This window comes from Anomaloglossus baeobatrachus, chromosome 3 (assembly GCF_048569485.1).
Source record: "Anomaloglossus baeobatrachus isolate aAnoBae1 chromosome 3, aAnoBae1.hap1, whole genome shotgun sequence".
Taxonomy (NCBI): domain Eukaryota; kingdom Metazoa; phylum Chordata; class Amphibia; order Anura; family Aromobatidae; genus Anomaloglossus; species Anomaloglossus baeobatrachus.
This window is the reverse complement of record NC_134355.1, coordinates 268,356,348-268,428,436: the sequence shown is the minus strand read 5'-3', so window position 1 is coordinate 268,428,436 and position 72,089 is coordinate 268,356,348. Positions and strand designations below refer to the sequence as shown.

The 72,089-nt window shown below is 43.4% G+C and overlaps 1 protein-coding gene across 1 annotated transcript; it reads left to right on the top strand.

Moving 5' to 3' along the window:
- The first annotated feature begins 48,024 nt into the window (after positions 1–48,024).
- On the top strand, positions 48,025–65,411 carry SMIM28 (small integral membrane protein 28). The gene is made up of 2 exons (XM_075339831.1): positions 48,025–48,480; positions 59,523–65,411. The coding sequence occupies exons 1-2, from the start codon at positions 48,370–48,372 to the stop codon at positions 59,910–59,912; spliced, it is 501 nt and encodes a 166-aa protein (XP_075195946.1). The 5' UTR covers positions 48,025–48,369; the 3' UTR covers positions 59,913–65,411.
- Positions 65,412–72,089: the final 6,678 nt, after the last annotated feature.

The window sequence follows — 72,089 nt, the reverse complement described above, 5'->3', positions numbered from 1 at the left end:
TGAAAAATTCAAAGGGGCCAAATTCTTTCGCAAGGCACTGTACATATAGATATATATATTATTATTTATTATTATTATTTATTTATAGAGCACCATTGATTCCATAGTGCTGTACATGAGAAGGGGGTTACATACAGAATACATAAACAAGTTTCAATAATATATACAGTACAGTACAGATTATAGAAATATTATTTAAAATTTCTCTCTTGTTCATTCACTCTGCATTTTATGAATTAATATGAATTATAACACTTCTACGGTAGTTTTAAAGAAATTCTCACTTTACACCATTGTTTCCACACTTGCCTCAGACTTTTGTTACGTACGGTACAGTTAGTATGTGCATATACATTATGTATATATATATAGTATATATACTGTGTATATATATATATATATATATATATATATACTGTGTGTATGTATATATAAATATATATATATATATATATATATATACTGTGTGTATGTATATATAAATATAAATATATATAAATATATATGTGTGTGTGTATATATATATATATAACAGACCAAAAGTTTGGACACACCTTCTCATTCATTTCATGACTCTGAAAATTGTAGATTCACAATGAAGGCATTAAAACTATGAATTAACACATGTGGAATGAAATACTTAACAAAAAAGTGTGAAACAACTGAAAATATGTCTTAAATTCTAGGTTCTTCCAAGTAACCACCTTTTGCTTTGATTACTGCTTTGCACACTCTTGGCATTCTCTTGATGAGCTTCAAGAGGTAGTCACCGGAAATGGTTTTCACTTCACAGGTGTGGCCTGTCAGGTTTAATAAGTGGGATTTCGTGCCTTATAAATGGGGTTGGGACCATCTGTTGTGTTGTGCAGAAGTAAGTAAAGAAAAACGAGTGGCCATCATTACTTTAAGAAATGAAGGTGAGTCAATCAGAAAAATTGGGAAAACTTTGTAAGTGTCCCCAAGTGCAGTGGCAAAAACCATCAAATGTTACAAAGAAACTGGCTCACATGAGGACTGCCCCAGGAAAGGAAGACCAAGAGTCACCTCTGCTGCGGAGGATAAGTTTATCCGAGTCACCAGCTTCAGAAATCGCAGGGTAACAGCAGCTCAGATTAGTGACCAGGTCAATGCCACACAGAGTTCTAGCAGCAGACATATCTCTAGAACAACTGTTAAGAGGAGACTTTGTGCAGCAGGCCTTCATGGTAAAATAGCTGCTAGGAAACCACTGCTAAGGACAGGCAACAAGCAGAAGAAATGTTGGACTAAAGAACACAAGGAATGGACATTATACTAGTGGAAATCTGTGCTTTGGTCTGATGAGTCCAAATTTGAGATCTTTGGATCCAACCACCGTGTCTTTGTGCGACGCAGAAAAGGTGAACAAATGAACTCTACATGCCTGGTTCCCACCGTGAAGCATGGAGGAGGAGGTGTGATGGTGTGGGGGTGCTTTGCTGGTGACATTGTTAGGGATTTATTCAAAATTGAAGGCATACTGAACCAGCATGGCTACCACAGCATCTTGCAGCGGCATGCTATTACATCCGGTTTGTGTTAAGTTGGACCATCATTTATTTTTCAACAGGACAATGACCCCAAACACCTCCAGGCTGTGTAAGGGCTATTTGACTAAGAAGGAGAGTGATGTGGTGCTACGCCAGATGACCTGGCCTCCACAGACACCAGACCTGAACCCAATCGAGATGGTTTGGGGTGAGCTGTACCGCAGAGTGAAGGCAAAAGGGCCAACAAGTGCTAAGTATCTCTGGGAACTCCTTCAAGACTGTTGGAAGACCATTTCCGGTGACTACCTCTTGAAGCTCATCAAGAGAATGCCAAGAGTATGCAAAGCAGTAATCAAAGCAAAAGGTGACTACTTTGAAGAACCTAGAATATAAGACATATTTTAGTTAGTATTTCAGAGTCATGAAAATAAAGAAAACTGTTTGAATGAGGTTTTGTCCAAACTTTTGGTCTGTACTGTCTGTCTGTCTTGCTTCAAAATGAAGTCATTACAGTGACAACCGTCACCACACCGTGCGCGCTAAAGAGCCTGCGACCAACGGCTCAGCTAACTGAACAGCCTGAACTACGGGCAGACAGGACGACGCCTAACACTTTTCCCCCACCCACACAGAGCCCCGACTCTCCGGTGGGTGCTGCACCCCCGGGAGCCCACATCGGCAACCCAGCCAACACATACCCACTGCTCACCTCCGCCCCCCGCACACATTATCCCACTCGTCTCCACCCCCCGCACTCTGCCCTCCGCATGTATACACTGAACACACACACAGGAATAGTCACCTGTCCCCATCCATGCAGTCCCCAGCACTGATGTCCTCAGCGCCATGGCCCCGCTCGCCTCCACCCCCACCCCCACACTCCGCCCCCCGCACACATTACCCCGCGGGATGGGGGCACATGTCAGGATGGTGGCTGCACCACGATGGGGGCACATACCAGCAGTGGGCCACATCACAGCATTAGCATATTTTTACTTAACTTTACACTGTTCATAGCCTTCTTTCATTACAAGCCATGGACATCATTAAACATTAGACTCATCTATTAAAACTGTTCCTTCTGTTGTTTGTCATTTTAAAACCAATAAACAATTATAAGAATACTAAATTAAACCTAACTCATCCAGTCCATTCATTACCTTATTATTGAATCTGCTAAGCTACATACACATTCTAGACTACCCGATATCTTAGAATCGCGTCACCTTCTAGTATATAAATATTTACATAATGTATATACACATACTAACTATACCGTACGTAACAAAAGTCTGAGGCAAGTGTGGAAACAATGGTGGAAAGTGAGAATTTTTTCAAAACTACCGTAGAAGTGTTATATAATTCATATTAAATCATAAAATGCAGAGTGAATGAACAAGAGAGAAATTTTAAATAATATTTCTTGTGATCACCTTTTGTCTACATTTCAAGGGGGAGGAGAAAGAACTGCTTGACATGGGAAGCACACCTAGTCAATATTAAATAGAAGGGATTTTATTGAATCACACACAAAAATTTAAAAACATTTAAAAGATACATATAACCCACACCTGGGTATCTCCATAAGCTGAAGTTATTTGTGTGAAAGTATGTCTAACAATACATCACAATTATAATACAGTATAATTCAGGTTATAACAACACTAGTATGGCAAATAGAAAGAGCAGGTTCACCATAGCAACCAATATATCAGGTTAACATATACATTTCCTCAGGTGGAGGGTCAGACTATATATTGTTCCACTATAGGGGTACCCTGATACACAACCCTGGTAAATATGTTGCAAAAGGGGATGAGCCAAGCTCAATAACACATCAGATGGTATAAATCATGGTATGCCCATACTAAGCATTGTGCATGAGGTTAAATCCACTAAGGATCCCAATATATACCCCATCATATAAGCATTTCAATTGAAAGGGGCAAAGAGTTCCAGTGAGGGACCAGATGGTAAACGCCTAATACAAGTGGTTACAAACCGATGGTGGACCCAGCCAGAAATGAAAACCTCATTGCATGGAGACCCCAGGGATACGCCCCACGCGTATCGCCGCTAGGCTTCCTCAGGGACAGACAATTGTTATTGAGCTTGGCTCATCCCCTTTTGCAACATATTTACCAGGGTTGTGTATCAGGGTACCCCTATAGTGGAACAATATATAGTCGGACCCTCCACCTGAGGAAATGTATATGTTAACCTGATATATTGGTTGCTATGGTGAACCTGCTCTTTCTATTTGCCATACTAGTGTTGTTATAACCTGAATTATACTGTATTATAATTGTGATGTATTGTTAGACATACTTTCACACAAATAACTTCAGCTTATGGAGATACCCAGGTGTGGGTTATATGTATCTTTTAAATGTTTTTAAATTTTTGTGTGTGATTCAATAAAATCCCTTCTATTTAATATTGACTAGGTGTGCTTCCCATGTCAAGCAGTTCTTTCTCCTCCCCCTTGAATTATAACTTAACTGCTTGTGGCAGCACCCTGTTATTTGATTATTGTCAACAGTGCTGTGCACCTTTCCTAAATACACCTTTTGTCTACAAACAGCATCAAAATGTTGATTCTTCTAGGTATGCTTACACAGAGTTTTTGAAGGAATCCGTGAGGGAGGCTGTTCCGAACATCTTGGATAACTAACCAAAGATCTTTTGTAGAAGTAAGCGTTCGAACATCCTTATGTCTCTCCACGTAATTCCACACAAAATAAATTATGTTGACATCAGCTGTTGGTCTCTGATTAGCCTGCGGCTTCCATTGGAATAGTCATGCAGAAAGCTTGACTCTGTGCACCACCATCAAAATATTTGTGGGGCCCCGAGGCTCGGTGTCGGTGCAGCGGTGCATTACCTTCAGGGACTCCACGCGGCTGGATCTTGTCACAGGTAGGAAATCTTCTATTTTGATTGTCGTGACGCCACTCTCAGAATTGCGGTCAGTGGAGACCGCCACTGCAGGTTAGGGGTGCCTGGGGCTGATGGTAGGTGCAGTCAGTTGTAATAGCCTCCTGAGAGTGAGGCATGCCCCAGGGTCCCGTGTAGGTGTGTGGAACTACAAGTCGCAGAATGACTCACACGCACAAGCAGGATGTCTTTCAGGGATTTTACTCACTGTTGGTGGCAGGGTGAGTAACCCGGGCGTAGCTGGGATGAACCAGGCTGGAACCAGGTGTCCTTCAGGCTGACTTATGAGGGTGGCTACCAACTCGCCTTCCTTAGCCCGTTGTGTTTTGGGGTAACCCCTGCTTGAAGCCCTGCTGGGGTCGCCCAGGGAAGTTGCTGGTGCCTCTCTCCCCTTCTTTTTGGCCCGTTTGCTTGTAGCCTGGACCAGATCACTCCGGCTGCTTGCCTCCTGTGAGCTATGGGCCCTAACTTTGGCTACGTGGCTGCGGACTCTGTGGTGTTGTCTTGGGGGTGTAAAGTGCCCCCTCATGCAGGTTTGGCAAAGGAAAGGTGAATCTATCCCTGCACTGGGACCTGCTACCCGTTTGGGCCTGGTATCTCCCTGACAGTCTCCTTACTTTCCACTCCGTTGCTCTCTCTTTAGCTGTGTGTGGATTTCGGGCAGCACTCCCAGGTGACCGTTCTCCCCCGTCGGTAGTCACTGCGCGTACGTTGTCAGAATTGTGTAGAGCTACAGGGTCTGCTTCTGCCCTCCCTGAACTTCACCACTCAACTGTCCTCGGCTCACTCTTCCCTCCTCTCCTGTTCTTGCCTACGTCACCTAGCAACCAGGCTCTCTACCACACCCCTCGAGTGGAGATGGAGGCTTCGCCCCCTCCTGGGATCCCCAGGGGTCCTCTCAAAGGTAAATGTGTGAGACCTGATCACTATGCGCCTGTGTAGTCACACCTCGGTCAGCCTTCTGGATTACCTGTTTTGTACTGTCCCCAGCATGGGTGCAGTACTCAGTGGTGCCTGACCAGGTCAGGGGCGCCACATTCCCCCTTAGTTATCACCAGCACGTCCTCGGGCTGCAAGACAACATTTTAAAATGCGTAAAACAGTAAAACATGGTAAAACGTTTTAAAACCATCAGGTACCATACATCACCACCCTCCACCCACAAGTCCGTTAACCCACCCTAAACCCTCTCAGGCGGCAGGTCACCGGTTTCTTTTGGTAACCAGGTCTGGGCCATCAGCCTCCCCAGACCTTTCTTCCCATCTGCCTCTCCCGTTGGCCGCGCCTTCAGCCACTTCTGGCAGGATGTAGAGGCGGCTTTCATGGTCTGGTGGTTTCAGGGTATACCTGGCCTGGTGGAGCCGCGCCTTCAGCCACTTCTGGCAGGATGTAGAGGCGGCCTCCACAGTTGGTGCTGACCAGGTACCCTCTTTGTGGTGGAGAGCCAGGCCCCATAAACAGGCGTGCTCCCTGGTAGTGGTTGTACCTCTGGGGTAACTATAAACACTGCGAGAGTTTGTGGCTATAGCCAGTTCATAGCCTTAAGGTTCATTGGTTAAAGTGTAACAGGGTTTCTCACATAAGTTCATGTGGACACATGCTTGAACTTGTAAACGTTGCAAAATTGTACTTTAACTTGCTGTACTTCTTACTTTACTTTACATGGACTTTGCTCCTTCTTCCTCCTCACCAGGGCTTGGGCCTGTAGGGCTGTGGCACCTGTCGTCATCATCTGTAGTGGTTTCATCAATGAGTTCTTTGTATTTTCTTTCCTCTTCTTCTGTGTCTGTTTCTTTTTCTCTTTCTTTATCTTGTAGTGTTGAGACAGCAGGTTTACTGTAAGGATTTCTGGGGCATGGTGTAACATCTAGTGCGTACCATCCGCGTTCTCCTTGGTGCTTTGTAAATTCTACTGAGTCTTCTATCTGTAGGTTTCTTCCTGGATGCCCTCTGGGTAAATGTGCTCTAACATCCCTTCTGTTCACAAATATGCCCTCTTTTACACCAGGTGCTACTATAAAGCCATATCCAGACCTTAGATTGAAGTCTTCTACAACTCCTCGACAAAGTGGGCCTCTGACCTGTGATTTGGCTCTTCTCAAGGACCGCTTTTCCTCTAAGTCTCTGGCCGTGACCTCGTCCTTCTTCTCGGGAGACTGCTGTGCAGGTGGATCCCTTATCCTGCTGCGGCGCCGTGTCCTGCGGGCTGGGTCCTGCCTGGCTGCCACCTCACCACTTGCAGGCTCCCAGGTGAGGTATCTGGACAAATCTTCCTCAGCGGAGGATGTTGGGCTCTCTTCATCCCAGCAGGAGTACGGCAGCATCTCTGGCTCTTGGACTGGTGCTGCATCCACTTGCCGATGGCTCTGGGGTCAGCTTCTCAGCTTCCTGGCCTCCCCTCCCCCTTAGTTCTTCTGGGCACTCCTCTTGTGGCAGCGCTAGGGATGGAGTTTCATCAGCAGGCCAGGGCGGGGGACCCTTTGGCATGAATGTTGCAGGAGTCTTCCGGTGAGTATGCGGAGGGAGCAGATACCGGTCCACCATCTCCTTTGGGAAGTGAGCCTCTAGATCAGCCTTCAGCTTCCAGTATTCGGGGTCCTCCCCCAGCAGGGACTTCCTAGCAGGGACTTCCTTGGACTGGGGAGCGGTGTCTGCTCTGGCCTTGCGGGCCGGGGTAAATACTTGTACAGTCTTGTCTTGGCGGGCCGAGCCTGGCGTGGCAGCGGCCTGGTCTTGGCGGGCCGAGCCTGGCGTGGCAGCGGCCTGGTCTTGGTGGGCCGAGCAGGGCATCGCTGCGGCGGCCTGGATTGGCGTCGCAGCTGCGATGGGATCTGTGCGGGCCGGGCTGGGCGCTTCTGCGGCCTGGATTGGCGTCGCAGCTGCGATGGGATCTGTGCGGGCCGGGCTGGGCGCTTCTGCGGCCTGGATTGGCGTCGCAGCTGCAGCCGGTCCTTGGCGGGCCGCACCTGACGTGGCTGCGGCCTGGTTCAGCACCTCACTTGCGGTGCGGACGAGCGTCGCTGCTGCGGTGGGGTCTTGGCGGGCCGGGCCTAGCATGGCGGCGGCCTGGGTCAGCGTCACACCTGGCGTGGCTGCGGCCTGATTCAGCGTCGCCGCGCCGGGCATCTCTCCAGGGACCGCGGGCATGGCAGCAAGGGTCGGGGCACTCGCGCTGACAGGGGCAACACAGGACTCACCCATCGGTAACATCATCGGGGTCTGAGTCGTCGCCGCTCGGTCTGGCACTCGTCGTGCGGTTCCCCTCTTGTAGGCCTGAACCGCCGCAGCCATCTCCTGCAGCTCCGCACGTCCCTCTCGGATCTGCTGCACGATCCTCGCTTCCAGTCGGTTACTGAACTGGGCAAGCTCCCAGGACCACCAGGCAGCGGAACCCGGCTCTGGGCTCCTATCTTCAGACGCCATCTTCACCACGTCGTCGCCGCTCTGCAGATCTTTTCTCAGCAGCAGACCTCCGACTCTTCCTTGCAGTCTCAGTGCCAGTTCCTTCACTGCCTTGAACTCTTCTCCCAACAGCAGGCTTATCAGTTTCTGCTCTGCCTTTTCCAGCAGCAGGCTTCTGGCTCCCTTTCTGTCCCGACGTCTCTGAACGCCTCCGCTCTCATCACTTGCGAAGCCAGGACTCTTCAGGGGATCTCTGGGTAGCCACACCTCTTCGTGGGCGGTAACTTCTCCCAGCGCGGGCTGCTGTTGTTTTTCAGCGCGCTTTTCATGGTGGCAATATGGCGGCGCTTCCAATTTTCCAAGCGGACCGCCCAGGCACATGGTCACCTGTCTGAACAGGTCTAGTCCTTATCCTGTTCGTGACGCCAGATGTGTGGGGCCCCGAGGCTCGGTGTCGGTGCAGCGGTGCATTACCTTCAGGGACTCCACGCGGCTGGATCTTGTCACAGGTAGGAAATCTTCTATTTTGATTGTCGTGACGCCACTCTCAGAATTGCGGTCAGTGGAGACCGCCACTGCAGGTTAGGGGTGCCTGGGGCTGATGGTAGGTGCAGTCAGTTGTAATAGCCTCCTGAGAGTGAGGCATGCCCCAGGGTCCCGTGTAGGTGTGTGGAACTACAAGTCGCAGAATGACTCACACGCACAAGCAGGATGTCTTTCAGGGATTTTACTCACTGTTGGTGGCAGGGTGAGTAACCCGGGCGTAGCTGGGATGAACCAGGCTGGAACCAGGTGTCCTTCAGGCTGACTTATGAGGGTGGCTACCAACTCGCCTTCCTTAGCCCGTTGTGTTTTGGGGTAACCCCTGCTTGAAGCCCTGCTGGGGTCGCCCAGGGAAGTTGCTGGTGCCTCTCTCCCCTTCTTTTTGGCCCGTTTGCTTGTAGCCTGGACCAGATCACTCCGGCTGCTTGCCTCCTGTGAGCTATGGGCCCTAACTTTGGCTACGTGGCTGCGGACTCTGTGGTGTTGTCTTGGGGGTGTAAAGTGCCCCCTCATGCAGGTTTGGCAAAGGAAAGGTGAATCTATCCCTGCACTGGGACCTGCTACCCGTTTGGGCCTGGTATCTCCCTGACAGTCTCCTTACTTTCCACTCCGTTGCTCTCTCTTTAGCTGTGTGTGGATTTCGGGCAGCACTCCCAGGTGACCGTTCTCCCCCGTCGGTAGTCACTGCGCGTACGTTGTCAGAATTGTGTAGAGCTACAGGGTCTGCTTCTGCCCTCCCTGAACTTCACCACTCAACTGTCCTCGGCTCACTCTTCCCTCCTCTCCTGTTCTTGCCTACGTCACCTAGCAACCAGGCTCTCTACCACACCCCTCGAGTGGAGATGGAGGCTTCGCCCCCTCCTGGGATCCCCAGGGGTCCTCTCAAAGGTAAATGTGTGAGACCTGATCACTATGCGCCTGTGTAGTCACACCTCGGTCAGCCTTCTGGATTACCTGTTTTGTACTGTCCCCAGCATGGGTGCAGTACTCAGTGGTGCCTGACCAGGTCAGGGGCGCCACATATTCATCTGAAATAAAGCACTGACAGTGCCTGCCCCCTGCAGCAGGTGCGATCATTATAGGGTGTACGTGCCCCGCAAGAAGTAGGGAAGAGGACACAGGGGGGAACAGAGGATAAGTTAGAAGAATCTTTTTTGTTGTTGTGTGTGCGTATGTATGTGAAGAATGGCACAATAGGGAGCATTACTACAGGATGGGACATTGCTACAAGAAGGGGACCAACATGAACACAATAGTAAAAGGGGACAATGATGGTCACATTACTACAGGATGAGCACATTACTACAGGATGAGGACAAGGATTGGTACCTTACTACAGGATGGGGACAATGATTGGCACATTACTACAGGATAGGGATAAGGATGGGCACATTACTACAAGATGGGGACTTTACTACAGGATGGGGGCTAGGACGGGCATATTAGTAAAAGAGGACAATCTTGGTCACATTACTACAAGATGGGCACAAGGATGCAGCACATTACTACAGGTTGGGGACAAGGATGGGCACATTACTGCAGGATGATGACAAGGATGGGCACATTAGTAAAAGGGGACAACGATGGTCACATTACTACAGGATGGGCACAAGGATGGGGCACATTACTACAGTATGAGGACAAGGATGGATACATTACTACAGGATGGGCATATTACTACAGGATGGGGACAAGGATAAGCACATTACTATAGGATAGGGACAAGTATGGTCACATTACTACAGAATGGGGGCAAAGATGGGAATATTACTACAGGGTGGGGACTAGGATGGGCACATTACTACAGAATGGGGATCAGTAGGAGTCACATTACTACAGGATGGGGACAAGGATGGGGCACATTACTATCATTTGGGGACAAGGATGGGCACATTACTACAGGACAGGGCACATTACTACAGGATGGGGACAAGGATGGGAACATTACTACAGAATGGGGACAAAGATGCGCACATTACTACAAGGGGACAAGAAAGGGCACATTACTACAGGATGGGGAAAACAATGGGCACATTACTACAAGATGAGGGCAAGGATGGGGTTCATTACTACAAGGGGACAAGGATTGGAAGATTACTTCAGGATGGAACCTAGGATGTGGACAAGAATGGGGCACATTACTACAAGGGAACAAGGATGGTGGCATTACTATAGGATGGGGACCAGGATGGTGTTCATTACTACAAGAAGGGGAACAGGATGGGCACATTACTAAAAGATAAGGACCAGGATGGCAACGTTACTACAAGATGTTGGCCAAAATTACTATATGTTGTTAATTCTAAAACTATATTACTAACAAAAAGGGGATAAAGTGTAAAAAAAAAAAAAATCTAAATAAAGCATGAATTTTTTACCATTAAAAATGTTTTTTTATATACTGTATATTTAAACCAAAAAGTGCATGTATGTTATAATAAACAGGCAAAAAAATGTTCAAAAAACAGTGATCGAAAGGTGTATAGAAAAAAAATATGGTACTAATAAAAATGTCACTTTGTCCTGTAAAGAATGTGGCCAAAAAATTATTTTTTTTCTATATGCAGCCCATATATCCAGCTGAATTTGAAACCCCTGGCCTAGTAGAATTGATGCTTTGTTGTCATTTTAAAGGCTAAATGTGGTCACATGAAATATTTAGATTTATCTTTTAATATCTAACTTTGCATTTTGTTACAAGTTGCAAGTTGTACTATTAATACTTTTTTTAAAGCATTCTCACTTTGCAGCAATTTTTTCACACCTGCCTAAAACTTTTGCACAGTACTGTGCATCTATATAGTTTTCTCTTACATGATCTGAACTAATATCTAGCATTATATGGCCACTGTAGAATGGAAATATTAGCCTTGGAGATTTTTATTTAATATATAAAAAACATTTTTGCTGCACAGTGAACAGTGCGCAGTGGATTTAGTAAAAGTGTTTAGTAAAAGCGTTGTCATCAGCTGACATGGGACTATAATTAGGGTGCGCCTCTGTGGAAGTAAATACGGATGTAGCTATAACCCTGTAGCCTTGCCTTTGCCTGGCTCGAATAGCAGTTGTGTTCTGTTACAGAATATGATGTGGATTCCTCCAGAAAGTGATTTCTGCTATATACAGAATAAGTAAAGCAGATAGTCCACAACATTTCTCAGTAAATAGCATAGATATTGTATACAGTGAATATTCATAGTATTGTATTAAGTACGAGCTTTACTTACATTCCAGGTCACATCAGTTTTTCAGTTATTTCTGGGCAGCTGTGCTCTGAAATCAACTCAAGGGAATAGAAACTATTAAAGTGCTCAACTTAGCGTGACAAAGGCATACAACACATTGAAAAGTCCCAGAGATTATATCCTATACAGCAGCTACAGAGATTATTGTGTGCTTTAGTGACCAGTGTGAGAGTGAGTGACTAGCTTGTCCAAGGAAAGTGGAAAATATTACTACAACATACTGTATCTGCCGCTGTTCTTAGGTTCTAATATGTTGTAATATTTCACGCTTTACCTTTAACTTGTCACTAAAGTGCACAATAATCACAGAAATAAGGCTTCATTCTTTGTATATACAGTGCCTTGCAAAAGTATTCACTCCTTCCTACACACCCACCTTGGTATTTTTTTGTGTTTTTCTACCTCACAACCTGGAATTTCATATATTTTTTGAGGGTTTGCATCAGTTCATGTAAAGAACATGCCTACAAGTGTGAACATTTTGGTTTCATTTTTTTATTGTGAAGCAAATAACAAACAGAACAAAATAACTGGAAACTTCAGCGTGCATAACTATTCACCCCCCCTAAAGTCAGTACTTTGTAGAGCCTTCTTTTGCAGCAATTCCAGCTATAAGTTGCTTTGGATAAGTCTCTATGAGCTTTCCACATCTTGCCACTGGGATTTTTGACCATTCCTCAAGGCAAAGCTGCTCCAGCTCCTTCAAGTTAGACCCGCAACACACATCCGTGTAATTTGTACGTGTGCGGTACGTATTTGCAGGTACCGGAGACACGTACACACGGAGACACATGTTATTCAATGGAAGATGGCACACGTACGTAAAATCACACGGAACGTGTGTCCGTGTCGTAAGTACGTGTGTGCGTTTTTCAACACGGACGACATGTCCATTTTTGGCCGACAACACACAGGCACGGACCCGCTTTAGACTATGGGTCTGTGCCTGCACGGACCGCACACGGAGTATGTCCGTGTTCAGCACGTATCGTCCGTGTCCGTATTTCATCACAAAATTTGAAACACTTGTTACCAATCTATCAGGTCAATTGATGGTCATTAATTCTGGCGCCAAACATACATTTGCTGTCTTATTTGCACGCCAGACAGCAGCTGGGCACCTGTCCTCTCACTGCAGGGGAACTTTTAGCACAGAGAACAACACAGGTACTGAGCATGGCGCCCAGAATCGATACTGAGAGGCTGATTTGAGAAGTGGAGAGGCATCCTGAGCTGTGGGACACACGTGTTGATGGCTACCATGACAGGTTGATGGTGGAACGAGAATGGATGTCTGTGGCAGAGATAGTCTACCCTAGAAATGGATGGTCTCAATGTACCCCTGGAAGGAAAAATAGATATGGTGAGTATAGATATTTGCATTGCTTCTGTCTTTACCTACATGTGCACATTCTGTAGGCAGAGTATAAACATATTTGTATAGTTTGTTTTGCATGTATTAATGGGCCTGACTCATTTTGAGATACACTGGAGACTCACAAAGAGGAGTGTATTTATTTGGCCTTTTGAAGTATTCATTGCAGTTTTCTAGTAATGTCAGCATGTGTATATGTGGCCTGCAAAGCATTTTATGCATGTACAAAAGGCATTTCAGGGTGGGGAAGCCACTATTAAACATGTTTGGGGTTTTTTTTGGTTACCATTGCTGTGCATTTTCTATTGCAAATGTGCTGTGACTTGTCTATATTTTTGGATTTGTATTTCTATGTTTGGTTTATTACGCAAGTTCCTTGGTGTCACCATGTCTGGAATGGTAACAGTAATGTGTAGTGTGTAATGGTAAATATATGTGGAACATATGGCACTTCATGGGTTTGTAGATTTTTTTTTTCATAGCTTTCTGTAGGTTTATTTTTTTATTAACAATTATAAGGAGATGAATGATTAATAAGTGGTTGAAGATGTTTACTGCTGAACTTGTTTTCTTTCTCATGCTTATTGTGTTATTATGTCACTATATGAGTGTTATGGGTTGTTGTTTTCATACACATGGACGTGTGTTCCTATTTCATACATTTGATGCAATCCAAGACTAATGTCTAATTTTTTAACATCTACAATTGTTTGAATTAGTGACCTTATTTTACATTTTGTAATGTTTTTTAACAGTGGATCTTGTCAAACGGCGATGGCGCTCAGCCCGTGACCAGTTCCGCAGAGAGTATAACCCTGTGGCCACCACAGCTGCCGCTGCAAAGAAAAAAAATATGTCCATTATGAAAAACTGAGCTTCCTCATGCTCATTATGGAAGTACCAAAGGAAGTTTCAAGCATTACATCACATGGTGGTTTAATTTAAAATGCACACAGTATTTTTTTTTTCTTTTTTCATCAAAGTACAGAGGATAACCTGGAAGATAGTGAGGAAGCCCAGTCAGCAGTATTAACAGCGACCTCTGCTTCTGAGATGGAGTCTACCTCATATCAACCTTCACCAATCCCCAACACCAGCCAGCCAGACGCAGAAGAAATGTCCTCTGATTTGGGTTTGGGAACAAGTCAATCCACTAATGTAATTCCAGGCCAGTCTACAGGGTAACAAAGTGGTCCTTCACCAGTTATTGCAGAGAGTAGTCCACAGCAACATGCAGGCACACAGCCAAGAATATCAACTAATACCATGCGCACAGTAGCCCAATCTATCCGTGGTCGCCGACAGAGGCGTTATGAAGATTTACGTTCCCTGCCAGATATCATTGATACCAGAATTATACACATGATGAATTCACTGATACCAGAGAGTGATGGAGAGAGATTTTGCCACTCCCTTTCTCCCTCTCTTGCATTGGTTGCACCTGATAGGCAGGACAGATTGAGGGCGTCCTTAATAACACTAATATCTGCTACCCAACGTGAGCCAGAACCCATATATTGTTTTGAAGTGATAGAACAATGGAGAGCTAATCCACGTGGTCCACACACAAACACAACCCAACAAACTGTGGAAACCCAAACTGATGAACATTTCTCTGATTTTCAACTAAATCCTGTAGTGCAACAAACACATATACAGTGTCCATCTTCTTCTATGGGAACTGATGTACAAATTAGGCCAACATTTATATCACAACAAACAAGTACATTAAGGACACAAAGGCCATCTCAACAGCCAACATTTGTCCCACAAACACCAATGCAAGCCCAACAAACACCAATGCAAACCTCTTTTAACTATCCTAGTATTGTTAGTAATGTTCATAGACTACCTCAAATGTTTCAACAACCAACAGCATACCATGTTCCTAATAATCAACAACAACAGTACTTTCAACAACAGACTTACCCAACTAACTTCACATACACACATACTCAGCCTCTTCCAACACATCAATATGTACCACCTTGGGAGGACCGGAGATTACGTTTTGGAGTGTAGCGAGAGATTAGTTCAGAGATATATGGAGGAGACAATTTGTGGATGGCTTTGTAAGTCAGTATTAGTAGTTTGAATTGGATACGATGGAAGATTGGGAGCCAGTGAAGGGACATGCAGAGAGGAGAAGCGGGGTGGTAGTGAGGCGAGAGGTGGATCAGTCGGGCAGCAGCATTAAGGATGGACTGGAGAGGGGCGAGCGTGTTAGCAGGGAGACCACATAGGAGGATGTTGCAGTAGTCGAGGCGGGAGATTATGAGAGCATGCACTAGCATTTTTGTAGATTGAGAATTGATGAAGGGACGGATTCTGGAAATATTTTTGAGTTGAAGACGACAGGAGGTGGTGAGGGATTGAATGTGTGGTATGAAGGACAAGGCAGAGTCAAAGGTCACTCCGAGGCACCGAACTTTGGATGCTGGGGAGAGCGTGATGTTATTTATTGTAATAGATAGTTCAGGTAGAGAGTGTAGGGGAGATGGAGGAAAGATGATCAGCTCAGTTTTGGCCACATTGAGCTTTAGGAAGCGAGAGGAGAAGAAGGAAGATATAGCATGATACCTATGTATGGTCATTTTCTCTTTTATGTGTTTGTGCTTATGTAACCAAGTGTTAACAAACTTTATTAATGTCAAAATTATACATGACTATGGCTATTTAAACTAAAAAATCTTTAAACTGATTCCTCACTTGTAGACCAGAAGTGGACACAGTGGTTCTGACACTACCATTCTCTACAAATGGTGCATTTAAAGCAGGCAACTCCTCAATATCTTCGTCATTGCTTTCATGTAATCTACAGTAATTATGTAACACTACTGTCGATTTAATGACAGCCTTGACGGTGGTTGGTTGGAGTTGGATGGTGGTTTGATAAATGCGCCATCTTGAGGCCAAAATGCCAAAGGAACGTTCTACATAGCAACGTGCTCTTGCCAATTTGCTATTAAATAGGGCTTTTGATCTGTCCTGCCCCCTTCTGGGATATGGACGCATCAAATGCCTAGACAATGCAAACCCCTGATCTGCAACCATTACAAAAGGGACAATTGGGCCATTAGTACCAGGCAATGGTCTTGGTGCAGGCAAACTTGAACTATCAGTCATTAATCGTCTTGCTAAACGAGAGCTTCTGAAAATGCGTGCATCTGAGGCACTGCCATAGGCCCCAATATCCGCAAATAAAAAGCAGTAGTTTGTATCTACCATGGCCAAACTAACGACAGAAAAAAAACTTATGATAATTAAAGTATCTTGATGCAGAGTTCGGTGGTTTCTTCACTCTAATGTGCTTTCCGTCAATGGCGCCAATACAATTAGGGAAAGCTGTTTTCTCCAAAAATTCATCTGCAATGTGCATCCATTCCTGTGTTGAAGGCAGCTGCATGACATGATGCCTAAGGGTCTCCCATAGCACAGTGCAGGTATGCAGCATAATCTTGCCAATTGTAGACCTTCCCAATAAGAATTCGAAATGCAGACTGCTGATGGATTGGCCAGTTGCAAGGTAACTGAAATAGAAAAAAAACATGACATTACTTTGACTATTCATGTAATTTATATTTCACAACACATATTTGTAACATCCAATGACTGGCGAGATACTGTGTATGTTTTGTTATAATTTCTTTGGTTGGGAAAAGCATATGTGATCTTTTCTTTCCATATTGGAAAAATATCTAATTTTGTGTTTATTAAACAAGTTTGTTTGAGTTAAGCCTCTTGTTTCTTTAATTTTGGTGAAGATAGAATGGAAGAAGTGACTTCTCAGTTTTTAATTTGATTTTGCAATGTGGTTAAGTGATCAATATAAGTTTTCTAAAAAGACCATATGTTTACATTTACAAATTTCAACAAAATGATGCTTTTGCAACTTAACATGTATTCCAAAATGTCATGTATACTCATGCTTTATCTGTCAACACCTACCGTAAAGTCACCAACAGTCGTTCCTCAGGGGAGATGCTGAGGCGCATAGAGGTGTCCTGATGCTTCAAACGTTGGTACACAAGGCCAAGGATGTTGTCAAATGAATTAATGGTGAGATGTAGGCTTGGAATTTGGTGGAAATTTCCGCATTTCCCCATATAAAATATTAAAATGGCCATGTGTTTTCCTGAGCTTCACAAGGGGGTGAATCCACATCCTTTTCTCCAGTGGTGGCTCTTCTTCAATCATATGTCGCCTAACCCCAAATCTCCTAGATATCAACCAGAGCAAATACATGGTTGCTTCATTGGAGTGAGACATTTTGGAGTGTGTCTAATGTGAGAAAGAGCTTTGAAGCCATGTTTTTTAAGGTTATTTAAGCAAACTAACCAAATTGGGTAGTTAATTGACCAGTTTAGCACACCAGGAGCACATTATGATGGGCTAACAAGGTTATTTGTGTGAAAATACGGATCTGAAAAAACGGACGGCACACGGACTGCACACGTACGTATTTCATGACAATACGGACATTCCACACGTGCACACGGCTCGCATACGCCATCACACGGATGCCATACGTACCAGAGAAACGCCCCACAAATACGGAACACGGACCGGAAAAATGGACCGTGTCATACGGACGTTTTTTTGCGGAAGTGTGTTTTAGGCCTTAAATGGTTTCCTCTGGTGAACTGCAATATTCAAATCTGACTACAGATTCCCAATTGAATTAAGGTTTGAGCTTTGACTGGGCCACTCCAATTTATTTACACATTTCCCTTTAAACCACTCAAGTGTTGCTTTTGCAGTATGCTTTGGGTCTTTGTCTTGTTGGAAGTTGAACTTCCGGCCCAGTCTCAAATCACTGACAGACTGAAACAGGTTTTGCTCAAGAATATTCCTGTATTTCTCACCATTCATCTTCCTCTTGACTCTGACCATTTTCCCTATTCCTGCTACATAAAAACATCCCTGCAGCATGATGCTGCCACCACCATGTTTGCCTTAGGGGATGGTGTTCTTGGGATGATTAGCTGTGTTGGTATGGTGCCAGAAAAAACTTGGTGGGTAAAAAGTTCCGTTTTGGTCTAATCTGAGCAAAGAACCATTTCTCCATACATTTCGGGAATCTACCACATGTCTTTTGGCAAGCTCAAAATGAGCCATTCAATTTTTGGCTGTAAGCAAGGCTCTTTTTTGTCCACTCTTCCATGAAGACCAGCTCTATGGAGTGTACAGCTTATTGTGGTAGTATGGACAGATACGTCAGTTTCTGTTTGGTTACTCTGCAGCTCCTTCAGGCTTACCTTTGATCTCTGTGCTGTCTCTCTGATTATTGCCTTCCTTGCATGGGCTAAGAGTTTTAATGGGCAGCCTTCTCTTGGCAGGTTTTTTGTGGTACCATGTTCTTTTAATTTCATAATGGATTTGATGGTGCTTCGGGAACCACCAGAGATTGGGATATATTTTTAAAATCCAACCCTGACTTGTACTTCTCAACAACTTTCTCTCTGAATTGTTGAGAGATCTCCTTAGTCCTCATGTTAACTGTTTGGTTAGTGGTGCCTGTTGATTAATGGTGTCACAACCTCTGTGGCCTTTCAGAAAAGGTGGGCATATACTGACAGACCCTAGGACATAAAAATTGCACACAGATGGACTTCCTTTTGCTTTGCATTTGAGTTATGATGGTAATTGCTTGCACCAGAAATTTTTAGGGGCTTCATAGCAAAAGGAGTGAATACATATGCGCATGGCAATTTTTATTTATTTTTAAAATCATGGCCAAAAGTGTTGACACCCTTGAAACCGTTCCATAAAATGAAGTGTTTCTCCAAGAAAATTATTGCAATTACACATGTTTTGTTAGGCTGCTTTCACACATCCGGCTTGAGCTGTGCGGCTCAATCCGGCTGTGCAAGCTATGCAACAGATGTGGTGAAAACACTGCATCCTTTGCATAAGTTTTTCCCATGTGGCCCGTCCGGTTTTTGCCGCTTGCGGCATGCTACTGAGCATGCGCAGTGGAAAAACCGCATGCGGCGGCCGGATGCGGTTTTTAGCCGCATCGCGCCGCATCCGGCCACCATAGGCATGCATTGAAAAATGCGGCGCATCGGCCGAATGCGGCGCGATGCGGATTTTTTTGCAGCACGAAAAAATGTGCCAGGCAACGTTACATCCGGCCGCCGCATCAGCTAAATCTGCCGCATGCGGCAAAAACCGGATGGAACACAAGGCCATGCAGCACAATGCGGCACTAATTAAAGTCTATGCAGAAAAAAAACGCAACCGGCAGCAAAAAAAAAACGTTTGCGATTTTCCTGCAAAGTGCCGGATTGTGCCGCATTGCAGAAACCGGAGGTGTGAAAGCAGCCTTATACACATTTTTATTTCCTTTGTGTGTATTGGACAACACAAAAATTAAAAAAAATCTGAGAAAAAGAGGCAAACTGGACATGATTTCAAGCAAAACTCCAAAAATGGGCCAGACAAAACTGTTGACACCCTCAAATTAATATTTTGTTGCACACCCTTTAGAATAAATAACTGCAATCAATCACTTCCTATAACCATCAACAAGACTCTAAAGCCCCCAACACACGCTTCAATATATCTCACAATCGGTCGTTGGGGTCAAGTTGTAAGTGACGCACATCCGGCATCGTTTGTGAGGTGTCTGCGTGTGACATCTACGTGCGATCAGGATTGAACGCAAAACTGTTGATCGCAAACACATCGTATCTTTGTCTAGAATTGAGCGTTTTGTTGCACGAACCTAGTCAATTGTAACGTATGACATCCCTCATACGATTTTGGTGTCTGATGCTATGTGCGCAGGTGTGCGCTCTGCACCGCAGCTTAAAAAAGGTCCGCTTCAGAGCGCAGCTGAAAATGGACTGATATGCACTCAAGCATCTTGTTAGTGCTTGTTAGACTACATATCAGTCCATGACGCCCAGCTCCAAAACATCCACTCGACATGAAAATCGAGAGCGTAGAAATAATATACGCATAAAAGACCTTCCAGAATCAGTAGCCTATGAGGCTCGAGCTACAGCAGCAAAGGAAATATTCAGCTCGCTCCTGCGTGAAGATGATCCCGCAGGAATAGAATTAATCAGAGTACACAGGGTTCTTCGCCCCAAGCCTCAACAAAACGACCCATCGCGAGATGTCCTCTGTCGCTTCCTAGACTTTCGATCAAAAGACCTCACATTGAGAAGGGCCCGAGAAGCGGAAGAAATCAGCTATGAGGGTACTTCTTTAAGGCTATTCCAGAATTTGTCTGCATCCACTCTGAGGAAACGGAGGTTGCTTAAGCCCCTTACTGACGCCCTAATGCAAAAAGGGTATCGGTATTGTTGGCTGTTCCCTTTTGGCATCTTCGTTACGGCTGGAGGAAAGAAAATGACAGCAAGATCATCTGAAGAGGTCAAAGAAATATGCAAGACCCTAGATATCGACTTGCCAGCTTACCCACATATGGAACACCTTCACTCAGTCTCTTATCTTCAGCCTATGCAAGATCTCCCCCAGTAGCACAAGACGGGATCACCCAAACCACAGCGACAAAAAAAGAAAGCAGACAAGAACCAGCCTCTGCAAGAAGAAGCGGAAATAACTTGAACTTAAGTACCTCTTATTCTATAGGTTTAATAGTTGTGGTCCCAGACCGGAAGTAACCGTTTGACCAAATGATGTGTTATGGTTTTCTCATTGGTCTCTAAGATAAATGTTGACATGTTTTATGAATATTACTGCTACCACAGATTCAAGGAAGCCCCTGACCATCTCCTAATACCAATTCCCCCCTCCCCTCTCCAATCCCCGGCCCTAAGCCCCCCCGTCATTATAAATGTTTATGCCATGGCCTCAATCATAGACATCGATCTGACAAGCGGCGATGACAGATCACTCTGCTGATCTTATTCTATATGACGTCTTTTAAGCCTCTAAGGCTATGTGCACACAGTGTGTTTTTCGCGTCGTTTTTGTGCGGTTTTTGGGTGTGTTTTTGGCCTCAAAACTGCATGACTTTGCTTCCCCAGCAAAGTCTATGAGTTTTCATTTTTGCTGTTCGCACACAACTTTTTTTTTAAGCTGCGTTTTTGAGCTTAAAAAAAAATGGACATGTCAATTCTTTCCTGCGTTTTTCTGCGTTTTCCCCCCATGCAATGCACTGGAAAAACGCAGCAAAACGCAGAGATCAAAAATGCAGCAAAACGCAGCCAAAAACGCACCAAATCGCAGTAAAAACGTGGCCAAAAACGCAGCGTCAAAAAAACGCAGCGTATGCACATAGCCTTACCCTTTCCAGCCCCCTCCCCAATCTCCTCCTACCAGGCCTGTACCCGCTACCCCAACACTTCCTAAACCAGTTTAAGAAGAAGAAAGATAATTATAAGAAACTAAAGATAAAGAGAGGCAAAGCTATACCCCCCTCTAGTTCATATGAATAGTGAAGCTATTTGATGTATTTGTTTTGTTTTGGTAAGATGATTTTGATCTTAATATTTTCTTCTTATATTTCCTTTCCTGACTTTCCTGACCTTCTTTCCAGCTCTCCCCGCTCTAAACCCCACCCTTTCTAACCCCCCTGACATGAAGCGACCACTGGAACCCAACTGTGTCTATGGTCTGATACACAGATTTATTACCTACGACGATGGATTCACATAATAAGGTATTTACTTTTGCAACGCTTAACGCAAATGGTCTTAACTCCCCAGTACTAAGAAGACATACATTAGAACTGCTTCATAAACAGAAAGCAGATATATTATTAATACAAGAAACATACTTCAAGCCCACCAAGCTCCCTAGCTTTGAAACGGCACATTACGACAAATGGTTTCATGCCACGTCGACGCAAGGTGGATCGAGAGGAGTCTCGATCGCAATAGCGAAAAATGTCCCCTTTCAGGCTAGAGAGTCACTAATAGACCCGAATGGGCGATTTATTTTCATCAAGGGACTCTTAGCAAGTAATTTAGTAACATTGTGTAGCTTGTATGCCCCCAACAAAAAACAAGATGGCTGGGGGCCACACTGAGGAAAATTGGACATTTTTATGAAGGCACGTAGGGCGAGATCTAAACATTGCACTCGAACCCGAGTTAGACACCACGAGGAAAAAAAGTGCGATCTCGCACTCTGATCTTAACAAAATTAAAGCACAGTTGAGGGCTCTACAATTAATGGACGCTTGGAGATATTTAAATCCCGAAAATCGTGACTACACCTTCTATTCTCACCCCCATAACTCTTATCATAGAATTGATTACATATTTATTAATAAAAGTGCTCTCCCCAAAGCTGTATCAGCTTCTATATTACCCAACATTTTCTCTGACCACTCGTTTGTTACCCTGGTAATGTCACTACAGAAATCTTACCCTGTGGGCAGATCATGGCAACTAGATGAGTCAGTACTGAACCTCCCCAAAACGCAAGCTCGTATTTCCAAAGTACTAGAACAGTACTTTGAGCAGAATGATAATGGAGAGGTCTCGATGGCAACCCTATGGGAAGCCCACAAGACAATAGTCAGAGGGAAGATGATATCAATCACGTCGTACCTTTCTAAACAAAAGCGACAGCTGATAAATTCCTTATATAAAGAAATATGCGATCTCGAAACACAACATAAGAGACGAGCAGAGTCGCAAATACTGTCTCAATTAATGCAGAAAAGAAAGCAACTAAAAGATATCTTAAATACGAAATCGGCAAGATGGTACGCCTCCTGGTGTACAAGAATGTATGTGCATGGCGATAAAGCTTCTAAACTCATGATTTCCAGAATCAGGACTCGCCAAGCCCATACATTCATCCTCTCCATCAAAAATACCCAAGGGAAGGCCACTACTAATTATGACCAAATAGAGAAAGAATTTTTGGATTACTACACACAATTGTATAACTTATGCCTGGAAGAAAGTACTCAAGAGAAAACAAAAAGGAGACAGGACATAAGAGACTACCTATCCCAACTTAAGGCCACGTCTCACTAAGCAACATCGCTAGCAACATCGCTGCTGAGGCACAACTTTTGTGACGCAACAGCAATGTTGCTAGCGATGTTGCTGTGTGTGACATCCAGCAACAACCTGGCCCCTGCTGTGAGGTCGCTGGTTGTTGGTGAATGTCCTGGACCATTTTTTAGTTGTTGCTCTCCCGCTGTGAAGCACACATCGCTGTGTGTGACAGCGAGAGAGCAACAACTAAATGTGCAGTGAGCAGGTAACGCTGGTAACCAATGTAAATATCAGGTAACCAAGAAGCCCTTTCCTTGGTTACCCGATATTTACCTTCGTTACCAGCGTCCGCCGCTCTTACGTTGTCAGTGCCGGCTCCCTGATCCCTGCACACATAGCCAGACTACACATCGGGTAATTAACCCGATGTGTACTCTGGCTAGGAGTGTTGGGAACCAGTGCTAAGCGGTGTGCGCTGGTAACCAAGGTAAATATTGGGTTGGTTACCCGATATTTACCTTAGTTACCAAGCACAACATCGCTTCCACGTGTCGCTGCTGGCTGGGGACTGGTTGCTGGTGAGATCTGCCTGTTTGACAGCTCACCAGCAACCCGTGTAGCGACACTCCAGCGATCCCTGCCAGGGGAGGTTGCTGGTGGGATCGCTGGAACGTCGCTTAGTGTGACGGTACCTTAAATCTCCCTAAATTCTCTCACCAACAACAAACCAAACTAAACTGACCCTTTAGTCTTGAAGAACTCCAGTCCGCCTTGTCAAAAAGTCCCACAGGTAAAGCACCTGGCCCTGACGGTCTCCCTGGCTCATATTACAAATCCTTTCCCTCAACTCTCCTGCCATGTTTGCTGAAAGTATTTAACTCAATCTTGGAAGGTGAATCGTTCCCTTACCAAACTCTTGAGGCCAAAATCTCTTTGATTTACAAGGAGGGTAAAGACCATGAGTTATGTAGCAGCTGTCGACCAATCTCCTTGCTGAATGTAGATTTAAAATTATTTGCTAGTATGATCGCTCGAAGGATTGCAGGAATCTTACCAGATATCATATCTCTATCACAGACGGGATTTGTAGGAGGAAGAGAGGGTAAGGATAATGCCCAAAAAATACTTCACATAATCCACTATGTGAACTGTCGGAAACTTCCAATGGTGTTATTGGGGACAGACGCAGAAAAGGCATTTGACTGGGTGGACTAGACCTATTTGAAAGAAGTACTATTAGTAATGGGATGCCCGGCCCAGCTAACGGAAGCCATTTTGAAAATGTATAAAAACCCAACTGCCCAGATAGGAGTGAATGGCTCCCTGACTGGTCCGTTTAATATTCGCAACGGCACTAGGCAGGGGTGTCCGCTTTCTCCTATCCTGTTTGTGATGGCAATGGAGCCCTTATTAGCTAAGATAAAGAGAGATAAAGAAATAAAAGGTATTGAAATAAATGGGACGCACCATGAAACAACCGCATTCGTGGATGACCTATTGATTCTTATATCCAATCCGCTTAAGGGGTTCCCTGCCTTAATGAAAATTATGGATGAATATAGCTCACTTACTAACTTTAAGGTAAATGGGTCAAAATCAGAGGCACTAGACCTAAACATACCACCTTCGACTCTAAATATTCTTAAAAGGCAATTCCCTTTCCCGTGGCCCAGAAGTCATATCACATATTTGGGCATTAAATTAAGTAGGTCTCTAAAGGAACTGCTGACACTTAACTACTATCCCCTACTGAACAGTGTAATGACCATAGTGAAAACATGGCGAGACCCTTTCCTATCATGCACAGGGAGAAAAAAATCTCCTCAAAAGCCTGATAATACCTAAATTTGTCTATATGTTTTCAATGCTCCCTATACATGTTCCTTATACATTTCTAAATAAGGTCAATTCTTTCTTTTTTAATTATATATGGAAAAATGAGAAACACCGTATAAGTGCACGCACACTAACATTACCAAGGGGAAGGGAGGGATGGGAGCCCCAAATATCAAATTTTATTACCAAGCAGCAGTTCTATCCCGCGCTGTCGATATCATTCGGAGCCCTAGAAATAAAATCTGGATTGATATAGAGAATGGCTCATCTCCTTTACCTCTCAGGACGCTACTGCTGACATATCACAGAGAAGACATACATTTAGCACAAAAGAACCCACTAACCTGAGCATTGTGTCAAATATGGTCGAGCGCATATAAGTATTTAATTCCTCCTTCATCCCCCCTACTAACACTACTAGATGTTCTAGAAGCAAAAATGCAGCTATCAGAACCAAGGGAGATTTTTGCTCAAACGTTCAGCGCTGTCAAGATTGATCAGTTGTATATAGATGGAGCTTTTCTCCCACTAAAAGAAATACTAAAAAATCCCAGGACTCAAGAATCTTAACTTCCTCCAGTATGGAATGGTACAAAACCTGCTTAGAAAATTACACTTTGATTCGGATCTGTCACGAACCTTACTCCATTCGAGTCTCTTTGCGCCAAAAAATCTGAGCCTACCAAGGTCCTTTCAACAGTCTATCAGACTCTTCTTATTAATGAACTATGTCTAAAGAGGGTGTATATAGCAGAATGGGAGAAGGATTTGGGAGTCCGCTTCTCAGCTACACAAATCCTCCACATATACTCGCACTCACACGGCCCAACAAAATGTGTAAAGACGCAGGAGAATTCCTACAGGATAGTCTCGCGATGGTTTAACACTCCTGCGCAGTTGCAACATTGGAAAAAAGTATCTCAGACTAATTGTTGGAGGTGTGGGGACGAAACAGGAAGCTACTTCCACTTGTGGTGGCAATGTTCAGTTTTGAAACCCTTTTGGGTAGCAGTGGAGTGATTAGTACGAGAATCTACTGGACAAAAAATTACCCTCACTCCAGAATTAGCCCTTTTGAACCTCCCTCAGAGGCACAAACAGATTAAACACTCAGTAGTGTTTTATAACATACTAGCTACAGCGAAACTGTTGATCCCAACCTTCTGGTGCTCTTCTCAAGTGCCTACTTATCAGCAACGTATTTGCAAAACAGACCAATTATACCATCTGGCGGAATTGGTAACTGTGGTGAACCGTTCCCAAATAGCATTCAAAGAGCAGTGGAAGGCTTGGATATCGTTTAGAAACGATTTGGTTTATGGGACCATCACCAAGTAGGGTAACACTGGTCGTGTTGCTTCCTCTTTCCCCACCATCCCTCTCCTAAAAAACTTACATAAACATGTCAATTCTCTACGCCCAATCCCAAAATTCCCTCCATCTCTTCCTCTCTCTTAATTCCAATCTATGTCTTCTCTTTCTTCTATCTCTAAGCTGAATATGATTTCACATAGTTTTCATTGCTTTTGGAGTGTGATTACCTGTGATCTGTTGTAATGACTTATGCTTCAATGTTTCAGAATGAGTTATTCAGGGATCGTCCAAGTTGCCATTATTTGCATGATTTCAATACACTCTGTAACGTAATATGTATATCAATAAAAAGATTGTTGAAAAGATAACCTGAAATAAAGCAGCTCCGGCTGCAGCCCCTGCACTGGCCGCAATTGTCAAGGGGGCACATGCCTGTGGGCCCCAAGAAGCAACCTGAGGGGTCGCCTGTGGGCTGCGTTTGAGGCCTCTGCTTTAAGGTATCTCAGACAGTCTACAATTGAAAACAGAAGTTTACATACACTGTCTAAAAAGACACATATGCATGTTTTTATCATCTGACATAAAAGCAGAATAAACCTTTCCCGTTTTAGGTTAAATAGGAACCAAAATTATTTATATTTGCCAAACTCCAGAATAATGAGAGAGAGAGAGAGAGAGAATGTTTAAAGGCATGTTCATTACTTTCTGCACAGTCAAAAGTTTACATACATTAAGAGTACTATGCCTATAAAAACAAAATGGGACAGCCCATATGATGATGTCATGTCTTTGGAAGCTTATGATAGGTTTATTGACAACATCTGAGTTAGAGACACACCTGTGGATGTATTTTGATGCACACCTGAAATACACTGCTTCTTTGTGTAACATCATGGGAAAGTCAAAAGAAATTAGCCAACATCTCAGGAAGAGAATTGTGGACTTGCACCAGTCTTGTTCATCCTTGGGTGCAATTTCCAAATACCTAAAAGGGCCTCATTCATCTGTACAATTATACACAAGTACAAACAAATTATAGGCAAGTAATCCTGGAAAGCCGTATAAAACATTATAAACAGGCTAGTGCCTGATATGGTCACATGACCATCAGCACAGACTCATCAATAATATGCAAAAACTGGAGAACAAGAGTCTCTAGTGCAAAAAGGGTTTATTGTGAGCTACAAACCAGTGGTACATATATGACAGTACAGAACAGAACACAAAATAGCAGCATACTGGAGATATAGTATATAATCACACATGCCATAAATGTAAATGGTCAGAATTTCAAAGAGAATAAATGTGGCTGGGTCTATCAGATTACAGTAAATTCCCAATTTCAAAGACAATGCAGGGACCAAAGAGAAAGTGCAACGTGCAATAAGTTATTTAAATATTAATACAAATAATCAATTCACGAAAAAACTCTATCACATGTCCCTACAAGTTAAATCACCACATAGTATCCATCCCAGATGTCAAAAATAGCAATAAAGTGCCTAGTGCTGCAATAAGGTGGCCAGTGCAAAGAGTTCTGTTCGAAAAAAAGAGACTCCCCCATCACCCACCAACGGACGTTTCACCTCTGGCGTATAATACACTCAGATCTGGCTTCCCCAGGGAGGGAGAGGAGTGATTTCACGTTCCTTGACACTTATTTTTAAATGCTCGCCCCCAATGTTTCCGCTTTCGTCACCATCCTTCATGGCGCATGCGCAAGAGCGGGGAGGCGCCATCCCACTCCCGCGCACACGCGGCTGCCATAGTGACGGCGAGCGTGCTGGTGGCAGGAAGATACGGACGCAGCACGCATACAGACAGGTAAACATTAGGTAACCGTAGTACTCTCATTGCATAAAAACAGTGTGCGCTCAATGTCAATTAGTGAAAGACATAGATACATAAACATATTACTAAGCAAGGGACATGGACAAATAGTTGATTCCAGGACATGAAGACATAGGCACATATAATCCAAGATCCGGTAATTTTCCATAAATAATGCAGTCCTCATCCTTCGTTTAAATTATTTCCATTAAAATCCATGGGCATGAGATCCCATACAAGGGGAAGTCCCAAAATGTCGATGTTAAATGTCCTCCACTTCTGTGTATTTCTGAACACAGTAAACATAAAAGAGCACACATTAGGATGTGCAAGGGGGCACAAATATAGAAGACAGTACTCTATATCAACATATTCGGAACATATGAGATACACATATGGGGAGGTGGTTAGGGGGCAAGGAGTGGGAAAAAGAAAGGGGAGAAAGTGAATGATAAAACAAAAAGGTGACTAAAACCATATTAGTATATACACTAAAAACAACCGCATATCATATAAAAACCCGTACCAGCGATGAGAGAAACTAAAGAAAATTGCTAGAGGAACGAGGCAAAACTAATAGTTTGGTTAAGCCCTTTTGGGACCAGGGTATCCAAAATGTGGATCCATCGTGCCTCACATTGGGTCAACTTCTTTTTGAGGTTTCCACCTCTGGATCCACAATTGATACAGTCTATTCCCCGCACATCCAGGAATGACGAGTCATATCTATGATGTACCTTAAAATGTCGAGGCAGCATTTTGAGAAGGGTCATATCAGTAATCGTCATAGCTGCGTCGATCTCCCGAACATGTTCCCTGACCCTAATGCAAAACTCCCGGGACGTGATCCCCACATAGGCCAGGGAACATGGACATGTAGCACAATACACCACATGCGTGGTGTTGCATGTGATGTATTTCCTGGTGTTATAAATTTTCAACCCATCAGAAGAAGAAAAGGTCCTACTGCAGAATATGTTCCTACATGCAAGGCAATGGCCGCATTTGTAACAGCCCAATAGAGGGCCCGTAGTGCCAAAAGGATTCCGGACGGGGGGGTATAGTGGCTGTCCACCAAGATGTCCTTCAGATTTCTAGCACAACATGCTGTCATGAGTAGAGTTGAGCGCGGTTCGCGGTTCTCCAGTTCGCGGCTCGAGTGATTTTGGGCGCTGTTCTAGATCGAACTAGAACTCGAGCTTTTTGCTAAAGCTCGATAGTTCTAGATACGTTCGAGAACGGTTCTAGCAGCAAAAAGACAAGCTAATTACTAGCTGGCTTTCCGCCGTAATAGTGTAAGTCCCCCTGTGACTCACACTATTATGAAATTTCAGCGTATAGTGTGCGGGAACAGCGCATTCAGATCACTGCTGCTGTTTGGATAATGGCGATCGCCATTTTTTTTTTTTTTCCTTGTCTTCCTTCCCTAAGCGCGCGCGTGTAGTGGGGCGGGCCAGCATGTCAGCCAATCCCAGACACACACACAGCTAAGTGGACTTTTAGCCAGAGAAGCAACATCATGTGTGATAGGATGTCCATGTCACATGTCCATGCATTATAAAAACGGACATTTTCCTCCAGAACGCCATTATCTGCCTTCTGCGTCTTGGTGTCAGTCACCGCTGGCGTAGCTCCTGTCTCTGATACTGCTGTGTACGCTCTATACATGGCGCTATACAGAATAGGGATAGAAGTTTCTATTAGTCCTTGTAAGGGCTAATACCGGCAGGGTCAGAGCCATAGGTGACAGTCAGGTCCGTGAAAACAGATTTTAACAGCTACACAAAATGACAGCGACTATGTAGCTAAGGTCAGGGATTTCCTCGCTGCATTTCCCCATTAGAAAGGGAGGCTTCCTTTCCTGTACCCAGACCCACAACCCTGCCACTGTACCCTCCTGCCCTTTGCACACTCAAACTCATTGTTACTAAGCCATTATACTAGCAAACACTGAGGAAACTTAGTGGCATCCTAAAAGTGTCTGTTGGACTTCCATTAGTGTCCCACTGGTGCAAACCTATGTGCAGCACCTCTACATTGCACACTCAAACTCATTGTTACTAAGCCATTATACTAGCAAACACTGAGGAAACTTAGTGGCATCCTAAAAGTGTCTGTTGGACTTCCATTAGTGTCCCACTGGTGCAAATCTATGTGCAGCACCTCTGCATTGCACACTCAAACTCATTGTTACTAAGCCATTATACTAGCAAACACTGAGGAAACGTAGTGGCATCCTAAAAGTGGCTGTTGGACTTCCATTAGTGTCCCACTGGTGCAAAAATATTTGCAGCACCCCTGCATTGCACACTCAAACTCATTGTTACTAAGCCATTATACTAGCAAACACTGAGGAAACTTAGTGGCATCCTAAAAGTGGCTGTTGGACTTCATTATTGTCCCACTAGTGCAAAGATATTTGCAGCACCTCTGCATTGCACACTCAAACTCATTGTTACTAAGCCATTATACTAGCAAACACTGAGGAAACTTAGTGGCATCCTAAAAGTGGCTGTTGGACTTCATTATTGTCCCACTGGTGCAAAGCTATTTCTAGCACCTCTGCATGACACCCTCCTGCTCTGTTTTTAATAAGCTATAATAATAGCAAAAAATGCTGCCATTTAGTGGCATACAAGAAGTGGCTGTTGTACTCCATTAGTGTCCCCCTGGTGCCAAGCTATTTCTAGCACCTCTGCATGACACCCTCCTGCTCTGTTTTTAATAAGCTATAATAATAGCAAAAAATGGTGCCATTTAGTGGCATACAAGAAGTGGCTGTTGGACTTCCATTAGTGCCCCACTGGTGCCAAGCTATTTCTAGCACCTCTGCATGACACCCTCCTGCTCTGTTTTTAATAAGCTATAATAATAGCAAAAAATGCTGCCATTTAGTGGCATACAAAAAGTGGCTGTTGGACTTCCATTAGTGTCCCACTATTGCAAATCTATTTCCAGCACCTCTGCATTGCACACTCAGACTCATTGTTACTAAGCCATTATACTAGCAAACACTGAGTAAACTTAGTGGCATCCTAAAAGTGGCTGTTGGACTTCCATTAATGTCCCACTGGTGAAAAGCTATTTGCAGCAGCTCTGCATGACACCTTCATGCACATTTTGCTACGCTAATTTTATAGCAAACTCAGGGAATTCCTTGCTGCATTTGATCATTCGGAGGGATAGAAAGTGAGGCTTCCTTTACTGTCCTGGTACCCAAAGAACACGGCCACTGTACCCACCTGTCCACTTTTGCCACGCTATTTAATTTGCCCAAAGAGCTGACTCTGGTTCTGCCTTCCTAAAATTGTCTGTAATACTAAGTTAGTGTTCCTTTGCTGCCAAGCAAGGTACAACACATGTGCATTCTACACTCCTTTCCATTTCTGGAATCCAATTATTAACTGCAGGTAGTCCAGCCAATCTGTGACGAAGGTTCAGGTGTGGATATAATGTAGCCTGCATCCAATGTTGGTTTTCTCGATGTCTGACAGCTCAACAATACCATCTGTTTCCACTTCCAAAACAAGTGATGACCTGCCAATCACACTCCCTGTTGCGGGTAAAGGGGTGGAAATTCAGTGTGAAAAACCATGTGAGACTGCTGTCCCCACAGTCACAGAGGATGAAGAGCATGCAGATGCACTTGATGGGGCAGGCGGTGGTTGCACAGGCACGCTAGGCCGCATTGTAGCACACTGAAATTCACATTGCGACTTATGCTTCATTTTAAGTCGTGTACAGGGTGGGCTCCCCAGTATGCAGCAAAACCAGGCAACAGGAAAAGGACTCTAGTCAGTTGGGTTGATAAATGATTGTTTAACTTTACCAAAACAAACAATAAGAACCATGCATACAATTTAAATAATTGAACAATCTATTCTGTTGCCTACTACCTGCTAATCTCTCTGCGTAGCAGTAATTGTGTGTTTGTGCGTGTGTGTGTGTGTGTGTGTGTGCGAACATGACTTACCAGTGGCGTATCACAAGAGATTCCCAGTTATCTACCTAAACATAGACAAAACACATTACCCCCCTGAATACCCTTGTTAGCTGAAGCCTCACAGATAAGGCAGATGATAACAGTGTGAATGCAAACCACACAGCTCTGCAACACAGTCATGGAAATCTTGAAAATCAACAGTGAATGCAAACATGTGTCGCTGTCCCTCTATGATTTAAACTGTACGTGACAATTTGACAGTGCAGAGGCAGCAAGTCTTATTGTCTATAAATAGTCGGCCTACCCAGAACAGATATGTGTTTTGCTAATAAAACAAAGTGTTGCGTGCCCGCATTATTGTCTGGGCACAGCCTACCGTACCCGGGTACTGTGATGTCCAGTTGCCAGAAATACAGACTTTATGCTCCTCTCACGGTAAGCAGTATAGACAGCACCGTAAGAATGTTGGTCTGTGGCACAGGATGCTGCTCACTGGCGTTACGGTACTCCTCACCAAACTCCAAAATGACTCCCCTCACAATTGAGCGAAGTGTTTCCACGGTGGCTCCTTGCTGTAACACACACCTTTAGCTTTTCCTTCGGTTCATAGACAGCATCTCCAAGTCCACACCCGAAGAGCAATTTCTCCTCCACGTCTAAGTGTGAAGAGGCAGCTAGTGCGCATGCGTGTGCCGATTTACCCCAGCCGCAGCCTAACTACAGTGTTTCGCCTAGTGAGTATGCTCAGCCTGACTGTGCCATTCCTGAGGCTAAGTCTTCATTTCGGGATACAGCGCATGCTTCCACACTTAGTGCGAAAAGCCTCTTTGCACAGGTACTTGCACTCCGTGCCGGGTCTAAGTCCTGTTTTGTGCCTAGACACCATGCTAAAGCTGATAGTCTTTTTTCAGAGACTGTATTTCATGCTACTGAGCATGCTCAGGCACTTACTGCATCAGAGACTAGGTCCGGTAATGAACTCTTTGGCCCTGCCCCTGATGTGGGGGGCCCATATAGACCACAGGGCATCAGGTGTCCTGACGATGTGGCCAGGCCACTTCCAAATGGCTTGCAGAGGCCCGCCCCTATGACTTGTCACCTCATTATTGATGGTCAGATGATGACTGGTGAGGTGTTTGTGTCGTGGCAGCCATGAGGTCATTATTGAAGTTGCGGTTCCAAATAGGACGCTAGTTATGCCACTCATGACGTGTCACTCTGCTTTTGTCTCCAGGAGGTGCATTGTGGTCCACCCTGGTTTGGGGCGGACCCAGGTTATAAAACGGGCTGGAGCCAACAAGGAGGTGCGCAGTCTTCTATTATGCTCCGAAAGAGCACACCTCCATGTGTTGAACCCATTGCGGTTGTAGGCCAGAGGTAGGCAGGGATAGGGCGTCGATGCAGGCCGCCACCACAGTTGGTAACGCAGAATGGTTAAGACCAGCTCCTGTCCTACCAGTCCTGCTTGTGCAGCCCAGTGGCATTAACAGGCCTGCTGCTGCTGATGCGCCTGCTGTCCACAGGTGTGGCCCCAATGCACACGGTCAGCGTACTCAATGGCCCCTGTGATGTTAAGAGGGAGTTCCTGGGCTGGGTGGGCGTGTGGACCCTGTGACGCTAACAGGGCTCCCAGTCTCCAGATCCGAGTGGCGTCTAACTCGGTTCAGGCTACTATTAGTTTCATAGCCACACAGCTCTGTATCCTCCACCTAACCTTCCAGTTGCCAACCTCTCCTTTTCCATCTGGGAGCACGGTGGACACTGACTGGTGATGGGGATATATACCTTTCTCTTTCTTTTCTTATTAATTTTCGTTATATAGCAGTAACATAGTATATACTACCTTATCCAAATCTGCCAGTCCCACCGTAATAGATGGTGTTTCTTCAGCAAATGTTACTTTTGCTTAACCACCAAACTCACGGACAAAAACTTTTTTCCCCTTTCCAACACACCTGTTCCCCTTTCCACCAGCATCTGTCGTTTTTTGACTCATTTTGTATATGACCAAAAGTGCAACACTGCAGGGACACCGTACTCAATGCCATCTCAGCACAGCAGCCAGCCCTCGGTCCCTCAGATGTGGACAAGTAAAAGACCATTTCCTCCTATCCATAACAAAGCGTTGAGATTCACTCTGTGCAGCACTGGTGTTTACTGATAAAAGCAGATCTAAGATTGCGTACCACCTTCTGCAGATACTCCTGTATACGTGCGTCCCTTTCTATGGCAGGAATTATTTCGCCAAATTTTGTCTTGTACCGGGGATCTAACAGTGTGGCAACCCAGTAGTTAGCATTACTTCGAATTCGTACAATCCGAGGGTCATGTTGTAGGTAGTGCAGCAAGAAGGCGCTCATGTGTCTTGTGCATCCAGGAGGACCAAGTCCTTGGTGTGTTGGTGGCAGAGAGGTGAGAATCGTGCCTCCTTCCTCTGCCCTCTCCCCCCAAACTCGCACAACCGAAATGTGAACAAGCTCTCACTCATCTGCTGAGTCTTCCATGCCCATCGCCAGTTTGTCCTCCATTTCTTCATGGGCTCCTGTACCTTCCTCAACACTTTTTGCTGATACTATGCGCCCTTGTTAATCCCTCTCCCCCACCATGACTGCCGCCTAGGTGCCGCTGACCATCTGGACCTCGTAGATCTTGTTATCCCTTCCGCATATGACTCCTCCTGTACTTCCTCCCCTTCCTCTTGTCCCAACACCTGACTCCGAATAATGCTTACAGTGTGCTCCATCATGTAGATGACCAGAATTGTCACGCTGAGAATGGCATTGCCAGTGCTAAACATCTTCGTCGACATTTGTAAACTGTGTAGAAGGGTGCATAGGTCCTTGATCTGACACCACTCCAGCAGCGTGATCTGCACCACCTCTGGATCAAGTTAGGCCAGGCTATATGTCATAACGTATTGCAGCAGGGTTCGGCGGTGCTGCCACAAACGCTGCAACATGTGCAGATTCAAATTCCTGCATGTCGGCACATCGCATTTCAGGTGTTTAACCACCAGACCTAAAGACTTCTGGAGCGACGAAAGTTGTTGAGCTGCTGTGTGCGAACAATGGAAGTGAGCACATAGCGAGCGTACCCGCTGCACAAGGCCATGTAGGCCGGGATGGTGTTTTAAAAATTGCTGGAGAATTAGATTCAACACGTGAGCCACACAAGGCACGTGTGTCACATTGTCACGGCGAAGGGCCGCACCCATGTTTGCATCATTGTCACACCCGGCCTTCCCTGGCTGCTGGTTGAGTGGAGACAACCATTGATGAAACTTCTCCAGAGCTAACCGTCCACAACTTCTCAGCGGTGTGACTCACATTTCCCATACATTTCAAAGTAAACATTTGACCGCATGATGTCATTGAGCTCTGCTGCCGGCATAGTAAGGAGGTGTGTGGTTTTCCTTGTGCGCAGTTACAAGGAAGGGTGCCCTGACCACACAGGGTTTGGGCCGAGGTGAAGGACCCACACGAGATGAGGAGGCAGAAGCAGTGTATTAACTTCTACATACAGAGGAAGGATTGATACAACTCGTGGGGACAGCAAGACTTGTACAGCAGACCCTGCTCCATCTCTCCCCATAGTAACCCATTGCCCAGTCAGCGACATGTAACGCCCCTGTCCATGCTTACTGTGCCAAGTATCTGTGGTGAAATGCACCCTGTCACACAGTTTCTCAAAGAAGCGGTGATGTTTGGTGCGACATGCTGGTGTAGCGCGTGGACGGCTTTGTTGGAGAAGGAGTGGCGCCTGGGCATCGGCTCTTGGGGCACTGCGATGGGCATAAGGTCTCGAAAATCCTTGGTTAAAAAGGTTGGAAAGGAAGCATTTTGGTAGCCAACAGTTTGCAGATGCTGAAAGTCAAGCTCTAAGCCATGTCATGCCCTTCTAAAAGCATGTAAAACACAGCAAGGGGACTCCAACCACAGTCTCCCTCGTTTCCACTAATTGGGCCACACACACCCCACTTGACTGGCATCAGTTGACCCCATTTTCAAGATGAAAAAGATCCTTTGCATGAAGCACTCTCAAAAATACGCGTGCCTTTCACCTCCCCTGGCTGAGCAAGGGGAAGAAAAGTCCTCTGAGAGCCATGACTTGTTCATCTTGGTTCTTTTTTCAAAAGCGAGGGGACTCCAACCACAGTCTCCCTCATTTCCACTAATTGGGCCACACACACCCCACTTGACTGGCATCAGTTGACCCCCATTTTCAAGATGAAAAAGATGCTTTGCATGAAGCACTCTCAAAATTACACGTGCCTTTCACCTCCCCTGGCTGAGCCAGGGGAAGAAAAGTCCTCTGAGAGCCATGACTTGTTCATCTTGGTTCTTTTTTCAAAAGCGAGGGGACTCCAACCACAGTCTCCCTCGTTTCCACTAATTGGGCCACACACACCCCACTTGGCTGGCATCAGTTGACCCCCATTTTCAAGATGAAAAAGATGCTTTGCATGAAGCACTCTCAAAATTACGCGTGCCTTTCACCTCCCCTGGCTGAGCCAGGGGAAGAAAAGTCCTCTGAGAGCCATGACTTGTTCATCTTGGTTCTTTTTTCAAAAGCGAGGGGACTCCAACCACAGTCTCCCTCGTTTCCACTAATTGGGCACACACACCCTACTTGACTGGCATCAGTTGACCTCATTTTCAAGATGAAAAAGATCCTTTGCATGAAGCACTCTCAAAAATACGCGTGCCTTTCGCCTCCCCTGGCTGAGCCAGGGGAAGAAAAGTCCTCTGAGAGCCATGACTTGTTCATCTTGGTGAACGTTAGTCTGTCCACATTGTCAGTGGACAGATGCGTGTGTTTAGCTGTCAGCACACCCCCAGCAGCACTGAGGACACGTTACGGGAAAACGCTGGCTGCGGGACACAACAAGATCCCCAAGGTGTATGTGGTGAGCTCAGGCAATTTATCCAGATTTGAAGCCTAAAATGAGCAGGGCTCAAGTTGCACAGTAATGGCATCGACGTTCCCTTGCATATACTCATATCTGTGTCTCCTCCTCTTTTTCCTTGTCCAGCTCCTTTGTTTTCGCATGAGTATATGTCCTTGTCACTTTCCCATGTGTTTGTGTTGTGTTGTGAGTTGTTTGTCACCTTTTGGACACCTTTGAGGGTGTTTTCTAGGTGTTTTTATGTGTTTGTGATTGCCTGCCATTGTTTCCTATGCGGTTCGAGTTCGGTTCGTCGAACATTCGCCGAACCGAACTCGAACGAGACGCCCGTTCGGGAAACCGAACTCGAGCCGGACCACGACCGGTTCGCTCATCTCTAGACATGAGTGGGGCTTGTGGTAGGAGATCTGACAGCACTGGATCAGACAAAAGTACTGGCCAGTGTTTGTCAAGATTACTGCTCATGGTGCCCCACTCGTGATTGTACATGCTTATGATACGTAATTCAGGCTCTGGAGGAGTTCCCTTGGGTATATAGGAAAGCAACTGAGATCTAGGGGTCCTCTTTGCCCTTAAATATCCCCTCTTAATCACCCAGTTGCTGTACCCTCGGTCCCGGAAGCGGGACCTGAGATCGGCTGACTGAAGCTCAAAGGTGGTATACAATGAGAAGATCCGCCTCATCCTCAGGAATTGTCTAGTTGGTATGGCTCGGATGGTGAAGGGGTTATGAGCAGACGAGGCATGCAGCAGTGTGTTGACTGAAGTGTCTTTTCTAAATACATCAGTTTGTATGGCCCGCCCAGGGTCAAGTGATATTTTGATATCCATAAAGTCTACGCAACTGCTGCTATGCCTGAATATCAATTTGATATTATAGTTGTTATTGTTCAATGCCCCCATAAACACTTTGAGTTGTTCCACAGTGCCCTGCCAAAGAAACAAAATGTCATCGATATATCTTAGCCAGCACTGCATATGGGCGCTAGCCCCCGGGCCTCCGTCACCAATAACCAACCTCTCCCAGTAACCCAGGAAGAGGTTGGCATACGAAGGCGCACAGGCCACGCCAATCGCAGTGCCATGCTTCTGAAGATTATATCGGTTCTTAAATAAAAAGAAATTATGTGTAAGGGCAAATTGGAGCAACTCGAGAATAAGCTCACCCATCCTGTCACACCAACTGTCCATCCCAAGGAAAAAATGGACTACTGCCAGACCGTCCTCGTGCCGAATGCTCATGTATAGGCTCTCAACATCAGCAGTAACTATAAAGACATCTTCTTCCACAAAGATCCTGTCAATCCTATTCAGGACGTCCGTTGTGTCCTTGACATACGATAGGAGTGCCTCCACCAATGGTTTTAAATAATAATCTATCAATTTACAGATAGGTTCATACAACTCATCGATGCCAGACACAATGGTACGCCCCAGAGGGTTCACTGGATCTTTGTGGATTTTTGGTAGAAAATAAAGAGTCACAATCTTAGATGCCTTGTTGAGAAGCCCATTGAGCATTTTTTTTTATCAATGATGTCTTTCTCCAGTGCCGCCTCCAGGATTAGGGTCAGTTCCTTGGTGTAAGTAGAGAGGGGGCTACAAGATAGCTTAGCATACGTGTCCCTATCTCTCAGTTGCCTCATAGGTTCTTTCTCACATTTATCGATTGCCCAGACCACAACATTACCCCCCCTTGTCCGCTGCCTTTATCACTACGTCATCATATAACCATAACTCCTCTAAGGCTAATCGTTGTTTATATGTGAGATTATCCCTCTTTCTCCTTGTGGAGATTTTTTTGAAGTCATTAGTTACTAATCTCACAAATACCTCTAGAGCTGGGCATAAGGACAAAGGGGGAAACCTGGTCAAAACAGCGTTAGGGAACACACCTGTCTCCGTAACTTGTTCACGTAAAAGGTCCTCCAGAGCCTGAAGCACCTCCTTTTCCAGAACTCTTTGCACTGGCACTATATTTGACATCTGGGATGGATACTATGTGGTGATTTAACTTGTATGGACATGTGGTAGAATTTTTTCATTAATTGATTATTTGTATTAATATTTAAATAACTTACTGCACGTTGGACTTTCTCTTTTGTCCCTGCATTGTCTTTAAAATTGGGAATTGACTGTAATCTGATAGACCCAGCCACATTTATTTTCTTTGAAATTTTGACCATTTACATCTATGGCATGTGTTATTGTATACTAAAGGCCGCTTCACATGCTGCGATCTTGCTAGCGAGATCGCTAGCGATCATACCCACCCCATCGTTTGTGCGTTACGGGCAAATCGCTGCTCGTGGCGCACAAAATCGCTTGGACCCATCACACTACTTACCTGCCTAGCGACGTCGCTGTGAACAGCGAACCGCCTCCTTTCTAAGGGGGCGGTCCGTTTGGCGTCACAGCGACATCACTAAGCGGCCGCCCAATAGAAGCGGAGGGGCGGAGATGAGCGGGACGTAACATCCCACCTCCTTCCTTCCTCATTTCCGGCAGGCGCAGGTAAGGTTTCTCGTTCCTGCGGTGTCACACATAGCGATGTGTGCTGCCGCAGGAACAACGAACAACATTGTACCTGTAGGCAGCCAATGAGACAAACCCTTGTGTCTGTACCTTGCAGATGTTTTCCTCGTTATGATTGGCTACAGGAAAATCCACAAGTAAAGTTAAGAAAAAAAAGTTTGAAAAGTGTGTGCCTCCTCTGGCTTCTCCCCACCCCCACCCATCCCCTCATTCATCATACAATTCCACAATCCTATCCAAAAGCATCATATGTTATTAGAAAAGCATTTTGGAAAACGAACCTAGCAGATCATTACTGGGGTTTCCAAAAAATGCTCGGGTCCATGACCTAAAACTGGATAGGGAAATGCTTGTACCGAATTTGAAATTGGCGAATGTGAACCAAACAAGATCACTCATATCAAACTACTAGCCCACAATGTAAGGAGTAAAGGGTGCTTTACATGCTGCGACATCGCTAACGATATATTGTCGGGGTCACACTGTTTGTGACGCGCATCCGTCATCGTTAGTGATATCGCAGCGTGTGACAGCTAGGAGCGACGATTAACAATCGAAAAAAAAGGCCAAAAGTCGTTGATCGTTGACATGTCGCTCCTTTTCATAATATCGTTGCTGCTGCAGGTACAATGTTGTTCGTCGTTCCTGTGGCACCACACATCGCTGTGTGTGACACCGCAGCAACGACGAACATCTCCTACCTGCATCCACCAGAAAAGAAGGAAGGAAGAAGGTGGGCGGGATCTTTCGGCCGCTCATCTGCGCCCCTCCGCTTCTATTGGACGGCTGCCGTGTGACGTCGCTGTGATGCCGCACGAACCGCCCCCTTTGTCAAAAAGAAGGATGGTGAACTGTGTCCGTGTCTGGATTTCATCGAGCTTAACCAGATTATGGTTCACAATCCGTATCCGATGTCATTCATTCCGGATCTATTTAACCAGATTTTGGGTGCCATATGGTTCTCCAAACTCGATCCAGGGGGAGCTATAATCTGATTGGGATCTGACAGGGAGATGAGTGGAAGACGCCGGAGGGTCACTTTGAGAATCTGGTGATGCCTTTTTGTCTGACCAACGCTCCTGTGGTTTTTCAGCACTTTGTGAATGATGTATTTACTCACATGTTGGGGAAATCAGGGATAAAATAGAATTGCTACAATTGAATGTTTCTAGCAAACCTTGGACCGATATTTCCATGATTTTTTTTTTTACAGATCTTCATCCCTCTACTGGTAATACAATTATTTTTGTTGTAGTTGACAGGTTTTCCAAAATTACATATTTTATTACTCTACCATCTGTACCCAATGCAAAGACTTTAGCGCAGGTTTTTATTCATGAAATTGTAATTTTGCTCTCACTTAGGAATTAAATTGTTCATCCACAGTCTAATGGGCAAACAGAGCGCATGAACCAGAACTTGGAGCAGTATTTGTGCTGTTTTGGATAATCAGGAGGAGTGGTCCTTGTTCCTTTCTCTGGATGAATATGAAATCAATTATTGCCACCATGAGTCCTCTGGTGTGTCCTCTTTATTTTGTGTCTATGGCCACTATCCCCAGTCCTGTACTTTTCAGAAAGGGCACTCTTAATGGGTACTCAAAGAGGACTAATTGGGTTCTGTATTATCATCTACATGGGAAAAGGTTTAGAAGCACTGGTTTAGCATGGGCTCTAGGTATAAGCGTGTGGCTGACTGTGGAAGTTTGCCAGTCTGGACCTGTGTGTGGGTGATCCACAAAAAAAATTAAGCTTAAGGTACCCTCACTTAAGTTAAGTCCTCAATTCATCGGTCCATTCAGAATCCCCACAATCGTGTACAAGATTTCTCCCGTGCATCCCCCATACTCTGGAATGCTCTACCTCAGCACATCAGACTCTCCACGACCGTGGAAAGCTTCAAGAGGAACCTCAAGACCCACCTCTTCCAACAAGCCTACAACCTACAATAGCCCTCAGCCCAGTAGACCACTGCGCAACCAGCTCTGTCCTCACCTATTGTACCATCACCCATTCCCTGTAGACTGTGAGCCCTCGCGGGCAGGGTCCTCTCTCCTCCTATACCAGTCTGTCTTGTACCGTTAATGATTGTTGTACGTATACCCTCTTTCACTTGTAAAGCACCATGGAATAAATGGCGCTATAATAATAAATAATAATAATAATAATAATAATAATAATTACGGCTGTCATCAACCTGTTGGCTTTCCATCTGGCCTTACCATCATCATATAAGATCCACAATGTCTTCCACAAGTCTGTGTTAAAGAAATTTGAGGTTTAGGGAACTCCTCCTGTCATTCTTCTACCTCCGGTCTTGATTGATGGCTCTTTGGAGTTCCAGGTGAATTGTTGATTTAGCTTGTCTGTTGCTCTCTACAGTACCTAATTCATTGGCAGAGTTATGGTCCTGAGGAAAGGACTTGGGTGCCTGCCGCTGGTGTGTATGCAGAGTGTCTGGTTACAGCATTCCACTGCAATCATCCAGAGACATCTGGATGCCAAGAGTCAGGACTACTTCTGACACTGTTCACATAGCAGATTCAGACACTCCCCACTATGCTGCTTTTGAGTTGCACAGACAGTCTCAGGCATCAACCAGCTGTGCTCTTGTTAGTAATTGGGCTTGCAGGAGTTCATTTCTGCTATCCTGTGGATTACTGCTTAAGTCACACATTGCAGAAAACCTATCACAATTGCCTCTGCCTTTTTTAAGATGGTGGAGCCTGGTCTCCCATCCTGATGATAGTTTATGCAACCCCTGTCATTGTGATTTGATATACAGTTGTTGGTGAAGTTGTGTGTGCTTTTTGATGTGTTGTGGAAACACTCTTATTGTCTGGTTATTTCCTCCCTTCCTTTAGTTTCCTGCTGAACATTTATTGTCTATACCTCTGTGAGTGATTTCTGTGAGTTAGTTTTGTTTTTACCCCCATCTCTTTATTTGCGTGGGATTAATCACTCCTGTCCCGGCCCTCTCTTGGGTGGAGGGAGCTGTGCCACTAGACCAGGCCTGTTCAAGAGCTAGGGGAAGGACGGCGGACCAAACATCGTCACCTTAGATGTATCTTAGGTATCAAGGTCAGTTTAAGCTCCCCTGTTCCTAATGATCCTGTCATACCCCGTAACAACAGCATTTCGCGAAATGCATCATAACTAGTTATGAGTAGCATGCTCGCCACTGTTCGTTTGATCGAGCATTGGGGTGCTCGGGTACTTCGGGTGCTCAGATGTTTTGTCCATGACACAATGACCACAGCGTACAGGTTCACTTTACTGCATGATGTGTGCAGGGACCCCAGGAAGAGCTATTTGCAGTCTCCATTTGGCTCTCACTGGGGTTAAAGCAACATTTTTTAATTTAGTGTGTCAAATGAAAAAATCCACCTTCCCTCCTTCCAGAAATGCTCTCTTTATGGCTGGCTGTATGTGGGTAGAGAGATTAACTGCCCAAGCATGGTGGAGGAGTTGGTTTGCTCCTGTGCGACCAATGCTCCTTTACACCAATTCCACTACCACCCTCTGTCACGCTCCCCTCTTTTGAGGTGCACTCCGTACGCATCTACGCCCCCTCCAACCTTCAGCTGGCTGTCATTTACCGCCCTCCAGGGCCAGCCACTGCCTTTTTTGACCATTTCACCACCTGGCTACTACACTTCCTTTCCACCGACATCCCCACCATCATCATGGGTGATTTCAATATCCCCATTGACACTTCCCACTCATCTGTCTCCAAACTTCTAACACTCACTTCCTCCTTCAGCCTCACCCAATGGTCTTCTGCAGCTACTCACAAAGATGGCCACACGCTGGACCTCATCTTCACTCGCCTCTGTTCCCTATCTAACCTCTCTAACTTGCCTCTCCCCCTGTCTGACCACAACCTACTCACATTCTCTTCCCTCTCTTCTCCAAGTATGCAACCCCACCTCCACAAATTTTCACACCCTCGCAGAAATATCAAACACATTGATTTACACGCCCTTTCTCAGTCCCTTCTCCCCCTCACAGACATTGCATTTCTACATGATGCAGATGCCGCTGCAACTTTATACAACACTACAATCTCTGCAGCTCTCGAATCAGCTGCCCCCTCACACACACCAAAACCCGCACAATCAACAGGCAACCCTGGCACACAAGGCAGACTAAAGAACTTAGACAGGCTTCCAGAATTGCTGAGCGCAGATGGAAGAGGTCTCATTCCACTGAGCACTTCATTGCATATAAAGAGTCCCTCACCACTTTCAAGTCCACACTCACTGCTGCAAAACAAACCTACTTCTCATCCCTCATATCTTCTTTCTTTCACAACCCTAAACAGCTATTCAACACTTTCAATTCTCTCCTCCGTCCTCCGACACCACCTCCCTCTCCTCTCACCTCAGCTGAAGACTTTGCCTCTTTCTTCAAGCGGAAGATTGACAACATCAGAGCAAGCTTTGGCCCACAATCACCACAGCCCCTCATCATAGCTACTCATCCCTCTTCCTCCAAATCCAGCTTCTCCACCATGACAGAAAACAATCTTTCCACTCTACTCTCAAGATCACATCTAACCACCTGTGCACTGGACCCGCTCCCATCGCACCTCATCCCCAACATCACCGCAGTCCTCATCCCAGCCCTAACCCATCTCTTCAACCTATCACTAGCAAGTGGTGTATTCCCTTCATGCTTTAAACATGCCTCTATTACACCCATCCTCAAAAAGCCCTCCCTTGACCCATCCTCTGTGTCAAACTATCGCCCCATATCCCTTCTCCCTTACGCCTCAAAACTACTGGAACAGCATGTCCATCTTGAATTGTCCTCATACCTCTCCTCCTGCTCCCTCTTTGACCGGCTTCAATCTGGCTTCCGACCACATCATTCTACCGAAACTGCTCTAACCAAAGTCACCAATGATCTACTAACCGCCAAAGCCAAGCGACACTACTCTATCCTCCTCCTCCTGGACCTGTCCTCTGCCTTCGACACAGTAGACCATTCCCTCCTACTACAGATTCTCTCATCTCTGGGCATCACAGACTTGGCCCTATCTTGGATCTCCTCATACCTAACCGACCGAACTTTCAGCGTCTCCCATTCTCACACCACTTCCTCATCTCGCCCCCTATCTGTCAGTGTCCCTCAAGGCTCAGTTCTTGGACCCCTGCTGTTCTCCATCTATACCTTCGGCTTGGGACAGCTCATAGAGTCCCACGGCTTCCAGTATCATCTCTATGCCGATGACACACAGATCTACCTCTCTGGACCTGACATTACCTCTCTACTAACCAAAATACCACAATGTTTGTCTGCTATTTCATCCTTCTTCTCTGCACGATTCCTAAAACTTAACATGGACAAAACAGAGTTTATTGTCTTTCCTCCTCCTCACTCATCTCCTCCAACAAGCCTTTCCATCAAACTTGATGGTTGCTCACTCACCCCAGTCTCACAAGCTCGTTGCCTTGGAGTGACCCTCGACTCTGCTCTATCCTTCAAGCCACACATCCAAGCCCTCTTCAACTCATGCCGATTACAACTCAAAAATATCTCCCAGATCCGTGCTTTTCTTAACCAAGAATCTGCAAAAACATTAGTGCATGCCCTCATCATCTCCCGCCTCGACTACTGCAACCTCCTGCTCTCTGGCCTCCCTTCCAACACTCTTGCACCCCTCCAATCTATCCTAAACTCTGCAGCCCGCTTAATCCACCTCTCCCCTCGCTACTCCCCAGCCTCGCCACTCTGCCAATCCCTTCACTGGCTTCCCATCGCCCAACGACTCCAGTTCAAAACATTAACCATGACATACAAAGCCATGCACAACCTGTCTCCTCCCTACATCTGTGACCTAGTCTCCCAGTACCTACCTGCACGCAACCTTAGATCCTCACAAGATCTCCTTCTCTGCTCCTCTCTTATCTCCTCTTCCCACAATCGTGTACAAGATTTCTCCCGTGCATCCCCTATACTCTGGAACGCTCTACCTCAGCACATCAGACTCTCCACTACCGTGGAAAGCTTCAAGAGGAACCTCAAGACCCACCTCTTCCAACAAGCCTACAACCTACAATAGCCCTCAGCCCAGTAGACCACTGCGCAACCAGCTCTGTCCTCACCTATTGTACCATCACCCATTCCCTGTAGACTGTGAGCCCTCGCGGGCAGGGTCCTCTCTCCTCCTATACCAGTCTGTCTTGTACTGTTAATGATTGTTGTATGTATACCCTCTTTCACTTATAAAGCGCCATGGAATAAATGGCGCTATAATAATAAATAATAATAATAATAATAATCATTGACTTGCATTATACTCAATATTCGTGTTGAACACTTTCAGAGCGTCTGACCTGCTCTGCTCAAAGGACCGAGCGCCCGAGCATTTTAGTGCTGGCCTAATTCTTATCATAACTCATTGGTATGAGCAATAACACTGTCCTTTTATACAACAAGTATTGCTATCTAACTTCTTTCCATATATCTTTGATCTCATTATGCTTTCTAGGTTCTAGATGACCTCCTAATCTACCATTATTGGAGTATCAAAATGTTTTGTGACACAGTAGGCAAGTGTTAACTGCACACTACAGCATTGCCAGGGGGATAGCAGTTGAATTCCCCCAGGAATATACAGTAATTACATAGGTGAAATAATTTATTTCCTCTTAGTATTATTCAATATTTCATGTTTCCATTTAGAACAATTATGTTTCACATATATTGTATTATTTATAACTGAAAACACCTGAAACAAAAGCATTCAATGGAAATTGCATTATAGTATCTATTTTATGCTCTACAGCCAAAGCATTAAGTCATTTCTTACCACTCAGTTTAGTGAAAGTGAACATATGGGACTCCAAAAGAATGAATTCACAGATTCTAACACAATTTTGTATGCAGCTGTTTGAAACATACAGGGCTGGATCGTAGCATGGAGCAATCTGATGCGGGCGTCACACGAGACGATCTATCGTGCGATGCACCGTCGGGGTCACTGTTTTTGTGATGCACATCCGGCATCGTTTGCGACGTCGTCCCGTGTGACACCTACGAGCGACGCTAAACGTTTGCAAATCGTGTGCAAATCGTTTATCTGTCACTCGTCGCTCATTTTTAAAAAATCGTTTATTTTTCTTTCAGCTGGTTGTTCACCGTACCCGGGGCAGCACACATCGCTCCGTGTGACACCCCGGGAATGATGAACACAGCTTACCTGCGTCCCGCGGCACCCGCCGGATATGCGGAAGGAAGGAGGTGGGCAGGATGTTTACGGCCCGCTCATCTCCGCCCCTCTGCTTCTATTGGCCGGCCGCTGTGTGACGTCGCTGTGACGGCGAACGTCCCTCCCCCTACAGGAAGTGGATGTTCGCCGCCCACAGTGACGTCGCTCAGCAGGTAAGTATGTGTGATGGTGGTTTAACGACTTTGTGCGACATGGGCAGCGATTTGCCCGTGACGCAGAAACGACGGGGGCTGGTACGATCGCTCGTGTGATCGCACGATAGATCGTACCGTGTGACGCCCGCATAAGGCTATGGCCACACAAAATAAATTTCAGATAAAAACACATATGACACCCCAAAATCTGCATGAAATCCATAGGCGATATACCTCCCCTTTATTCCTATAGGAACATGCACTGTAGTTTATAAAAACCCCAATTTATTGCCTTTACATTTGTTTTTTGCCTAGTTTTATGCCTTTTTTGTTTGCAATCATTTCATTTTTCTTTTTTGTGCCGGTTTTTAAAGTCTATTTTATATATGCTCACCTGTTTTTTTTGGGGGGGTCTCTCCTTTGTGGCTGTAGCTTAACAATGTCAGATGTTTTTGCAACATTTGGTGCAACTCCACCTTGGCATATTTTTGAGTATACCAATATTTTGATACAATTTTTTCACTATTTTGCAAAACGTACAACTTTTTGCTCCATCAGGTCACAAAATAAGTTCACGACCGGAAAATAGACAATTTTTGACTGCGTCAAATTCGTGACTCATGTGCAGCATTTTGAGAAATTTGGTGCCAAAGGGCAAAAGACAAAAGGACATAGGACACAGGACAAAAGAAGGAAAGTAACTTAAAAAAAGACACATATGATGAATCGGAGCTGTGGTGTATTCTTTGCCACCCTAATTTTAAAATCCACACTGTATATAAAAAATAAGTGACGTCACTTATTAATGTACATTGGATGCAGAAGCCACATGTAGATTGGCCCCATTGAATGACTTGATCCCCAGCACATCTACCTGGAAATCCGCTGCAGAATTTCGAAGATCTGCCTCAGATTTCCGTTGTGGATTAGCGTGAAAATATTTAACCTTTTTCAGAATCCAGAATCTTTTAAAATATACTATATTCTCATAGTAAATATGAAAATACTAACTCCAGTCGTTAGGGCAAACTATTAGCACTACGAGTGTATGACGCTGAATTTTGCAGTTTTATCGTAACCACATCTTCCAAATAGTGAAAAGCTCTTATAGGCTAAAAGCTTTCCACAGATTTATCATTAACATCTAAACGGTAATGGTTCTAAATAATTCAGCGTGTCACTTAGCCCATGTCCTTGCTGCCTCTGACCTCTGCTGCTCTTCCCTGTAGAGCGTTCAGTGTATACATCTGTGCCCAACATCCCAGAACTTAAGACAAAAGCACATCTTTTTGCTCTCCCTACAAGGAGTTAATATGCGGACTCTCTTTTTACTACAGGATTCAAATGTACAAGGTTATTTGTCCGGAATCAGACCATGTGCTTTGCAATTCTCCTTTAATAATCTTAATGCAGTGTACTATCCAATCACATCCCTGCCCTTCCCTGATACCTGATGCCAGCTTTCTGGTAATGTAGGCCAGTGTAACAAATCCACACAGATTGACTAGGGCTGATTGTGTAGCCTGTGTGTGTGGGTTTTTTTCAGTGCTGTTAATAACAGGGAGAGAACTTATACCAATGATCATTAGCTCCCAGGCCTCCAGCTGTGTCGGGGGAAACGAAGAAAGGGGATTGTGGGAAAATTAGTTATTTCTGGCTCGGAATTTAGGCAACAACAGCATCATTTGCCAAAATGCGTTGGCTCTTGGATAGTAGCTGGAGTAAATTTGGACATGCAGGAAGGGGCACCTATGAGTGGATGACCAGCGAGCCTGCAGTACCCCTGGTTGATACAAAGTTGCAGGTAAGTACTCTATCACATTGTTCTTTGTATTCCCATAGGCAAATTTGTACTATTGCCATCAACTTTGCCAATAGTTATTTGATCAACAAACCTGTCTAAATTAGTAAAAAGTAAAGTTATTACAGAATATGTCTTTAGATGGAGTTCTGTATTTTCTATATCCTGTGCTTTCCGTAAAATTGAAATGTGAACGCTACAATATCAGAATGTAACTAGGATATAAGAGAATTGATACAGTGGTCAGAAGTTTGTGCTATGATGGGTGTCAGTAAGAAAAGAATGAGGATAGTGATGAATATGTAGATCTTATTATGATATATTAAATAGTGTACGTCTAATTTTATATTATGGGATCGTAAAAGAAGAAATATTCTTTATTATTCTGTGTAGTTATAGTAAGTATTTTATTATGATATTTAACATCTGTTTGATTTTATAATACGGAATCAAAAAAGAAAAAATATTCTTTATTATTCTGTGTATTTATGTTAAGTAACTGAAAGATTTTATTATGATATATCATGTAATATATGTTTGATTTTATAATGTGAGATCGTAAAAGAAGAAATTTTCTTTATTATTCTGTGTATTTACGTTAAGTAACCCAAAGATTTTATTATACTATTTAATATCTGTTTGATTTTATAATATGGAATCAAAAAAGAAAAAAATATTCTTTATTATTCTGTGTATTTATGTTAGGTAACCAAAAGATTTTATTATGATATATCATGTAATATATGTTTGATTTTATAATGTGAGATCGTAAAAGAAGAAATATTCTTTATTATTCTGTGTATTTATGTTAAGTAACCCAACGATTTTATTATACTATTTAATGTATGTTTGATTTTATTATTATTCTGTGTAGTTATAGTAAGTAACCTAAATTACACACAACCGCACAGATGGACCATACAATACAAGATTTAATATCCACAGCTCAATAATGGCTAACGTGACTAATACTACCAGCCACAATCACTATACTATTGACCTCAGCACTAATGGGTAAAACTGGGTAAAAACAAGGTATGTAAGCAAAGACACTAATCGTCATGGCCATCAATGACAATGTAGAATTTACCAAAAGACAACAAAAATAATACATATATATTATATGTCATAAGTACACAGATATGAAATAATATTTGTCAATCTATAAATTCACTTTATTTTTAGTCTGTGATATATTTAGTCTATAATGCTTGGATTGGATGGTGTATTGTGCAGTATCAATGCCATAGTATCTATTTTATCATTTTATCTCCTTATATACCTCATCCCTTATCACCTTGTAAATTGTAAACCCTCGCTCATTTAGAGTTTATTGTACTTGCTTTTTGTTTTATGTTCTAGATTTATTTTATATATTATTATCAATCATTATCTATCTATTCAATTTTATGCACTGTAAACCCTATTTGCACCTTTTACATAAATACAGTACCCTGGAATTAGTTAAATAAATAGAATTTTTCCGTATTTTCCCACTTCTGCAACTGAACATTTTTAAAAATAGGAAACAATCTGTTTAATTATCCTTCATGTAACAGCTGCTGATAATGAACCAATAATCTACAGCACTTTACAATCAGAAAAATGGTAAATGTCACAGGCGTACATGGCTGGCAGACACATTAGAAAAGAATTTATGCTCATAGGCCTGCTAACTTCAGACAAACGATAAATTGTAGTAAACATTTGTACTACATTCTATAAGACTCAGCCTATTGATGGATAATAAATAAAGGCTAAAATATAACATTTTGAATAAAGTATACTCAATAAACCTTTCTTCTAGTGTCCCCACTCCTATACATCTTTATTCATTTTATTCTACTTATAACCCATGTGCATTCTAATGTAACATCACTACAAACATTATTTTTCATTAATGTATAATGTCACCACCTCGGTATATTGTAGTGCATTATTATTTACCGCCATCATCTATGCACAAATATTATACAGCATCTTAACCCCAAGGTATTATAGTAAATTATTACATAATACTTTTCCCCAGGGACTAGAATGTATAATTATACAGCACTGTCACCTCTGTATATTTAATGCATCATTACATAAGAGTGTAATGCATTTTTAGGGATCATCATCCCTTTATATTGTACTGCATTACTATATAGTGATATCATGTGAAAAGTTGGCCAAATATTATATAGCAGCATCACTCCCAAGGAGTATAGAATATTATTAAATAACCTCATCCTCCCTGTATTTTATACTGCATTACTATATAGTGACATGCTGGCCATATATTATATAGTAGCATCACTCCAGGAATATAGAACATTATTATTATTTTTTATTATTATTATTTGTGTTTTTATTTAGCATTATTATTGTTATTATTATTATTATCATTATCATTATTATTATTATTATTATTATTATTATTATTATTATTATTACCATTATTATTACCCTCATCATCTCTATTTTGTACTGCATTACTATATACTGATAGTCATGTGAAATGCTGGCCATATATCATATATTAGCATCACTCCAGGAACTATAGAACATCATCATTATGATTATTATGATTATTATGATTATTATTATTATTATTATTATATAGCCTCATCCTCCCAGTATTTTGTAGTGATTTATTGAAGCATGAACATCATCATGGGCAATGTAATCCTTATATTCTATAATAGCATTATTACTTCTGTGCATTATAGAGCATTATTATCATATAGAATAATCATCCCTGTGCTATTCTACATCATCATCACCTGCATGTATTACATTATGATGCAGCAGTATACTGTAACTCATTCTGACTGCTAACATTGTAGATCATTATCATTCAGCATCGTCTGCCCTCTGTATTATAGGTAAATGCAAACTGATCCTTGATAAAGGATGAAAATAAGCAGCACAACATGAATGCAGACACAGAGATAAGCCACAAAATCCAATCCTGCGCAACGACTGCCAAATGTTGTCTTTGTGTCTCTAATAACCATCCCTGTTATGTATGTTGTGGCTATATAAAGCAAAAACAATGTTTACTGGGTTCAATTATACACGAAGGTGATCACAAAGGCGGTATACAGTCTACCTAAGCCTGAACTAAATAGTTACCTCCATAAGTTAATGATGATCACTAGTGATGAGGGAGCACTACCATACTCGGGTGTTCGGTGCTTGTGACAAGCAGGTCGAATGCTCGGATGGGCGCAAGTCATCAATGGAGCACTCAAGCATTTTTCAGAAGATTTTCCGAATAAATACTCAACTTCCCCATTGACTTCCATTATAATGAGTACATGAATTGAGTCCTTCCGGCTGTCTGACATGCTCGTTATGAGCACCGAGCCTCCGAGCCTGGTAGTCATCACTAGTGACCTTTTGTGTTTTTAAGCGCTCTTCAGTGACACAATTGGATTCATGCACAATGGAAAGGTTCACGTGATAGTATCATAATCCTCCTGTGGTGTGTTATTGCTAATATGATTACTATTGTAATAATATTTTATTGTCATCAAGGGCCCTGGCTATGAGTCCTATAAAGGCCAAACTTTAGCCTGTCAGCTGCCACCCTCCTTCCACGAGTAACTGCATTGGGCCCTGACAGTAATAATGGTCTATGATCGTGTGATTTACTTCCTTCTCCAGCGTTTCAACCCCCTCAGTGAATATATATTATGGGGTATATCACTGAGTATAGCAGATGTGGAACAGGGTAAAAGATGTCCAAATGTATTTTTCTTTGAAGCTGTAGTGCATCTTTATATCGTACAAGGCTTAGATTTGTCCTTAAAATGCAGTAACTTGCACAAAATCTGACAAAAAACACTTTTATGTGCTGGTCAAACACCATAGCTGCCATCAGACTTATATATACCAGCTCAAAGTCCATACCATCTATTAATCTTCTTCTGCTGGCTGCTTTCTGTGCTCTCTGGATCATAATCTAAAGCCATTAATGTGATCCTTAACACTGTTATTTCAGCAAAAAAGAATATATATATATATATATATATATATATATAAACAGTATATATTGTATTTTATTTTCTACATAAACTATATTTAATGATAAAGTAAACCCTGTTATTAAGTCGTCGTAATTTAAAGGGGTTGTCCAATTTCATTGTTTTACTCCATCAACTTGTCCTATGTAAAATTAATAAAATCACCTGTACTCCTCTTCCTATGCTCCTGTGCCGACTCTTAGTCGCTAATTGAGGTGATGGTGGCAGCGGTGACGTGATGACTACAGTGCACATAAATGGAGTCAGAAATGATGTTGATGGAGATGGTGCAAGCCACTGAGCCCTTTGATTGACTGCAGCAGTCACATGCGCTGTAGTCATGATGTCACTGATGCAGCCTGTAAACAATTGCCAGGAGCAGGCGCTGGAGCAGGTGGAATGATAAGCACAGCTGATTTTGTTATTGTTTACATTGGGTAAGCCAGTGGAGTGAAAAAGATGTGCAACCCCTTTAACCCTAGAACGCATACCTGGGGTCTCGCAGGCCTGCTAGGTTACTTGCTTTCTATGGTTGATGTCTATGGTTGCACGTTCTAGGGTTAATGAATAAGGGGTGCTTCAATATATGATGACTGGAACCATCAGGCCATTCCAGAATTGGCCATATAGCTACAGTGTAGTACAGAATAATTCTACTAACTTTGTAATATATTTTATTAGAGGATTCTGCGCCTTTCTTTTCTTGGACTGCTTACTTATTCTCAAAAGTCTCAGTTTACTGGTAAAATCTGTCTTCAGTGAATACAGATTTCACAGATTTTGCCCATGAATTGAGAATGAAAGATCAATCCAGGAGGAGATAGAAGCAGATTTATCTGATAAGATATATTACAAAGTGTCTTATTTTCATCTGTACTATTGATTTATGAAATAAAAATTAAAACAACAGCTACTCTTTAAGACTAAATTTGTTAAAAATAGTAAATAAAAATAGTCTTTTACAATCTTTTTTGTGTTATGTTTAAATATGTACGATATATATAAATGCATGCATACAAACATAGACAGTAACTTACAGTCAGTAATCCATAGGCACAAACACAACACCTAAGAAAACTGCAATGGAGAACAAATACCCTTAAACCTTATCAAATATGGAATGGTTTGCATTATGGAGGCAATCTACTATCAACTAAATCTAATAACATATGGCTGTGTCATGGAAACCATGAATGAAGTCATAACCATCTGTCCAAAAGCATATCTTAAGTATTACATAAGTGTACACACTGAGCCCCAGTCGTCTCACCACTTAACCACAAATCACGTGGCACCATAAATGATAATAATACTCCCAATAGGATCCAAATATCTGATAGTAGGATTCCTTTTATTATCGTAAAATATATACCTACTAGAATAGCAGGCAGGACAAATTCTAAGGACTTCAGCAGCTTTTCGTACTTATTTCCCTCTTTTGGGGATGAGATGGAAAGAAAGTTAATTGAGCAGTGAAAGATGTAATACAGATTGCAGGGAAACTAAAGGGTGCTTAAAGGGTGCTTTACACGCTGCAACATCGCTAGCGATAGCTAGCGATGTCGTGCGCGGTAACACCCGCCCCTGTTGTTCGTGCGACATTTGGTGATCGCTGCCGTAGCAAACATTATCGCACATGACGCACATACCTTTTTGGCGACGTCGTCACTGTGGCATCACTAAGCGGCCGCCCAATAGCAGAGGAGGGGCGGAGTTGAGCGGCCGGAACATGCCACCCACCTCCTTCCTTCCTCATTGCAGGTGGACGCAGGTAAGGTGATGTTCGTCGTTCCTGCGGCGCCATGCATAGCGATGTGTGATGCCGCAGGAATGACGAACAACCAACGGCATGCACCACCAACGATATTATGAAAAGGAGGGACGTGTCAACGATCAACGGTTTTTGACATTTTTGCGATCGTTGATCATCACTCCTTTGGTGTCACACGCTGCGATGTCGCTAAAGTCGCCGGATGTGCATCACTATCGACGTGACCCCAACGATATATCGTTAGCGACATCGCAGCGTGTAACACCTATGAGCGACCTTAAACGATCACAAAAGAGGCAAAAATCGTTGGTCTGTGAAACGTCGTTCATTTACCAAAAATCCTTGTTTGGTCAGTAGCGAGGTTGTTTGTCGTTCCTGCGGCGTCACACATCGCTATGTGTGACACCGCAGGAACGATGAACATCTCCTTACCTGCGTCCACCGGCAATGAGGAAGGAAGGAAGTGGGCGGCATGTTACGACCGCTCATCTCCACCCCTTCACTATTGGGCGGCCGCTTAGTGACGCCGCAGTGACGTCGCTATGACGCCGAACGCACATCCCCCTTGAAGGAGGGATTGTTCGGCGGTCACAGCGGCATCGCTGCAAAGGTATGTGCGTGTGATGCAGCCGTAGCGATAATGTTCACTACAGCAGCGATCACCAAATGTCGCACGAACGACGGGGGCGGGTGCTATCGCACACGACAGCGCTAGCTATCGCTAGCAATGTCACAGCGTGTAAAGCACCCTTAAGAAGGAAAAGGGACATGTGGTAGAAAGGAAAGAAGTGTGTGCATGCCATAGAGTCAACCTATTGAAGAGAATCAGTCCAGTCTTGATGTGTCCTATCACCTTTTCTAATAGTTAAAAGAAAAAAGTTTTGGTACCGTGTTAGCCAGTTGAAAAGTGATTGATTACTCTCTGTGAGAAAACAAAATTATAGTCTTTTAGTTGTGATACCTTTTAATAGCTAACTAAAATAAAATAAAATTGTGTTACAAAGCAAGCTTTTGAGACTTCTTAGGTCTCTTCATCAGGCATTGTATAACAAAAAAATGTGAAGAAACACAAATATATACACACAGAGCAGAGGCGGTATAATAAAACATAATATCGCCTCTGCTCTGTTTGTGTATATATTTGTGTTTCTTCAGATTTTTTATTATACCATGCCTGATGAAGGGACCTAAGGAGTCTGGAAAGCTTGCTCTGTAACATCATTTATTGTAGTTAGCCACTAAAAAAGGTATCAGAACTACAAGATTATAATTTTGTTTCTCTCACTGAGAGCAATCAATCACTTTTCTAATAGGTGACAAATATCTACTTTTTAAATTTTTTTTTATAGAAAACAGAACTGTGGAAAAGTAGCTCAAGGGTCAAATACCAGACCCCTCGGTTTTGTGTTCTAGAACCCAGCACCATAATAGAGACCCAGTTTGAACTTCACTTACACTCTTTTCCGGAAGTTTTGGCACCCTTGAAATTCTTCCAGAAAATTAAGTATTTATCCCCAAAAATTATTGCAAGTACACATTTTTTGTTCTACCAATGTTTATTTCCTTTTTGTGCATTGGAACGACACAAAAAAAAAACAGACGGAAAAAAAAGGCAAATTGGAATTAATTCCATACAAAACACCAAAGATGGGCTGGACAACATTGTTAGCACCTTTCCTAAATTGTGGGTAAACAACTTTGTTTCAAGCATGGGATGGTCATTCAAACTCACCTGTAGCAAGTAACAAGTGTGGGGAGTATGAATATCACACCTGAAACCAGATAAAAAGGGGAGATATTGACTCAATCTTTGCATTATGTGTTTGTGTTTGCTACACTAAGCATGGAGAAGAAAGAGGAAAAGAAAACTGTCTAAGGACTTGAGATCTAAAATTGTTGAAAAATATCAACAATCTGAAGGTTACAAGTCCATCTCCAGAGATTTAGTTTTCCTTTGACTACAGTGTGCAACATAATCAAGAAGTTTACAACCCATGCCACTGTAGCTAATCTCTCTAAGTGTGGTGGGCAGAGAAAAATTGATAAAAGGTTGAAACACAGAACAGTCTGGATGGTGGATGAGCAGCCCCAATCAAGTTCCAAAGAAATTCAAGCTGTCCTGCAGGCTCAGGGTGCATTGATGTCAGTGCAAACTATCCATCGACATGAAACACTATAACAGGAGGCCCATGAGGACCCCAATGCTGACACAGGATTAAAAAAGCTAGACTGCAGTTTACAAAAAATGTACATGAGTAAGCCAAAATCCTTCTGGGAAAGAGTCTTGTGGACAGATGTGACCAAAATAGAGCTTTTTGGTAGAGTATATCATTCTACTTTTTAATGGAACTGGAATGAGGAATACAAAGAAAAGAACACAGGACCTAAAGTCAAATATGGTGGAGGTGCAAAGATGTTTTCGGGTTGTTTTGCTGCCTCTGGCACTGAGTGCTTTGACTATGTGCAGGAAGGCATCATGAAGTCTGAAGATTACTAGAGGATTTTGGGTTGCAATGTAGTGCCAGGATCAGAAAGCTGAGTTTGCCTCCTAAGTTATGTCTTCCACCAGGACAATGATCCCAAACATACTTCAAGAAGCACCAAGAAATGGAGGGAAAGAAAGCACTGGAGAGTTCTAAAGTAACCAGCAATGAGTCCGGATCTAAATCCTATTGAACGCCGGTGGAGAGATCTTAAAATTGATGACAGGAGAAAGCACCCTTCAAATATGGGAGACCTGGAGCAGTTTGGCAATGAGGAGTGGACCACAACTCCAGTTGAGTGGTGTAAGAAGCTTGTTGATGGTTATAGGAAGCGATTGATTGCAGTTATTTATTCCAAAGAGTGTGCCTCCCAATATTTAGCTAAGGGTAGCACCAATTTTGTCCGGCCCCCTTTTGCAATTTGCATTTTTACCTTTGCTCTTTTGTGTTGTTTCAATACACACAAAGGAAATAAATATGTGTATAACAAAATATGTAATGCAATAATTATCTAGGAGAAATACTTCATTTTCTGGAACAATTTAAAAGGTGCCAACACTTTCGGCGATGACTATATATCGCCTCTATTCATCTAAATGAAGGTTGAATTCATTTTAGGCAGTGATGGTCTGTGCTCAATGTACAAATTGTCATAGACCACATTTTAAACTTTGCTTTGGGACCCCATGGTTATTTGTTATGAATTTGGCCACAGGCACTTCAAAATGCACCAGAAAATGGCACAATATGCACTATATGCTATGGGAATGTACTCATATTTTCTCTTTTAGTAGTTGTTAAATCTAACAATGTGTATCATATATACAAAATCATAAATGCACTAAAACGCGTTGTTTACACATGGCTTGATTAATCCAAAGACATTCAGATAGGGACTCTAGATTGTGAGCCCCAATGGGGACAGTATTGCCAATGTATGTAAAGCGCTGTGGAATTAATAGCGCTATATAAATGAATAAAATTATTATATTATTATTATTAATTATTATTAATTATTAATAAAAAGGTTGATCGCAATAAAATACAGACATACAGTTGACAACTGGTTTCACGCCTCTCTGATCCTCAAAACTCTATTGACACTCAAAAAAGGCAAACTCTCCTATTGTATACACCGTGTGCAGAATTAATAGGCAAGTTGTATTTTAGAGGATTTGTTTTATTATTGATCAACAACTATGTTCTCAATCAACCCAAAAGACTCATAAATATCAAATCTTAATATTTTTGGAAGTTGAAGTGTTTTTTTTTAAGATTTGGCTATCTTAGGACGATATCTGTTTGTGCCGGTAACTATTACTGTGCAGAATTATTAGGCAACTTAATAAAACCCAAATATATTCCCATCTCACTTGTTTATTTTCACCAGGTAAACCAATATAACTGCACAGAATTTAGAAATAAACATTTCTGACATGCAAAAATAAAATCCCAAAAAACCCCAATATAGCCACCTTTCTTTATGATGACACTCAACAGCCTACCATCCATAGATTCTGTCAGTTGCTTGATCTTTTTACGATCAACATTACATGCAGCAGCCACCACAGCCTCCCAGACACTGTTCTGAGAGGTGTACTGTTGTCCCTCCCTGTAGATCTTACATTATATGAGGGACCACAGGTTCTCTGTGGGGTTCAGATCAGGTCAACAAGGGGGCCATGTCATTATTTTTTCATCTTTTAGACCTTTACTGGCCAGCCACGCTGTGGAGTACTTGGATGCATGTGATGGAGCAGTGTCCTGCGTGAAAATCATGTTTTTCTTGATCGATACCGACTTCTTCATGTACCACTGCTTGAAGAAGTTGTCTTCCAGAAACTAGCAGTAGGTCTGGGAGTTGAGCTTCACTCCATCCTCAACCCGAAAATGTCCCACAAGTTCATCTTTGATGATACCAGTACCCCACCTCCACCTTGCTGGCGTCTGAGTCAGAGTGGAGCTCTCTGCCCTTTACTGATCCAGTCTCTGGCCCATCCTTCTGGCCCATCAAGAGTCACTCTCATTTCATCAGTCCATAAAACCTTTGAAAAATCAGTCTTAAGATATTTCTTGGCCCAGTCTTGACGTTTTATCTTATGTTTCTTGTTCAAAGTTGGTAGTTTTTCAGCCTTCCTTACCTTGACCATGTCCCTGAGTATGGCACACCTTATGCTTTTTGATACTCCAGTAACGTTACAGCTCTGAAATATGGCCAAACTGGTGGCAAATGGCATCTTGGCAGCTTCACGCATGATTTTCCTCAATTCATTGGCAGTTTTTTTGCGCCTTTTTTGCCCAAAACGCTTCTTGCGACCCTGTTGGCTATTTGCCATGAAACGCTTGATTATTCGGTGATCACACTTCAAAAGTTTGGCAATTTCAAGACTGCTGCATCCCTCTGCAAGACATCTCCCAAGTTTGGATTTTTCAGAGCCCATCAAATCTCTCTTCTGACCCATTTTGCCAAAGGAAAGGAAGTTGCCTAATAATTAAGCACACCTTATATAGGGTGTTGATGTCATTACACCACACCCCTCCTCATTACAGAGATCCACATCACCTGATTTACTTAATTGGTAGTTAGCTCTCAAGCCTACACAGCTTGGAGTACGACGACAGGTATAAAAATTATCATGTGATCAAAATACTCATTTGCCTAATAATTCTGCACACAGTGTAGAGACTACATGGCACTATAGTGTTTTACAATTATGACTCAAAGTGTAAATTTCTGAGTTAAGGTGAAAAAAATAATGTGTTTCTTCTTTCCTTTTACAGACCAAGCATCACAATCATGCCAGTTCCACTAAAGAAGATCTGCAGCCATTCTTATGTATCATACTCCCCACAACTGCTTTACTGGTAGTAGGTTTCTGTGCACTTTTCCTCTATCGGAAGTGCCGGCGTAAAATCCCACAAGGTCAAATCTTTGCTATAAGTCTCCAGGAGAATCTTCCAGATAGAGAAATGGACTTTTTCCCCACTTTACCATGGAGTACAGAGCCTTTTCAGTACTGTACACTGGTACCAGATGCCTCTTTTCTAACTATATGCTTGCCTCCGCCATATGAAGAGGCGATCCTGAAGGCATCAAGTGATTCTTGTATCAGTATATACCAGGATCCTGTGCCTCCATATGAAGAAAGAGCACGAAGGTCAAGTAAATAACTTTAAGACATCAGAATGTACTAAAAACTTTGCAACTGGACTTCGGCTGGACCTTGAAGTCTTAAGGGCAAAAAGATTATGTAGCAGCTTCCAGTATAAGGGCTTTTTACAATGTAGATTGCACAAGCTACAAATGTTTGATGTTTTTTATGATCTTAAGATAAACTTTCAAAATTTAAGGCTGCAATGGTTATAATAGCCACAACAATGACAACAATAGTAATGCTGTAAACAAAGAAGCTCTAAAACTCTCCTACACTGAAAATAAAGGGCTTTCTGGGTTGAACTGCAGATCAAGCTGATCATTTGGGAAACCACTGCTGTCATTTGCCTGATGGACTGCTGTGATTATGTTCCTAGACACCTCATAGAGTTGAATGCTTCATGGGGAGAGAGGAGTAAGCCTTTTCTACTCCGAAATCATCTGTTGGTGGAGAGTCAGGAGGCATCCATACACATTACTGTATATGCTCCCAATAGCATCAATAGTGATTGAAATGTGACAATCAATGAATGCTGTGTGAAGGAATCTGTGCCCTACATCACCAGTACCCTTATGGCGTTATTGTGTAGATGAATGGTATTGCCAGATACAGCTCACCCCTGCTTGACGTGCAGTTGATACAAGCCGGTGCATAGTGAGGCTCCAGATAGACTTTATAAAGTCTACTGATAATTGAAGTACAACACACGGTGGTTTAAAATTCAATCATCTGTATTATAAATCCATTAAAATATAGAAGGTAAAGAAGAGTTTTCTGACGCGTTTCGAGTCGCGCTACAATTAAGAGTTGGATTGACTAGAAAAACAACAGTTAAATTCTTCTGTGCCCTTTACATTTTAATCTATTTACAATAAAGATTATTGGGTTTAAAACCACTGTGTGCTGGACTAAAAATTATCATTGGCTCTTATACAGTTATCTGCAAAGATCCCCCCTCATTGCACCATCTATCCATCTTTAATTCACAAAAAAATGAATTAATTGACGGTAACACTGTACAACACTGCTATTATTAAGAAGATGTCAAATTCTTAACATTTGTAAAACTGATACTGATTTAATCCCAGATCTCTAACAGTGTAAATTGTCCAAATACTACAGTAACATATGCAATAACATCAGAGGTTAATCCAGTTTTGTAACTACCCACATGACACCTTAAGGATCCTAAAATGGTTCATTGATAAGACAATGAATTGAGGAGCTTTTATTTTCAAGAAAATATAAGTAATTTATTTGGATCCATTTATAACTATTATATATAACTAAATTATAATTTAGCAATATAGAACAGGTATAAAAAATGAGCTCTCGTCGGCGCAGAACAGGTGGTACAGCTGTGAGAGGCCAAACAAAAAATAAAGCACAACCTCAGCTAGCTCTTGTTTGCTGCCCTTTAGCCATTGATCTTACACAATTTGCCTTATCCAGTGAGTGGAAATAAGTGCAACAAAGATTGCATAAGCCTCAGTCCAATCTTCTACTTTTCCCAGTCGGTAACCTGCTAGGTGGTTGACCTATTGAGTACCGAGACAGCCTCTTATAGAAGATATACAGTGGGGAAAAAAAGTATTTAGTCAGCCACCAATTGTGCAAGTTCTCCCACTTAAAAAGATGAGGTCGGCCTGTAATTGACTTCATAGGTAGACCACAACTATGAGAGACAAAATGAGAAAACAAATTCAGAAAATCACCTTGTCTGATTTGGCAAGATGTTATTTTTTCAAATTAAGATGGAAAATAACTATTTGGTCAATAACAAAAGTTAATCTCAATATTTTGTTATATATCCTTTGTTGCCAATTACAGAGGTCAAATGTTTTCTGTAAGTCTTCATAAGGTTGGCACACACTGTTGGTGGTATGTTGGCCCATTCCTCCATGCAGATGTCCTCTACAGCAGTGATGTTTTGGGCCTGTCGCTGGGCGACACGGACTGTCAACTCCTTCCAAAAATTTTCAATGGGATTGAGATCTAGAGACTGGCTAGGCCACTCCAGGACCTTCATATGCTTCTTACGAAGTCACTCCTTGGTTGCACTGGTGGTGTGCTTGGGATCATTATCATGCTGAAAGACTCAGCAACCTTTAATCTTCAAGGCCCATGCTGATAGAAGGAGGTTTGTACTCAAAATCTCACAATACATGGCTCAATTCATTCTTTCATGTGCATGGATCAGTCGTCCTGGTCCCTTTACAGAGAAACAGCCAAAAAGCATGATGTTGCCACCCCCAAGCTTCACAGTAGTTATGGTGTTCTTTGGATGCAACTCAGCATTCTATCTCCTCCAAACACGACGAGTTGTGCTTCTACCAAAAAGTTCTACTTTGGTTTCATCAGACCATATGACATTCTAACAATACTCTTCTGGATACTCCAAATGCTCTCTAGAAAATTTCAAACAAGCCCGGACATGTGCTGGCTTAAGCAGGGGAACACGTCTGGCACTGCAGGATCTGAGTCTTCGTGCCGTAGTGTGTTACTAATGGTAGCCTTTGCTATGGTGGCTCCAACTCTATGCAGGTCATTCACTAGGTCCCCCCGTGTGGTTGTGGGATTTTTGCTCACTGTTCTTGTGATCATTTTGACCCCACGGGGTGAGATCCTGCATCGAGCCCCAGATGGAGGGAAATTATCAGTGGTCTTGGATGTCTTTCATTTTCTTATTGCTCCCACAGTTGATTTCATTACACCAAGCTGCTTGACTATTGCAGATTAAGTCTTCCAAGCCTGGTGCAAGGCCCCAATTTTGTTTCTGGTGTCCTTCGACAGCTCTCTGGTCTTCACCATACTGGACTTTGCAGTGTGACTGTTTGAGGTTGTGGACAGGTGTTTTTTATACTGATAACAAGTTCAAACAGGTGCCATTACTGCAGATAATGAGTGGAGGACAGAGGAGACGCTTAAAGGAGAAGTTACAGGTCTGTGAGAGCGAGAAATCTTGCATGATTTTAGATGACTAAATACTTATTTCCCACCATAATTTGCAAAAATAATCTTGCCAAATCAGACAAGGTGATTTTCTGGATTTGTTTTCTCATTTTGTCTCTCATAGTTGTGGTCTATCTATGATGTCAATAACAGACTCTCTCATCTTTTTAAGTGGAAGAACATGCACAATTGGTGGCTGACTAAATACTTTTTTTTCCCCATTGTAGCTTTCAACTCTATTGTTGTGTTAGACAAGTGAATTATCTGCCCAATAGTCATTACTTCATGCCGAGTCATAGTATATTCATGCTTTCCTGGTTGGATAAAACTATAATGTGATTGCTGGCTTTTTAAACACAGTAATCTGGGCCCTAGCCTTTGAAGTAACCAGGCACCTTGTGAAAAAATACCTATCTATGCCTTTCTAAACATAGTCATCCAGACAAACCACCCTGTCTGATTTATATGTCCTTTTTATTACAGGGAAGTAAATGTCCACAATGTAGGCACTATGTGTTGATGTAAATTATATGTGTCAAGGACTGGAGTTGAGCAAAAAGATTTGCAGAGGTCTGGTGCAGTGGCCACATGTGTAGTCTGCCAGGTTAGGCTATGTGCGCACGTGTACGTATTACATGCAGTTACGCTGCGCTTTGTAGCGCAGCGTAACTGCATGCGTCCTGCGTCCCCTGCAAATTCTATGGAGATTGTGCAGGGGCAGTGCGCACGTGGCGTCTTAGAGCGCAGTGCTTCGGCTGCTGCCCGAAGCGCGCGTTCTAAGAAGTGACATGTCACTTCTTCCGTGCGCTTTGCCGGCAGCCCCTGCTCTGTCTATGGCAGGAGCTGCATGCAGAGGGCACGTTCTCTACCGGCACCATGCACTTCAGAACGGAGCTTTTCAGCTGCGCTCTGAAGCACACCTTTTAAGTGCCGTGCAGAGCGCATACGTGCGCACATAGCCTTAGAGCTCAGCAAACCTACAAACTACCTGCAACCCCAGAGCCTCTTCTGATTAGTAGGCCCAATGTTGTATCATTGTTGTGGTGGTGGGGATGCCAAAAGTCAGAGATTTGCAGGGCTCTGATCCATTGTTCACAAACTACTGACGTGACTTCTTCACCAAAGTCCTGTTCATATTTTTGCTCAACTCTAGTGGGTACGCAAGCTGGAAAGAGAGCACAGGTTATTTGCGCAGGACACCCAAAATGTGGAAGTGCAGAAGCTTTGTTTTAGGCAAGTTTAGGAGCTACAGCACCTCTGAGTCAGAAGAAATACATGCTAATTAAGGTGTGTAACAGAATGCAGCCACAAATGGTTCATTTGTTGGTCAGTTAGTGAATTGGGAAGCCTGTAGACTTGCTCGAGACACTGCAGTAACAGAGCCTGCTGAGAGATAGACAAGGAGAGTAGACCACTCACGAGCTGCTATCTGTGAGGTGATTTCAGAAGTGGACCAACATCTTCATCTAATTTTTTCTTCCTAAGTGCATAAAGTTATGTATTAAAGTAATCTGCAGTAATTGACTGTTCTTGAGACAACAATAGGGACAGCAGCCTGTAAAATGAATTGGTGCTGTGACCTGAGACATTGTAAGAGTGGGGCTCTGACTTCATGCTCTACCATATCTTTACACAATGGAGTTAACTGTGGCCAGAAAAGTGAACATTTTTTTGCCTGTAGAACACTGTGACCTGTATCAGGAGACCTATTTGTAGTGTGTATTTCTTCATTTTCTGTTGTGTTCTGCATCCATGATTAAATGTTGTGGACTATTCCATTAATAGGGCTACTATAGACTGTTTGCGGTGTAAACTATTGCATTACTGCAAGGTGTGCAATGATAATTGCCCCACATCAAAGCTGCTAAACTGTGGTTTCAGAAGTGGTTATCATGAGCTATTTGTGTTAAACAGACTGTTCATGTAAATTGGTGTAACTAATAAGCTCCATGCCACTGTGAAATAGTATAACCGCCAAGCTCTGTGCCATAGTACTGTTGTGTTACCTGCAAGCTGAGACACTACTACTATTGTGTAACCGCCAAGCTCAGTGCCTCAGTATTGAAGTGTAAAGTGCTTTGAAAAAGTATTCATACCCAGTGAACTTTTCCACGTTTTCACGCTACACCCACAAACTTAAATGTATTTTATTGATATACCAACACTAAGTAGCAAATTTGTGAAGTGTAAAGGAAATGTTACGTTTTTTAAAAAAATATTTAAAAAATGTAACTCTTAAAATTATAACATGCATTTGTCTTCAGACCCCCCCCCCCTCCCGAGTTGATACTTTAAAGGACAACCTTTTGATGCAATTACCACTGCAAGTCTTTTGGAGTATGTCTTTACTCGCTTTGCACAGCTGAAACTTTTGCCCATTCTTCTTGGACAATAGCTCTAGCTCAGTGAGTTTGGATAGAGGAGTCTGTGATCAGCAATTTTTAAGTCTTATCACAGATTCTTAATGGGATTTAGGTCTGTACTTAAGGTCCAGTCACACTAAGCAACTTACCAGCGATCCCAACAACGATAGGGATCGCTGGTAAGTTGCTAGGAGGTTGCTGGTGAGATGTCACACTGCGACGCTCCAGCGATCCCACCAGCAACCTGACCTGGCAGGGATCGCTGGAGCGTCGCTACACGAGTTGCTGGTGAGCTCACCAGCAACCAGTGACCAGCCCCCAGCGCCGCGTGGAAGATGCTGCGCTTGGTAACTAAGGTAAATATCGGGTAACCAACCCGATATTTACCTTGGTTACCAGCGCACGGAGCTACATGTGCAGAGAGCAGGGAGCAGCGCACACTGAGCGCTGGCTCTCTGCTCTCCTAGTTACAGCACACATCGGGTTAATTACCCGATGTGTGCTGCCGCTAAATGTGCACAGAGCAGGGAGCAGCGCACAATGCTTAGCGCTGGCTCCCTGCTCTCCTAGCTACAGCACACATCGGGTTAATTAACCCGATGTGTCCTGCAGCTACATGTGCACAGAGCAGGAGCCGGCACTGACAGTGAGAGTGGCGGAGGCTGGTAACAAAGGTAAATATCGGGTAACCAAGGACAGGGCTTCTGGTTACCAGCCTCCGCAGAAGCTGGCTCCTGCTGCCTGCACATTTAGTTGTTGCTGTCTCGCTGTCACACACAGCGATCTGTGCTTCACAGCGGGAGAGCAACAACTAAAAAATGGCCCAGGACATTCAGCAACATCGCTGCTACGTCACAAAAGTTGTTCGTTAGCAGCGATGTTGCTAGCGATGTTGCTTAGTGTGACGGGGCCTTTACAGTTAGACGTCTCACTAAAGGCCCAGTCACACTAAACAACTTACCAGCGATCTCAACAACCATACAACCTGATAGGGATCGCTGGTAAGTTGCTAGGAGGTCGCTAGTAAGATGTCACACTAAGCGACGTTCCAGCGATCCCACCAGCAACCTGACCTGGCAGGGATCGCTGGAGCGTCGCTACACGGGTTGCTGGTGAGCTGTCACACAGGCAGATCTCACCAGTGACCAGCCCCCAGCCAGCAGCGACACGTGGAAGCGATGCTGCGCTTGGTAACTAAGGTAAATATCGGGTAACCAATCCGATATTTACCTTGGTTACCAGCGCACACCGCTTAGCGCTGGCTCCCTGCACACCTAGCCACAGTACACATCGGGTTAATTACCCGATGTGTACTCTGCTACGTGTGCAGGCAGCAGGAGCCGGCTTCTGCGGACGCTGGTAACCACGGTAAACATCGGGTAACCAAGAAGCCCTTACCTTGGTTACCCGATATTTACCTTCGTTACCAGCGTCCGCCGCTCTCACGCTGCCAGTGCCGGCTTCCTGTTTCCTGTACTCCTAGCCACAGTACACATCAGGTTAATTACCCGATGTGTACTTCGGCTACGTGTGCAGAGAGCAGGGAGACGGGACTGACAGCGTGAGAGCGACAGACGCTGGTAATGAAGGTAAATATCGGGTAACCAAGGTAAGGGCTTCTTGGTTACCCGATGTTTACCGTGGTTACCAGCGTCCGCAGAAGCCGGCTCCTGCTGCCTGCACATTCAGTTGTTGCTCTCTCGCTGTCACACACAGCGATGTGTGCTTCACAGCGGGAGAGCAACAACTAAAAAATGGTCCAGGACATTCAGCAACAACCAGCGACCTCACAGCAGGGGTCAGGTTGTTGCTGGATGTCACACACAGCAACATCTCTTGCAAGTTGTGCCTCAGCAGCGATGTTGCTAGCGATGTTGCTTAGTGTGACGTGGCCTTAAGCAACATCGCTAGCAACATCGCTGCTGAGGCACGACTTTTGTGACGCAACAGCGATATTGCTAGCGATGTTGCTGTGTGTGACATCCAGCAACAACCTGGCCCCTGCTGTGAGGTCGCTGGTTGTTGCTGAATGTCCTGGACCATTTTTTAGTTGTTGCTCTCCCGCTGTGAAGCACACATCGCTGTGTGTGACAGCGAGAGAGCAACAACTGAATGTGCAGTGAGCAGGGAGCCGGCTTCTGCGAACGCTGGTAACCAATGTAAATATCGGGTAACCAAGAAGCCCTTTCCTTGGTTACCCGATATTTACCTTTGTTACCAGCGCCCGCCGCTCTCACGCTGTCATTGCCGGCTTCCTGCTCCCTGCACACATAGCCAGACTACACATCGGGTAATTAACCCGAAGTGTGCTCTGGCTAGGAGTGCAGGGAGCCAGCGCTAAGCGGTGTGCGCTGGTAACCAAGGTAAATATCGGGTTGGTTACCCAATATTTACCTTAGTTACCAAGCGCAGCATCGCTTCCACGCGTCGCTGCTGGCTGGGGGCTGGTCACTAGTTGCTGGTGAGATCTTCCTGTTTGACAGCTCACCAGCAACCCGTGTAGCGACGCTCCAGCGATCCCTGCCAGGTCAGGTTGCTGGTGGGATCGCTGGAGCGTCGCTTAGTGTGACGGTACCTTAACTGGGCCATTCACACACATTAATATGCTTTTCTCTATACCTTTCCATTGTAGCTCTAGCAGTATTATTAGGGTCGGTATCCTGCTGGAAGATGAACCTACACCCCAGTCTCAAGTCTTTTGCAGCCTCTAACAAGTTTTCCTCCAGGATTGCACTGTATTTAGCTCCATCCAGCTTCCCATTAACTTTGACAAGCTTCCCTTCCCTGCTGAAGGAAAGCATCTCACAGCATCATACTGTCACAACCATGTTTGATGGTGAGGATGGTGTTTTCGGGATAATATGTAGTGCTAGTTTACCCTCCCAAATAACACTTAGCATTTTGCCCAAAACGTTCGACTTTGGTCTAATTTGATTAGAGCACCTTCTTACACATACTAGTTGTGTACCCTACATGGCTTTTTGCAAACGGCAAATGTAAATTTTTATAATTTTCTTTAAAAAATAGCTTTCTTCTTCACACTATTCCATAAAGGCTAGATTTCTGGACTGCATGACTAATAGTTGTCCTGTGGATAGAGTATCTCACCTGAGTAATGGATTTCTGACGTTCTTCAAGAGGGACCATGGGCATCTTTGCTGCTTATCCAATTAGTGCTCTGCTTGCTTGGGATGTCAGGTTAGATGGATGGCCATGTCTTAGTAGGTTTGCAGTTGTGCCCTATTTCTTCTGCTTTTGGATAATGGATTGAAAATTGCTCCGTTACATGTTCAGAGCTTGGGCTACTGTTCTTTTTTATAACCTAACCCTGCTTTACTTTTCTCCACAACTTTATCCCTGACGTCTCTGGTGTGTTCCTTGGATTTCATGATGCTGTTTGATCCCTTATGTTCTCAAACAAACCTTCTAGGCTTTCACATATCAGCTGTAGTTATACTGAGAATAAATTACACACAAATGGACTCAATTTACTAATTAGGTGACTTCTGGAGGCAATTGGTCACTCAGGATTTTATTTATTGTAATCAGACTACATGGGGCTGAATACAAATGCATGTCACAATTTTCAGATTTATAACTTTAAAATATTTACAAAACCATGTATCTTTCCCTTTCACTTCACAAATGCCATTTTATGTTGGTATATAACATAAAATTCCAATAATATATTTAAGTTTGTGGGTGTAATGTGAAAAATTGCAGAAAAGTTCATGGGATATGAATACTTTTTCAAGGCTCTGTAACCATCGACAACTGTGATAACACCATAGTGATGCCGATAAGCTTCTACCTTCTTAAAAAAAGACTATAACCACTGCACTTGCCTGATTCCCTTCAGTAAGATAAAGTTGAACTCAACTGTGCCTATGTCTGTCACAGGGCCATCCCGACCAGAAGCCAAATTTTGAGGTTCTGACCCTCATATAAGCCCAATAGAAATGTGGGTTAGGCCAGCAAATTACAATAACCAGAGAGAAATTATAATGTTATTACCTTGCTATCTAGCCAAAGTACAAAATAGGGTCCAAGCTACAGGATGGTAAATGTAGAAGGGACACTGTGGTGCAATTACCATTTGTCTGTATATGGACAATACACATCAAAAGGCAGCCCTGCTCATAAATATTATGCAGTGGCCTTCATGACGTAAGCAAAAAGGTACAACCTTCAAATTAGCACTCTTCTTTCCTGACTAAATGATAGAAGCTTACATAGAATACGGAAATCCCATTATGTGAAACTCAAGACAAGCCATATATCAGAAAATTACATCTACAGAACAAAGATGATGTCTCCATTTTCTTCACTTAGACCGCTTACCACTATATCACTGATCAGTGCATATCTGTTGTGTCTGCACATTTCATCAGAGTTAAACCATTCATGTATTTTTAATAAACGTTACTGTTCTTTCCCAGAATCCATTTTATAAACTGTGTGTATGCATTACTAATGACTATTAATATGTGTAATATAGGTTTTTGGATTTTGCTCAATAAAGTCTCTAATCCTTTTGCAGCCCAGTTACCCATTTATTGTGGTTATACAAGCTAATGTCCCTAAAGAATTGTTGTCAATTTGGCACTGATATACAAACTATAACACAACCCCTTTATACTTCGTATCATAGCATCTTCATCCGGTATCATAAATACAGATATATTGCAGCAGATTTTAATTTGAGTTAAGAACATTTGGTGTAATTGTATCAAGGCTTGGACTGGCCCACAGGAGGGCAGGTGTATTCCCCGGTGTGCCATTGTGCAGCAGTTAACACTATACCCCACTACATGAATTCAGTACACTTGATTTTCCATGTAGAGACAAAAGCAGCATGTCATTGTTTAACAAAACCCAGTTTATTACTATGTGGAAGTATAGGTAAATTTGTGAATGAGGGTGATGTAATAAATGCATATAGTTAAACAGTGGGTCCCCTCAGAGTCAAAGTTACTAGTGGGCCCCTGCCACCCAACACTGATTGACCCTAATCTAAACCTACTTAAAGGGAAACAGTCAGGTGCAATATGCACCCAGAATCACGAGCAGTTCTGGGTGCATATTGCTAATCCCTGCCTAACAGTGCCAGCCTATAGTAGTAAAAATAAGGAGATCTTTCTAAAGTATTTCTAAAGATCCTTTATGATATGCTAATGAGGTCAGGGACTAGTCACAAGGGCGTTAGTTCTCTTGGCTAATCGGCCAATATGCACCCAGAACTGGTTCATATTGCACCCAGAACTGGTTCATATTGCACCCGACAGGTTCCCTTTAAATTGATTCTTTTTAATTAGTGTTATGCAATTTGTGTAAACCAAGTATATTATCAAATTCCTGCTATCTTAATTGGCATATATAGGGTGCTTTCTATACAAAGTTTGGGGGCTGGCAAATCCCCAAACAAATCCTTTGTTCTATTAATGGATTTGTGTTGGCTAAAGTGATTTTTCACAGATTGTTCACCTAATGAAGGCTACAGGGACAAGTAATCAAATATAATACAATAAAATTGTATTACAAATATAATCTCTACCTACAAATTGATTTCCTGTTTTGGAATATTTAAATGTACCCCCATTACTTACATTGTTACAACTACAGCATGAGAGGCAGGGGATGATCCAATATCACGGTTGAGACATGCCATTAAAGTTAATTGCTCACGTCTGGTTTGTTGCACACAGATTGACCGCAAAAAAACCCCACAAAGAACAGAGACAGGTTCAGATTTGATCCAATTTGCAGATCAATCTTGTCCATCCAAGTGACTAGATCTGTCAAAATGATAGATATCAAAATCCATCGTAGTACTGTCCATTTTTTTATTGTATATTGGGTAAAATAAGTTTAGAAAGTTTTGCAGGTTTTTGCACATGAGAAAAACCAGGCCACACTGATGGTAAAGATTGTTACAGACCAAAAATTAATGTAAATCGGATAGATCACACTGCAGAAAAATGGTCTGTTCTTTTCTCACATGCAAAAAAATGGACGACTGAATGAGACCCTGAACTAGACTTCACGGTCAATTCATCAAAGGTTTTACGGCAGAAAAGTGGTTTTGAAAAGTCTCAAAATTTTTGCACAAGACGAAGTTGGCAGACATTTTGTGACTTTTAGCGTTTTTACATTAGTTTATATTTGCTCCACTGAATCCGGGTGCAGCTGGTGAGGAGTCAGGGCAAATTCATAAAAAATGACAGTGTTTTGTATACCAGGAATGGTACTGCAGTTCCCGACTGGAGTAGCATGTCTGGCACGGCACACACTACAGAGGGGCGGTGCGTGCTTAATAAATTTGTGTACTTCAGCACGGTTGGTGTAGAGTGAGCATGTACTATGCCAGTCTTGAAGAATTATCCTCAATAATTACTTCCTTGCAGCAAATTTTGGACCCTTTTTCAGAATAAAGTCTATAAGCCTTAAATTTCATAAGGAGACAAATGTAAATTTTTCTATCATATTCCATAAGGATGTGAATAAAGCATAGTTCGCTCTATTAGACACCCAATTAGAATTCTGCATAGAGCACCGTCAATGCCATACTATGTGGGCAGTCACACAGCTTTCTAGAAACAGCAGAGGGTTAATCAGTGCATTGCTATTTACCATGAGTTGAAGCAATTATAATTATATTATTTGAAGAAAATGGTTTTCTTTAAAAAAATGTATCAAAAATAATAGATGCCATACTGGGCTACTGGATTGAATGGGAGGCTGAAATGACAGGGTTGAGGCGGGAATATAGTGCTCATGAGGGTTCAGGAGTATGACTGTGTTCACACATGGCTTTTTGGGTGCATTTTTTTCCTGACCAAAACCTGATCTTGTTGCATGAAATCTCCTTTGAGTCATCT

What these genes read in the sequence shown, in the direction of transcription:
- SMIM28 (XM_075339831.1), top strand. Translation starts at nt 48,370, where the DNA reads ATGCGTTGGCTCTTGGATAGTAGCTGGAGTAAATTTGGACATGCAGGA. An exon ending in TGGTTGATACAAAGTTGCAG is followed by an intron (nt 48,481 to 59,522) that starts GTAAGTACTCTA and finishes TTCCTTTTACAG; the next exon opens with ACCAAGCATCACAATCATGC.